Source organism: Osmerus eperlanus, chromosome 3, assembly GCF_963692335.1.
Source record: "Osmerus eperlanus chromosome 3, fOsmEpe2.1, whole genome shotgun sequence".
Lineage (NCBI taxonomy): Eukaryota > Metazoa > Chordata > Actinopteri > Osmeriformes > Osmeridae > Osmerus > Osmerus eperlanus.
In genome coordinates, this window is record NC_085020.1 from 4436378 (window position 1) to 4508314 (window position 71937).

At 44.3% G+C, this 71937-nt stretch overlaps 4 protein-coding genes across 13 annotated transcripts; 1 reads left to right on the forward strand and 3 right to left on the reverse strand.

The window, feature by feature from the left end:
* Positions 1–4905: 4905 nt before the first annotated feature.
* LOC134017235 (ras-related protein Rap-2a) lies at positions 4906–16177 on the reverse strand. The gene is made up of 2 exons (XM_062456652.1): positions 15165–16177; positions 4906–6668 (listed from the first exon to the last, which is right to left on the reverse strand). The coding sequence occupies exons 1-2, from the start codon at positions 15476–15478 to the stop codon at positions 6431–6433; spliced, it is 552 nt and encodes a 183-aa protein (XP_062312636.1). The 5' UTR covers positions 15479–16177; the 3' UTR covers positions 4906–6430.
* Positions 16178–16611: 434 nt separating this feature from the next.
* Positions 16612–41407, reverse strand: LOC134017237 (muscleblind-like protein 2a). 10 transcript variants are annotated; one of them, XM_062456654.1, is made up of 10 exons: positions 41236–41407; positions 37049–37822; positions 26869–27033; positions 26542–26751; positions 25875–26126; positions 24303–24356; positions 23772–23919; positions 22694–22729; positions 21694–21785; positions 16612–20418 (listed from the first exon to the last, which is right to left on the reverse strand). In XM_062456654.1, exons 2-10 carry the CDS (start codon positions 37220–37222, stop codon positions 20404–20406), a joined length of 1146 nt encoding a protein of 381 aa, XP_062312638.1. In that variant the 5' UTR covers positions 37223–37822; positions 41236–41407; the 3' UTR covers positions 16612–20403. The 10 variants fall into 10 exon arrangements, with proteins under 10 accessions (XP_062312638.1, XP_062312637.1, XP_062312644.1 ...); XM_062456653.1 differs by having other exon boundaries at positions 26848–27033; positions 41236–41404; XM_062456660.1 differs by lacking the exon at positions 24303–24356.
* Positions 41408–41572: 165 nt separating this feature from the next.
* On the forward strand, positions 41573–47147 carry LOC134017239 (2-oxoglutarate receptor 1). Its single transcript, XM_062456664.1, is given in 4 exon segments — positions 41573–46247; positions 46452–46747; positions 46749–46959; positions 46961–47147. Coding segments are annotated over 4 exon segments (561 nt in total). The 5' UTR covers positions 41573–46244; the 3' UTR covers positions 47012–47147.
* Positions 47148–49986: 2839 nt separating this feature from the next.
* Positions 49987–54402, reverse strand: LOC134016974 (heparan-sulfate 6-O-sulfotransferase 3-B-like). The gene is made up of 3 exons (XM_062456220.1): positions 54182–54402; positions 51359–52035; positions 49987–50063 (listed from the first exon to the last, which is right to left on the reverse strand). Exons 1-3 carry the CDS (start codon positions 54244–54246, stop codon positions 49987–49989), a joined length of 819 nt encoding a protein of 272 aa, XP_062312204.1. The 5' UTR covers positions 54247–54402.
* Positions 54403–71937: the final 17535 nt, after the last annotated feature.

Consider the following 71937-nt stretch of genomic DNA (forward strand, 5'->3'; position numbering starts at 1 on the left):
AAATAGACAACCAGGACTGTCAGTCAAATACATTGGAACTGCTTCCCATAACTTTTCTTGATGTGCTACTTTGTAAGGCTTACATGAAGGATGAACAGTACCAAGTTCCTGTATATTCCAAGACTGTCGTAAAACGATGAGATAAAGCTGTAAACTGTAGGTCTTAAAGGACCTGTTTAGAACCCAATCTAAACAGGTTGTTAAACATGTTATTGCTCCTGCACACAGAAGCAGAGATCCCTGGTGGAAGTCTGGCAACATCGAGAAGTCAGGCATCTCTGGAATGTTCTTCTGCCGAGGGTGGAGGAGGGTGATGGAAGGATGGTTGTTACAGCTGATCAAGCAGGGGTTGAGGGGGGGGGGGCTATTTGTACAGAGGCCATTAGAGGAGCTTGGACCAGGGGGCTGTCTACCCCCTTGGTGGAGCAAGGCGGGCCCCCCGTTGCGCTCTCAGTTTCTGCAGGAGAAGTCTGCGGACGAGGGCAGAGCCTGGCATGCTCCACTAGCAGAGCTAAACACGGGAGGATCCCCGCCGCCATATCCGCACTGCTGCTCTCACTGCTGAGTCCTCAGAAGCAGAGAGATGGATGACCTTCCTCTAACATCATGGCTCACTCGCTGGGAAACTTTCACGCGGTTCACTAGGAGGATATGTTTGACGCTGTGTTGGTCTGTGAAGTGCTGGCTGCCTAACTCACTGACGTGTCTGAGGAGTTTGTCATGTCAAGGCGGGAAGTTTAGTACAAGGCATGGGTGCAATGCCTGGCCTTCCACCGTGACATTCTGGATCGTCCATTTCTCATCCCTCTCTCCAAACACTGCCTGGGGGGAGGGACCTGAAAACAGCCTTCACCAAATGTCATATTTCTCCCTCATGGCTCTTGTAAATGTAAGAAAGGTTCCTTTTTGCTTTCACTTCACTTCACTGCCCTGAACCTGAGGCTTCCCTAAAGCTGACAAAGTTGGAAGCTTATCTGACCTCACATGACCTCTTTTTAACATTTTAAGTAGGCTGCCCACTAGCATGTTATTGATTACTCCCTGACAGAATCACCTGACAGAATAAATAGTCTGGCAGTAAAGCCACTGGTGTGGTGTGATTGGAATGTATGTTTTGTTCGATTTTATTCTATTCTAAATATAGATTAACAGGCTGTTGGAAACAGCAGTGATAGAACGTTACTACTGTAGTTCTTTGTTTTCATACATCAATTATGCAACATATTCAATGTTCCCCCGTGTCACAAGAACAGTTTCACAAACGATGAATAAGTCAATCAACAGCCATGGCATCCAAAAAATGACTTTCAATAAATCTGATGATTACTTATTCTCAGCAAACACTAGGAATAGGTCTATTGTTGGACTGATGTGACTGAAAGGTCTCACAACATGTTTTGAAGAAGATGACATGGATCAACATCTGTACATAAAAGAAAACTAAAAACAAAGCACATGCTCAGGAGAAGGAATTTATCCCTGCTGTTTCAGACATCTTCCCCCCACACACTCCATTGCTACAGCTGCAAATTAGACTGTGAAATTGACAACTCATGTGTTGCCATCTGGTTGCCATGACACCTAGTCATTAAGGCCTCATGACAGTCCTAACCAGGACTGGAACGTTCTGTCCCCCCCCCTCCCTCCGCTCTTACTCTCCCATTCTAAAAGGCGTGAAACTGGGATGATGGGGGTTGGTGAGAGGGATGGAGGCTGGAGGTTCTCCCAGTGGAGAAGCTGGAATCCACCTGAGGTTCAGTGTGTGGAGGAGTAAACATTCACACATTCAAGCTGTGATCCCACGCAGTCACTGTACATGAGCCCCGGTCTGGGCCTGCAGTAATGCCACCCAGTCCTCAGAACCCCGTCATCTCATCTGTTGATCAATCTCTTGGATCTCAGAACATCACTGGTGTTGTTACACAAGAATAACAATGATGCATTCATTCAGAAGACACATTTAACTTCAAAGAATGGGGGGATACAGGGGATATTTGATTTGCGATCTCTTGATCTGCAGTCAAATGCTCTACCACCGAACTTTATCCACCACATCTTTCATATGGAACCCCAGCGCATCACGGGGCAGTTCCCCACTGAGGTGAGGTTCCAGCCCTCGTCTGGAGGTCTGTTGGAATACTCCAGGGCCTCACTGGGTCTTTGTAATGCTCCACTGATCCATGTAGGGAGAGCTCCTTTGTGTGGGCCCATCCATGGACTGGAATCAACTAAAGGTTTAACACCACCCTGGGAGCTGAGCTCCATGGATTCCTGCCCAGGGTGTGGAATGTGTGCGCCTGTATTTCAGATGTGAGAGGAAAAAAAACGAGAGATTATTTTCCACAAAGAGCTGCGTATCAGATAGTTACCCCCGGTGACTGAGTCAAGGTCAAGGAAGAAGTGAGGAGTGCCGGGGGTACGTGGGCGGGAGGGGGGGGGGGGGGAGGTGAGGGAGAAGGGGGAGGGAGAGGGGGGAGGTGAGGGAGAGGGGGGAGGGATGGCGAGACTCATGAGCCGCTCCTTCACGTCATCTTGACATTTGACATACTGACGAGGATCTCGGCTGGAGCAAACATGCCACAGTGAGTCACAACTGCACCGCCAAACACCCCCGGCATCCAGTCTGAAGCAGGACAGGTAACCATGAGTCAGCTCCTATTTAATTCATACGCCTACACTCCCGCGGCTCAGGGAGTTCTCTTCAAGCGTTTTCAAGGGCCGCTTGTTTTCCGCACAGGGGCCACGGCTCTGCTTGCGCTGCCTAGTGATTCTTTGAAGGTATGTTGTAATGTGGGAGGGAGAACAGTTGTCTGCAGCAGGAACAAAAGTTCCTGTCTATGTCACGATGTCTGTGAACACACTCTCCCACTTCAACCAGGAACACGCTGTACCATCCATCACCGCCCACTACCCACTCTCTGTCAAATGATAGATGCTGCTACAAATGCATCCATCATCATAATACCCATGATAGATGTTTTGAATTTCTATTAGTCACACCTATTGTTTGGTAGGATATAAGGAAGACAGAGTGTTGGCTGGGACTACAGGTAGACCAGCTGCATCAGTCTTATCCTCGTTCGTGTTCCCAGAAGCCTGTGACCTCCTGGTGAGTTTTCTCTCAGTCTTGTCATCTTGTCTCAGACAGACAGGGTGACCACAGACGGCTGAGGGAAAGAGAGAATCTGTCTCTCCCCTCGCTGGGAGACAGTGGATCTGGGGGTGGGGGATGGGGGGGGGGGGGGCGCTGACAGGTGCCTCAGAGGAGAGGCTCACAGAGACGTCTCCAGATCTATTAACAAGTGATTCCCCTGGAACAGGGCTTCCATGGTGTCTACATCAGTGATTCAGGACCATCTCTAAAACTAGCCGCGAGTCAAACCATGAAGGCAAAAGAGCCGATGCATCAAGGAGCCTTTTATCATTTCTTTCAAGTGTTTCATCTGCCAATTCAATGTGCAGTATGATATGAAAGCACTTCCAAAACGAAGGACCAACAAAAAACATGAATTACTTACAGCAACTTCAGCCAGTTCAGACTTGATTTTTCAACTACAAACAAAACAGATAGCAAATATCCAATTCAATATTGTGTGGCAATCGGAACAGCCATTGTCTATCTGTAATTGTAACTCCATTATCTTCACAGAACACCCTGCATAGCTGGCCCTAATCCTAACTCCCCCCTCTCTCTCTGTCACTCTCTCTCACTCTATCTCCATGTTTCCAAGTAGACATAGGACTGGAACTCCTCCATGAGTGAGATCCCTGGGGCGTTGATAGAGAGAGATAGCAGGAGATACACACAGAGAGAGAGAGATACAGAGAGAGAGAGTGAGAGAAAGAGACAGGGAGGGGGGGGGAGGGTTGGAATACAGAGTCACTCATGATCAGCTAAAACCAGTCATACATTATTGATGGCACTAACCACAATATGATGTGTGTTGCATGGCCTAGTACAGCTAGGGGCTTGTGAGGGTAGAGGCTATGGACGGCAGGTACGTCAGCAGAGCTGGTGTTTGCTGAATTCATGACTATAGTGTCCTACTAGGGCCCCCTTGGGCCTGTGTGGTCAGGACTGACTGATGAAGCTAGAACGAATGATAATGGGATGTGCTATAGCTAGCGAGCCGCTAACACCATGTCACTCGGACACACTATCTCTATCTGTGTTTACGTTGACAAATACAACCTCGCTCTTATGTTACACAATCCTGGATGTATACAGGTTGTGGTCTAGCCCTAAACCCTGTTTGTCTGTTTGTAATAAAGAACTGTTATTGATGATTATTGGAACTAAATTGCTTCATTGTGCCTGGCTAATCAATACATAAATATACATATATAAATATAAATAAATATACATCCAAAGGAAAGATAAATCATGCTTTGTTTTAAGATTAATTTGATTAAATGAATAGATTTGATTAAACCAAACGTAATTAGCAAAGGGACTGTTTAAATCCAATGCAGTCCTCAGTTGTGATTCTCTTGTTTTCCCTACATCTTTTTAATGTAAAGATAGTAACATTGCAGAGCACAACTGTCACAAGAGTATTAGATTCAGTTCAGACAACAAAACATTGTTATATGCATTTGGGCCCAGAATCAAACGTCTTTCAAGTCCTCTTTATAATATTCGACAATAAAGTAATCAAAGTACACCAGCACAAACACAGCAGAGCAGTAATCAAGCTGTGAACAACTCACCAAGGAACTCAAAACACAACTATTTGTTATTCACAAAGCCACTGCATGTTTATGTTTATGTTATTTAGATCTGCAAGTAGTAGAAAAAAAAGAGATTTCAAGTCAAAGATGTTTCTACCCTAGAAGAATTTAGGAGCAAACCTGCCTGTGAATGTGTCACTCAGGAACAGTTCTGAAAACAGTTGGGAGTCTCAGTCTAGTGTTAAACGCACTTTTATTGTTTGGGTGCCAAATGAAACAGTGTCACCATTCATTTAGGGAGGAAGGAGGAGTAAATGTTCACATAAAAAAATAGAAAATGAACAATGAAAATGGTAACACGGGGAACGCCTGGTTCCCGTAGCAACATGAATGTCAGTTGGCCCAGTGCCAGACCCAGATGTGTTTGTGTTTGGTTGCACAGTTCCACAGCCAATAATAATCTCAAACAATGAAAGTCCTTTTTTTGTTTAGCCATGCATACGGTTGACATTTCCACGTGTTGAGTCGGTGTATTTATAGGAGCTGGCACTTTCAATACAAAATATTTACACTACCGGTAATTATACTTGTTATCATCATCATCGTCGTCATCATTATTATTTTTATTACTATTGTAACTATAAATTTTGAATACTCTGAATACATAAAGTGGAACAGGATGGTTTCAAAGCTTAGCATCCAATCTTATCGTGATTCCCAATCAGTTAAGTTAAAGCAAACAGAGTCTAAGATGAATGAAGGCGTCTTCATTCTAAACGTCACCCATTCCTCAAAAGAAGAAGGTTTCTAGAGTCTGTGAAGATTATTCAAACATTGACAGATGGATTTCTTGTTCCATCAGATTGAAACAGTTCCAATATCCAGCAATCTGCCGTCAGAGCCTCCTGAAACGAAAAACATCACAGGGTGTGACAGACATCTCTGCTACGCTTACTAGAAGATCTCCAAAACGAGAAAAATAGGAAAGCAGACAACATCGCTGCATGGATGTTTCAAGAAAGACCCGGACTTTTCACCATCTTCCATTACTTCAAACTAATCAAAACAAAAAAGAAAATGGAGGCGCTTTAAAGTCACCTATTTGGATCTGCCAGTAGGGATAAAATAAATCCATGCAGATGAAGGTAGGCCCTCTTTTTTTATCTGTGCAGAAAAACCCAGCACACAAATCAATTACTCATCAATGTTTAAAAGTGGTGGACGGGAGGGATTCTGCACTCCTGGGTCTGTGAGCAGGAACACAGCACCCTGCTCCCCTGTCATGGAGGCTTCACATGGAGAAGGCTCCAGCTAGATGGGCTGTGAGAAACTGGGTCATAGCAACAAAACTAAAACGATGGTTAAAGAGATGATTTATGAAAGCAGAACAACCTAAAGAGAAGGAAACCTGTTCAGTGCTTCTGCACTGACAAGGGCTCTGGACATCTCCCTTTCCTTCAAATCAAAACAAATGAATAAACGCGTTAACATCATAAGGCGAGTGCACTTCTCATGAGTTCAGTTAGTCAATTTCTCTTGCGGCAAATTCCTTGCATTCCTCATTCCATTCTAATATTTTATATATTTTTTTTACATATCATTATTATTAATTACTTCATGACTTGATTTTATGCACCAAATAGTTAAAATCCAACAAAGTTCTAACGTGAGTGTGTTAGTCTTCCGTGTGGTATGCTGTGTCTGTGTGTGTTTCCCCTTCATATGGCATCCTGTGTAGAGACTTCCTGGGGCTCTGGGGCTATTGTATATTGCAGGAGGAGCAGCAGGGGTCATCCTTGTCTGGCTGGGCGGCGTAGTCCATCTGCCGAACGATCTCAGCGAACAGTTCGTCCACCATGGTTTTGCTCTTGGCGGACGTCTCCATGAAGGGGCAGCCCCATTCCTCAGCCAGAGCCTGGCCCTCGCTGGACGACACCTCCCTCTCGCTCTCCAGGTCCACCTTGTTCCCAACCAGGATCACGGGCACCTTTTCATATCTGACCAAGACAAACACAGGGACACACACACACGTCAAACGTGACTCTACAGTGTCTGACCCAGATACACAGCTTTACAGCAGCCTTACCAAGTAAAAACAAGAGTGTGTGATACACAAATCGTATCCGATATTCTGGCATGTAAAGAAGTTTGTCAATAAATCATGCGACTCGTAAATAATTACATTTAATCCATATGGTGTGTATTGTCTTGAAATAGTATTTTCTAGAAGGCTTATCTTCTCAAAGAGATTGCTTGCTATGAAAGAAAGCTAGCCTACCCTGTCCAGCCTGTGGGTTATAATGTCCCACAGTACCACCATCTCTGACAACCTGTAGACTAGAACTTAACCCAGAAGTCAACAGGAAGTGGGTGATCTAGCCCACTGTTCTCTGGGGACAGGAAGTGGCTATAATCCTGTGAGCGTTGAACTCTTAGCCTGCTGGTTGAGTGCTGCTTGCCACTGAGGAACTGAGCCACTTGAATGAGGGCCAGAGAGACATAGTTACATCACACTGCCTTCTTACTAAAATAGCAAGGGTTTTGGTAAACACCGTATAATCTCAACTGTGTGCAAACAGTACAAACATTTCCCTATATTAGAGAGTCTGACTGGAATAAACTGCAGGCGATGAGCATCCTAGAAATATGGGGTGGAACTACTTTGAACTTACAACCTCAAAAAACGATTTTCAATTTGTGAAAATCGAACTTTGCTTCTGTAGTTTGTAATTGAGTCAAACCATCAATCCATTTTGAAACTGCATTTTGTCAGTCAAAATAACCTATTTGGGGGGATTTTGCGTCATCGGCACAAGAGGAGTAAGCCGGCTGTGAGCCCTTCTCCCCCTTATCTACCAGTGAGGGCAGGGCAGGAGTCCTTTCATTCTGCTTGAGTGGGGTGTTTCTTTGATTCAGCCACAGCCCAGATACAAACCCCCCTCAGATTGCCCCCCCTCCTCCTCAAATTACAGAGCAGCAACAGATCACAGCAGAAGCGAGCACTCCAACACCATTCAACATCCTTTGAGTTTTTCCTAAGGTTAGCGTATTTGAATGAAATATTCATGTCCTTAAATTATGTATGTTTATTTGACAGAGAGAGAAATAAATACATTCATTCTTGATTGCTATGGTAACAGGTAAGAAGGGAAGGAAGCCATGTTGGAGAGCGATTGGAGAGATGAAGACTCTGTACTTCTTTGTTCTGCGGAGGAACACAATCTCGTCACAAGGCCACGGTCTACAGGTTCCACAGCTCCAAATAAGCTCCATCTAGCAGAGAATAAGGAGCTCACTTTGATCTACTCCTGAATATATTATCCCGAGTGAACTTTAATCTTAGCCATCCAGCTTCCAGGATCTGTTCCCAAGCCAAGCCGAAAAACGACTGGGACTTAAGAGCAGATTTTGGAGGTGCTCTGGAAGCTACTGAGACTGAGATACTGTACTGTCTGCTGCTACCACTGCCGAGACAGCTTCATTATTCAGATTGAATCTCCATGTCTCCACATATTACATTTAGTGATTTAGCAGATGCTCTTATCCAGAGCGACTTACAGTAAGTACAGGGACATCCCCCCAAGGCAAGTAGGGTGAAGTGCCTTGCCCAAGGACACAACATAATTTGGCATGACCGGGAATCGAACTGGCAACCTTCGGATTACTAGCCCGATTCCCTCACCGCTCAGCCACCTGACTCCCTATCTTAACCTTAACCTGACTCCCACATCTTTCTCTAACGTAAAACTAATACAGTTACAGAGCATGAGTTGTTCAAAATACAACAGTGGAAAGACAGTCAGAAACTCATCAACAGATATAGCTCTTGGCACAAGTCTTCGTATCTACAACGTGAAAAACTGCTATTTCGGAACACGTCTTTGAGGCCATGGTAAACACATGCTCTCCAGTCTGTCATTCCTTTCCCACTCTCATTGAGAAGCCTTAATCATAGCTGTGGGTGTGTAGATTGGAGGGCTGGGCTGGTTTGAAAAGCAGCCACGGGGGGGGACAGAGCTTAGCGAGGCAGGCTAACAGCCCCTTGCTTCTGGGCGTCTCTCTGCAGAGCAGGGTTGTGGTCTGGGGTAGTGTGCTGTGGTGGGGCCATGCCCGACACTACCAGCCCCCACTCCTATGGAGCCCCTTGGCTGACTCCTTCCTCTCCCACCTCCCTCTTTAGCCTGCTTAACCATGGGAAGAAGATATGTTTGACATTCTGTAGCCCTGGGGCATAGGGAACCTGAACAACAGTTGGGTCTGAGTTCGAGAGTGCCTGGATGTGCGTTTAAGAGTGTGTTTCTGCGGTTGTTGTTCTGTGTGTGAGGGCGTACCTGTGTGAGCAAGTAGGATTTACTCTACAGAGGGATCTTTCGGGCTCCAGCTAGCTCTGATGGATTCGGGAGCCTTCCAACACTACCTTTCGCCCTGACTCTATTGTCATAGCTGCCTGCCCCCCCCCCCCCCCCCCTTCACCCACCCCAGCCCTCTCGAACTGTGACTCACAGACCCGTCACGCATCCAAACGGAAAGAACCCCCAAAAAATAAACTGATGATCATGCTGATTGACGCAGCGAGGGAAGAGCCGATATGAACGTAACTAATTGTCCATGGCTTGTGAGTCGATAGGCTAGCGAGCGAAGCTCAGGCCGTCGTGGGGGTTGCGAACCTTCACGCTCCCAGGAGGAGAACAGCACAAAGGAAAAGACTTGTCATCTGGCGCCAAAGGAGGAGAGGCTCTATAAATAGCCGTAATAACAGAGGGGAAACCTGCAATCCCGGGAGGTGTGAGCGAGCGGCTGCCACGGACGCCAGCATGCAGGGGAGCGCGGCGGGGGCGGAGGGCAGTCTGGGGATGGGCCCGTTTGTGGGGAAAGGGGAGAGAGGGGGGAGGGGGGGGAAGATAGGGGGGAGGGGGAAAGACACTGGCCAGGCTGGGCACAGAGCAGAGAGGGATCCCCGCTGAACACGCTAGGTCTAGGGCATCTTGCGGTATGTTTAATGAAGGGTAGAGCCTTCCAACAGGAAGCCCTGTCTTAGGATGCGGAAACACACACACTTGCCTCGCACACACACACGCACACACGAGCAAACAAGCACACACACACAGTGGTGCCTGGGCACATGCACGACAACACACAACCCCAGGGTGTGGGTACAAACTCACCCCGTCTGTCGGACAGTCTGACTGCATACATTCGCATGCACTCTCCCTTCCTAGCTCTCCCAGACGGCCCTTCTGTATAATGCATGAAGCATCAACTGATATATAGGCCCAGATGAGGCAGGGAGGGCGGGCGGAATGGGCGCTGGTGGTCCCTGGGTCGGTGGTTTTATCTGTGCCACTCTGAGAGGCAGCACTGTGGCCTACATGAGGGAAGGACAGGCCAGTCTCTGGACAGCTGGAGCGAAGCCCAGTGCCCCGGGCCTCCAGGATGCTGGTTCCCAGTGGTCACAGAGGGGCCCGTTGGGTGGGCTTGCTGCTGACTCTGGAGTCAGGATTTAGCTGAGTCAGAGGACCCAGAACATGGATATAGAAACACAGACACATACCAGCGTTTGAGATTTGACGCGCATCTGTGTGTCCGCCATATTGTGTGCGGTCAAGATCTGCATTTTGGATATTCAGACTTCGCTACAAAATCTACCGCTAACCCGCTTCATTTTTAACCAATTTTCATGAACTAAGCAACCAGTTCATGTTCAGTTTCTCACGTTTATGACAAACCAAATTTCACGTCTATATCTATGGCCCAGAAGGTAGGCTTCATTAAAGCTGAGGTTCTGAAGAGGCTTTCAAACAGACAGAGTGCAGTCCCCCATCCCAGAGGCACTACAGAGCCCCTATAGCAGGAAAGGCCAAACTGCTATTCTGGTGAATGGATGGCAAAAACAGACAACAGCTGAGATATCACTTTTTAGAGAACCTTCAAACTCTCTGTTGCGAATCCAATGGATGGTTTCACAGTAGCTGGAGGAAGCTTTCCACTTCCCTTTCCTGTGAAGCTCTTGGTTTTTATTTTTAGACGTATTTTTCTAAGAAGAACAACTGGACAGGGTTGAGTTGTGGAGAATGTGTGACAAAATGTTCGCCATTCTCTACAGTAGCTCTTCCATCTCGATGTTTAACTTTTGCAGACGGTGACCTATCTTCACAGACGGGGGGGAAAAAAACGAAGGAAAAAATGATTCTCTCATCCTTGTGCATGGGCTTAACCGACAAAGATGAAAAATGTTACATGTAGTGACAGTATCTCCCTCAAACATGTTTGGATCTTTTACCCATGGCGTCCCAGCGAAAGAGAGGGGAGAGGAGGCATGGCTCAAATTAGACTGGTCTAATTTATGGTTTTTATAAATAGAAAGATTAGAGTGGCAGACTCAGGCCATTTCACCCTCTCCTTCCCTGCATTTCTGGGTCTTCTGTACAGTACATGATGCTAATTCTGGAACCTACATAGGCATGTATTTTGTACCACACGAAAATAACTCATGGCTCCATGTGGAATAGTATAGTTCTAGAAAGGTAGCCACAGTTTGAGCCATCTGGACAAAACTGATCAGACCAATCCACTATCCAGTGAATTACTACGTCGATTGTTTCCAAGATTTTCTTTCGAGGATTTCAGACTTAATAAAACAGCAATATGCTAATCATGCTTGGAGTAGCTGGGCTCTCTAGAGTTCTAGTAATATTGTTTTGCTCTGTGCATCAGTCATCTTCCACCCACCACAGCGGCATGTACACCATCTTCAAACGGTGCATGGCTTTTTCAACTACAGAGCCAGCAGATTTGGTTCTCAACTGTTCACTGCTTGACTGACGTTACAGACTGTGTCATTATTTGTACTTTTTTCGCTTACGACGGAACTGTAATACTCTGAAGGCAGCCAGGGCAGCTTTCTGATGCTGAAGTCAGGCTTAGAAAAGCAGACCGGCTGAGCGTGCTGCGCCAGTGGTCCAGGCTGCTTATGAAGGTCTTGCTTCCCTGGCTCCGGGTCAGAAACTTGGTGCTGGGTGGTCTGAACCAAGAAGAAGGCGACGTGACAGGGTTTAAAAGTCCCATGAGAAAGGGCAAATCTGTCGGGTTCTTTTGACAACTTTGTAACAGCATAATAGTGTAACCGGACAGTGCATGAAATCTGTAATTGTAATAACTGCTATGTCATGCAATAGTGTGTGAAACCTCTCTCATACATAATGATTCGTTCAATAACAGCATTGGCCTAGACTGGTAATAGGGTAATTAAAGCGAGCTACCCTTTTAGAACAAAATTGTTTCCACAAGTTGGTTTAGGAAATTCCCTTTTTCAGTTTGCCCTGCCGTGGCCCTGCAGAGCACAACTTTTGTCCCACATCGCGTCAATGTTGCACAAACAGACGTCTGTGTCATACAAACAGTCTCTCTCTCAGCCTATGGGGCAGATGTCACGACAAACAAGCTGGACTTGTAGCTCCACAGAATATCAATGGAGCGCCTCTTCTCCTTCTTACAGTACATCCATCAAGCCCTCACACTGACCCTGGTGTCTGGGCGCGCTGGCACATCCTGCGCCACCCGTCATTGGGCATCACCTGCGCGTGGCTAACTACCGCCGCAGACCGGAGTGATGGGCGAGCAGGCGGGCGTAGAGAGGACGGGGGGGGGGCATGCGGGGGTGATCATCTGCACCCTCCGTTAACGGCCGTCTGTGGCACTAACCGCCGACACTAACGCTGGCTGACAGGGCTCGGAACACGGCGTGACACACACCGGGGGCCTCTGACCGGGGCGGGCAGGCAGGGTTGTGGGGAGGTGGGGAGAGCAGCAGGGGCAGCTGTGAGGGTCACAGGGCCCCGCTGGCTCACGGACCCCTGGAGGGTGAGGAGCTGCCGGGCCGGCCAGGTTGACGGATCTGGTCGAGTCATGCTCCTCTCGTCTGATGTTCACGGACTGGGGATGCTTAGATAAACAGAGGGTTGGAGCTCAATGCAAGCTGACGATTTGTTTACTGTTAGGCTCTCACTATCCATGGGTGTTGAGCTTCAACAGGTTGAGGTTATGCCGACCAACAGCCACAACTTTACAACCTAGGTCTACTTCCTGTTCTCCAGAAGTGACCTGGCTAGCTCTTATCTTATGTGTACTGTATTCTGTACATCCCCCTTCTCCATTAGAATAGGATGCTATGAGAGTCATGATTCAGTAAACAACATGAGTCATTTTCTTTGTTTGGAACAGAAGTTGTACTGTAAACTTCCCTACCATAATCTATGAAACCAACAGCGTCTTTGGCTGAGAAACTGAGTGGCCCTATCATTTTGAAGTACAACATTTAAAACAAGCCATGGGAACATGACCATAGTTTAGGCCTCCAGTCTTGGATAATCCCCATCTTAACCTTTACTGCATAAACACACAGTGCAAACAAACTGTCCAGCTGCAGGAAATATGGTTCGCCTGTTCCAAACAGTGTTTAGGAGAAACATATGTATAAAACATGGGCCAATAGCAGACAGAGTTGGTGAAGTACACCAAGTCACATCAAATCAAGAATCCAATGATTATTAGCATAAATATAGCAATCCCCGGGTTCTGCCAGACAGATGAAAAAGCTCATTTTGATGATCGATGATCTTTTGTTCCTGAGGGCATGAGTGGGAGTGTTGCTGGAGTGTTGCTGGAGTGTTGTACAGTGACACCAGACTTGAGGAGACAGTCCCTGGGTGTGTTTGTCTGGAACGACACACAACAGCTGGCCCACACCTGGTGCACACACACACACACATACACACACACACAATAGGCTCTGGGCCACAAATGCTCAGCCATACCTCCCCTATGCTCACCTCTTTATGAGGGAAACACATGCTGACCTCATTCTTTCATGTGGAGTCGTAGATTTATGTGAATGGTTACATCCAACCCAAACTCGGAATTAAACCCAGTCTGGGCTATGCTGGAAGTCATCAAGAGACAATCCAGATACCCAGAAGAAGAAATGCAGGCGATGACAATCAATCGTTCAGACCAAATAGCAATAATAATCTGCGTTCATCCTCTTTAACTGTTTTTGGTGGAGTGTTGGCTTTGCTCTAGCATCGTGGCTACGTGCCTTTAGCTGTCATCAACCACAGCGCATAGATGTTGAGGAGTGCAGTGGTCTAGTGCAGCTGAGGGTTGTCTGGGAGGGCAGAGCCTTGTCTCTTTGTGGCCTGTCACACTCCCCCACACCCCGCCTCCATTCAGCCTGGCAGATACACTGACACCTAGACCGAGCGATGCACTCGCACTGTCACAGCCTCGCACAGGCCGAGACGCCACTCTTTACATGACCTCACCAGCCGAGTCACGGGATTAAAAGATGCACAAACAGGCCTTAATTATGGCCACGCTTTAGGTCTTTACCTGAGAATAATAAACCACTGAAGGGCTGTACAGTAACTAGGCCTACGGGCATTAACAAGCGTGTTAACTGCTGTGAATGAGAAACAACCCTAGTTCATCTCCACAGTGCTGTGTGTATCCCCTAGTCAACACGCATGTTCTCTGTGCCTGTGCTTCGTCATTAGACAACAGTATGTTTGAATCCTTCCAAGGTTCCATTTTTCTTCTTCTTCCAATAGCTTGTGCTGCCAAGTAAAAAGCTCCACTTTTCCTCTACTGAAACTGGCCTGACAATAACATGCTTTCCCCCTGCAATGTAGCAACTCCAAAGGCCCATTGCTTTAGCAGTGATCCTGAGGTATGGCCACACTGGTGCACGCACTCATGGGAACACCAGCGGTCAGTTTCACTGGGGTTGCAGCATCCAGCACAGAGTCATGACCAAACCATCAGACAACCGCGGCTAGCAGCAGCTGAGCTAGCCAGCCAGACACACAAGACACTTGTCTAATATTGTCTGTAATGAGGGGGAGTAGAGGAGAGTGCCGTTGACTCTGCTGAAGGCCAAACCTGATGCTGAACAGTAGGGCCTACTGGGAGGCTAACTGAGGAGAATGTGTAGCATCATGGCCCTAGTATTGTACATCAGGGTAGTAGTTAAGGGCAAATATAAAAATAGCAGATGACAAACAATATGGCCTCCATGCGCCAAATAAGACAAACACACATGTCGTGAACACACCACTAAATATATAATTCATACTGTTGAGAATCCCATTGTAATGTGTTAGGAGAAATGAGCGGACCTGCAGTTTGCAGTCACTGTGATGCTGAGGGTATTAATGGTAGGAGAAGGCAGGTTTTGTATTTGCTTCATCCGATGCCACACACTCTCAAGTTATCAACACACTGGTTAAGTAATTTGCGGTCTTTAGGAATTTACCCTGCAGTTTTATATTTTACTTAATTAGATGCACTTAGATGCACAGCCCGCACAGCCACTCTGCTAACATGGATCAATTCTGTCCTGTGCCACTGGGCTGTGTCATGTTAAGAGATGCCCTAGTGTGTGATGCATATTTCCAACTGTATACAGGCAATGCAGGCATTGATCCATATTCACCAACCTTTTAACTCTGATGATCTGATCTCTCATAGGTTTTATGTCTTGGAAGCTCTGTTGGTTGACAAGGCTATAGACCAATATGAATCCTTGTCCATTTTTTATGTAAAGGTCCCGCATAGACGCGAACTGCTCGGTGCCAGCAGTGTCAAGAATCTCCAGAACAGATGGGGAGGAATCCACCTCGATTTCCTTGCGGTAAAAATCCTCAATGGTTGGGTCGTACTTTTCAATAAACGTCCCGGTGACAAACTGGACAGTGAGGGCGGATTTCCCAACCCCACCGCTGCCGAGGACCACCACTTTGTACTCGCGCATCGCTCCCTTGTTAGTGGACGAATTCAAGAGATTGTCAAAAGCTATTACTTTCCGCGCGACATTGAACTCAATTTCAATATCCCCGCACAAATGTCATTCACAATTTGCGTCCCATTGTGAATATGTATCAAGAACAGAGCCTTGGTTATGTTACCACTGCTCATATATGGCACATAAAAAACAGAGCACAAAGACTCGGTGCCCGGCAGATTGATTTCATTGTAGAAATTCCTCCCGGCAGACCAGACATTGGTGACTGTGTCCAAACGACTGCAATTTCAAAATGCATCAAATACTTGAATGTGAAACGTGCGTTTTTTTTTATCTGCTCATCTCACCATTGGCATTGTGAAAAAAACAAAACTTGCTCCATCGAATACATTGGCAATAACACAGGACAAACCGCGGCGGATTTTACGTGAAAGCCTTCACGCGTGCTTTGGACCCATAGCCAATATAGTTGTCCAAACGCAGTTTCAAGTGTCCAAAATACAATTTGTGTTTCTTTGTTTCTAATTCATCATATCTTTCATGTCCCCAGTTATTTGTTCATAAATACAATCCTGGCCGCCATACTCTCGGGTGGAGACCCACCGCCGCCGCGCTACGAACCAGTCCCCCCTCGGCTTCCGTACCACAGAAAAGAGAAGGGTCTTCCCTCTCATGAAAGATGTGCAAAGTACCCAATAGCTAAACTCATTCGCTCTAACCTCACTCATGACGATCTAGAGTGCCATACCGAGAAGGCCAGTGAAACTCGAGGATTGGATTTCCGTTCATGTGGTAAAATTCCCATCATTCGGTTACACCAGTGACATCCAAGGTGTGTTCGTCCAATCACAGCAGCAGCTTGGGGATGTGTATCCAAGAGGAAAGTGCACCGGATGCTGTTGCTATGGTAACGCTGCCTACCGTGAACTTGTAAGAATGAAAGCTTCTTGTAAAGTAATTGAAAAGACTGTCTGACACCTATGGTTTATTACCTAATAGAGGAAAATTGGTTAATCAAAGATTACAATCTGTATAATAAAATTGTACATCATGGCACTCAGGATTTGGACTAAAGAACTCAGCCTACGTGCTAATGTAGAATACACATGTGCAACGTAAAAAACTGAAACCCAAGCTTGGCATATACTTAAACCTTTATTTGTTTTTTTGTTTTAACATTAGACTTTACACAAATTTGGATTTACCAAAAAACAAAACTACTCTATATAACATAAAAGAGCACGTAAGTATGCACAAATAAAACATTGAAAATTGTCACATAACATAATTAAAACTGAGAAAGGGTACTCTCCCTCTTCCATAGAGCACAGGTCTACAGTACAGCATCACTGATGGAGCCATGTGCTACGGACACAGTAGCCTCACCACAATCCTGCAGTAACATTAGCACAACCATTCACAATGGCACGCGTGCTACTTCTCTCTTCATCAAGCTTTTCTCAGGAAATTGTTAGACTGCGCCTCATACAATTTTGTTTTGGCCACAAATAAAAACTCCTGTAAGAGTGAGAATTAAACAGCGTATTTCACTGATCATACTAATCACAATCCTTATATTTCATGAGCCCAAGCTAACACATACAAACTGAAGCACGAAACATCAAAGGTAAGGCAAAGTTCACACATAAGCTTGTCTGCCCAGTATATCCACTGTCCAGAAAGTGCTCAGGAATCACGTTACCACTGGGTCAGTAAACTGAAACATTCTGACTGTCCTTAACTCTTTTGAATGGATGGCCTCAAATCTCAAATTCATTGCATCTGCAGATGTATTTACAGTATAATGTAATTATATTTTAACTTGAAATGAAGTCTGACAACTTGAAATGAACAATTATTTTTATAATAGTATTTTCTTGCAAAACGTGTCTTCTGTTAACAGTTGACATAATTTAAGGAAATCCAGTTTGCCATACCCAAGACGAAGTTGTATTATCCGCAATGGGAAAATAATTATATTCTTGTAACAAAGTGCAATTCTAAACAGCTAACAACCATCAAACACAACCTCATGACATCAAACATCCGGTCAGCAGATACAGAAACTGAGCTTTTTGGTGGGAGAAGATAGAAATATTAGATGTCATAAGGGCCCTTATATCTTAACTGTAAAATTAATATAGTGTGATACAAAGGCAATAAGAAACAGAAAGTACATGTTGTATGCAATTTGCCATAGAATAGGAAATGTTCTTTATGGCAATACAATCTTGTGTTAAGAGTGCTCTAGAAAACAAACATAACAAGACATCCTTTACAAAAATACAGAGTTTCCATCATTGCAACTTCAGTTTGACACAGCAACAAATTATGAAATCATACCATACTACAATGAAAAGCAAGTTCAATACTTTTTTTCTTTCTTTTTTGGGGGGTAAAATGTGACAATAAACCATTTTTTTGTGTTTTTTTTGTATGCTTTTCTTTAACATAATAAAACCAATTCTATCGCCTCGCTCGTACTGCAGTTTGTTGTCCTGTGTAGATGACAGAGAAACAGCAAGAGAAGGAAGCGTCAAAGGCGTCATACATTTACATTCTAGCCAACACTTCTGCCACTCTGGGAGGCAGAGCGGAGACGTTTCTGACGCCTCCTTCTCTTCAAGCTCCCTGCAGATGACAAGGCAGAGACAAGGTGGAGTTGAGGAAGCCCAGCACTGGTAGCTTTAACACATCTTCCCTTGTACACAGACGGCTTTTAGTAGGCTAGAGTGACAGGACAACCCCCTTTGAGGAACCTCCAGCAGAGCAAAGCTCAGTTTAATAAATTACATTCATTTTTTAAAATAGAATATAGGTTACAATATTGTTCTAATACTAATGTTAAACAAATAAGACTACTGTATATTCCATATATTTCCATCAAGAGTTGCTTAAAATTAGACTTCTAAAATAAAGGTGATGTTAAAGGATGTAGGTGGTGAGGACAGGTGTGATGGGGCTTCAGTGGATTGTCAGGGAGTGGTGAGGTTCATCAAACAAAACAACATCATTGTGTACAACGTTTTTTTGTGTTTTTTTTACAGACACACTGCTTTCACGCAATCAAAATGAGACAAAACACAAAGGGCTGTGAACTAAGCATTTGCACGTACAGTACACAAACTTTAAATGTCAGAGACGAGGAAGAATCAAGGGGGTGATGGACAGGTTCATGTTTCAGATTTGTTTTCAGTCTAGTCTTAAATGACAGTTCCTAATTTTTGACAGGTTAAATTCAGAGTGAATTTGGACCTGTGTGAATATGCATATTTTCAACACAGCACAGACCATGTCTCAGTATGAACAAGTTTCATTGCACAGTTTGATAATTATTAGACCACATCTTATTACAAACACACTACATTATTTTGTGATAATTTCTACCTGAAAGATGTTAGACTGTAAGTTAAATGCAACAAATGTTGGTTTTTGAGAAAGACAAAATGAGACAAATGAATAACTAACACTCAGACACAAACCTTTCTACCATATTACTTCCATTTCCCTAACTGAAAAGTATTTATAAGGAACTCAACTTGTCCATCTTACAAAAGAAACAAAGTAATATTGCAGAGGCATAATCAAATCTGTGACACAATAAATGCAAACTTTCATGGAAGTCCATGACAAGTTACTAAAGCACTAAAACTAACCAAGTGTACAAAAAGTACTAATGCACTGAATCAGCATCACACAAACACTTATTCGCTTCCAGATCTAGTAGGCCCAGGGTTGCTGAGCTGATGGCGGCAGACTAACAGAGTTCTTCATTCTTAGATTCTAATGAGTCATGAGTGAGGTTACAACACTCTCAAACTCAACAAAGCCTTTTCCTGATGCTTGCTATGTACTTTAGGCACTTCTACAATTCAAATAAAACAGGGTTGACAAACTACTTTCCCCACCACCTCAAGATTACCTTGCGAATCACCCCTTTTACCCAGAACCATCTATCTGCCTTTAGTCTAAAGTATTTCCACCCTAACCCTCCTGGGCGGTGGTCCTTGTGGTGTTATTCCCCCCCCACCCCCCCCTCGCCTGCCGGGTCATCATACACCTAGTCAGCCTCTCAGCTCCTCTCCAGACCCTGGTGACCTGACGGCACCCACAACACCCTGTCCTGCAGCTGTACAGCAGGAAGCCTGTCTATCCTACACCAACACAGCAGTGTGGGACGTGATTAATAAAAAAAAAGACAAGGTGAATTCTGGAGTCCACCGTACGTCCGGCTGTTAATGACACTATTTGGGGCTGCAGTAGGGGAGGACCAGCCCAGGTGGCTGACTGAATGAGTTGTCCCTTGACCAGCCTTCCTGGAGAGGCAAAGGCACGCATGAGGAGAGGGGAGCAGTGATTCTGTTTAAAAGTAGAGTAACAATAGGTGGAAACGCATCCTCTGTGACATTCATATTCTCAAAGAGCAAGAAGGCCTCTTCCTCCAGTCTGAGTCATAAGCCAAGTGCAGGTAGTATGGGGTAAACACATTAGTGCTCTTTCCAATGGTCTGTGTTAAAATGTCAAATCTAGCACTAGATATACACTTTTTTATGTGAGTTTTATGTTGCTCTGTGAGTTCATGTGAATGTTGTGCACTTTTAAGAAACATTAAAAAGGAAAAAAGAAACAATATAATTGTTCAATAACAATTAAATCTTCACAATCCCCAATAGTGTGTATGTATATACGGTACATAAAGTAATCTTGTGACATTTAAATATCTGTAAAGCAGTATTAGTCCTAGGTATATAATTCTGATATATAATTTGTATATTTCACATAGCTCAAGGTTATGTTTACAACATTTCCTCAGTAATCTTCTTGTCAGCATGCAGGTTGCTGTAGTTCTCATGTGGAGCAGATGTAGTATTTACAGAAAGGATGTTTAGAGCCTTTGAGGGCAGCATCTCGACAATTTGTTCTTTTCCTGTTGGTTACTTGAGGATGATCTGTTGCAGGAGTAGAAATTGGGAAAAAAGACATGTCACTTGATGGTGGCATTTTATATGAACAATCTTGATTGCCCTTTGGTCCAACTGCATATACTAGGATTGCAAAGAGAATCCTCAATCCGTGCTGGCAACATTTGCTAAAGAAATAAAAAAGCATTTGAATAATGGTCGGCAGCAAAACTGTTTAGCGTAATGACAATTTTTTTAAATAAATTGCATATGAGACTGATATTGGAGTTAGGAAGAAGAATGACACCCACCCACGCTCACACCCACACACACACCCACACACACTCTCCTTCTCAGCTGACGAGGAGGAATCAGATCACCCCCCCCCCCCCCCGCCCCCCCGAAGATGCCTAAGATGGACAACAGAGGGCAGTCACAGCCAAGTCAGAGGAGGAGAAGCCACTGGGCGTGAAATGCGTGCACACACACGATTGCTCGTACACACAAACACACACACACACACATCGTTAGAAGAGTAAGATGTCTGCTCCCTTCTACAGTGCTAGATAAAAGCCATGTAATGATGTTAATTACACCATCTCAAAGAAAGAGCTGAACTATTATGCAAGCCAAACTGTAGGTCCTCATTGGAGGGGGTACTTCAAATTGAATAGGCCCAGGGTTGCTGAGCTGATGGCGGCAGACTAACAGAGTTCTTCATTCTTAGATTCTAATGAGTCATGAGTGAGGTTACAACACTCTCAAACTCAACAAAGCCTTTTCCTGATGCTTGCTATGTACTTTAGGCACTTCTACAATTCAAATAAAACAGGGTTGACAAACTACTTTCCCCACCACCTCAAGATTACCTTGCGAATCACCCCTTTTACCCAGAACCATCTATCTGCCTTTAGTCTAAAGTATTTCCACCCTAACCCTCCTGGGCGGTGGTCCTTGTGGTGTTATTCCCCCCCCATAATAGTTCAGAGCTGAACTATTATGCAAGCCAAACTGTAGATCCTCATTGGAGGGGGTACTTCAAATTGAATAAAGCAAAGAACAAAAATACATGCAAAAAAACAATTAAGGAATTTATGCAACAAAACAACTACTATTTGCAGATGAGAGATCTCTAAATAAGTGCTGTCTGACCGTATTTTAGTGCAAAGGTATCCTATACACTATGTGCAAAAAAACAAAGCAAATTATTTGCTCGTAGGAAAGGCACAATGATCACACAAAGAAAAAATGTGTCCAGGGACTAAAACGAGCACTTATTTAGAGCTCAAGGATTCATGAGAGAAAGCTTTAAAAGGAGCAAACCTGATTGGCCGGAGCTGTTGCTGCGTAGGGGCTTGTGGCAGGAGTAGTGGCTGCAGAGACAGCAGCAGGCGTAGCGCTGTACATCATGGGGACTTTTCAGGAAGGGAACCATGAAAGCAATGAACAGGTAGGTGGAGCATTATGGTAACCATAGCAACGTTTCTTTTTTTTGTGCAGGGTGAATACAGTACAACATTAGCAGCAAAGCCATCATTGGGTTAGACCAGCAGATGGCATGCAATCACAGAGCAAAGCAAGATAGCATGGGAGAAATAATAGAGGAGAGCTGATTAAAGGTAGTTTAGGACATTTGACCATTTATAGTTTCCCAAAAAAGATGAATAAAAAATGCATTATGAAACACAATGACTAATCTCTAATAATTTCATATTTACAGCTGTATATATAGAACATGTTCTGTAAATGAAAAACCAAAAAAATTCAATCAAAAGGGATACAAGTCGTTTTGTGGCCACGCGGAAATAAAAATGATGCATAAAATACATGGGAAGGTGATCAAATGTCCTAATCTACAGGATATAGCAAATAACTAGTAAATATCATCAACCAGTTGTGCTTAGATGAAATCTCGTGTTTGGAATTTTGTGTTTGTTCGGGTACAATTATCAGTGAGATGGACAAAGGGTGTAAAAAATGTGGAAACATTTGATCAAAATAAGTGAGGCAATGATAAAGTATATACATATTATATGTAGAGCATATAAATAATACCCTGGTACTTTGATCAGCAACAAGGTGCGGTCATAATAAAAAAAATAAAAAATATGTACACATCTAAAATTTTGTTTTCTCAAATGGCCTTTTAAATGAGTGTGCTGGACCCTACTGCGTACAAAGGAGCGCTGCCCTTTGACCTAGAGACATGTTTATCCAAGCACACGGTGGAATAACAAGAATGTCTATTAAATCAACAGTCAGAACATTCCATGTTCCCCCGTTCATTAGACATTTGATCAGAAAAAAGAAGCAAGGGACCTACCCATGCTGGAAGCAGGAGTCATGCACAAGACTGAGCCTGTGTGATTATGCAGTGGGAAGTGAACAGAGGTTAATATGGGGGGGAAAAACAGGTTAGCTTCAAACTGTTTTCAGCATGCTTACCACACACACACACACACACCTCTGACACACACACATCTGACACACACACACACACACATCTGACACACACACATCTGACACACACACACACATCTGACACACACACGCCACACACATCTGACACACACACGCACACACATCTGACACACACACACACACACACACACACACACACACACACACACACACACACAATAAAGAAAAGCAGACGTGAACTCCTCAGTGGAAATCAGGGATAAGACCTGTAGTTAGGTGAGCCGTGGCCATATCCAGGGAAGTGTGTGTGTATAGGGTTCAATGTGAGGTATGGGTAACACTGTTCAGAGTGAGATGCACATGCAGAGGTTTTACATATTCATAGACTGGCCTAAGTCACGAGCACTCAGCAGGCAACAGTAAGACATGAGGCTGGTACTACTGATGCTGCTACCGGAGGCAGCACTGAGACCCTGCTGACTGAAGGAGCTTAGCTGGAGATTTAATGGATCACCTTTATCTACAGTCATCTTACACACCTTCAAAAGTGTCAGACTCTAGAACTCCACACTGATGGATTAAACTCAATATGATTTAAGATGCCAAATCTGAGTAGACTGACATACTGTCATAATCCATCTTGACCTAGTTCATGCCTCCCTTTGATTGACACCTCAGGCTTTGACACCTCCCGATGATCACGTTGACGATACTGCTGGGACAACAGGCCCCTGAAGACGTGGCAGCAACATTAACTGAGCATAATTAGCAGAAATTGTTCACAGCATAAAAAAATATATATATTCATCACACCTGGTGCATCTGACTGGGAGAAGAGGCGAGCCTGACCAGGATCTAACCCAGCAAAGACACAAGTACTCAAACAAGTAAGATCTCAGGAGGGGACGGGGACCAGACAACTTCTAGCAGGCACAGGTAATTGGGCTAGGGGGGGGCCGTGGACCGGAGACAGGGCCTACCTGTGGGAAAGAATGCAGGCTGATGGAGCTGTGCATTGGCCAGAGCCTGCTGGTAGTGCAAAACACTGGGGTTGAAGAGAGAGCTGGCCCCGTTGCTCTTCTCCAGTGCTTGTCTCTTTGGTAGCGGATGCAGGAGGCCGTGGGGAAACTGAGGAGGACAGAGATCATTTCAACATGACAAGGGAACCATGAACATCCACAACTAGCTCACGTCTTACTGTACGATCTCTTTGACAAATAACTAGTTTAAGGTATTTCAATAATACAAATACATACAGTGTACGCTATTACTACTACAAAATTAAAAAAAGACCTTTTTAATAATGAAGTGAATGTCTACAATATTAATGATACTACATTTAAAACATCTATCAAGTCAATTAAACAGAGGTAACTGATGATGAATGAATCTGTACACATACTAGATGAATCTAAGAGGTTTTAAAACGAAAATGACAAATAAAAATTCTGTGAGTTGCTACAGTACAATTAATAGCTACATGCAAAGCAAAAGGTGAAAGGTCAAAGTACCAGGTCTACAGTTGCCTCGAGGGGTCGCTTCATTGCTTTGGCAGTCGACTGAGTCTTTTAATAGCAGGCAGCGAGCACATGATGGCAGTGGGCCAATGGGATTCAAGCGTATTAACATACAGGTAACAGCAAGCAGAGGTGCGTCATGGGGACAGCATTGCATTGTGGGTAGGTGAGAAGGAAAAAACAAAAACAAAATAATCTGAATGCAGTATACCACATACGAAACAATATGCATGCACAATAAACAAAATAACTGATCCAAGGAAACGAGAACTAACTCCTGCATTAGTACGTCAGCATCAACTACACGTTAGCTTGATCCAATAGGTTTTCACATATATATTCACAATATAGATTGATGACTACAATAATACAACATTAGCTGATTGGTAATTAATCATCACTATCAACACGTGTATCCAATTAAGGAGAACAAAGTATAAATATTGAATTTAGGTTACAATTCTACAATCTAAAAATGTACACACAATTACTGGATATAATAACCTTTTAAGAACACCTTACAAGTGATAATCACAGAATGTGGAGCACTGTTTACAATATTATTATTATGATGATTATATTACTAGAATGATCATAAGATTTTTGATTGTGCCTTCTTTTTTTATCGGTTGAGAATTGGGTAAATTATTTTCACAGTTTTGCTTGTGCGAGCCAATTGGTCTCTGTTCATTTAGATCTGGTTAAATCTCTATGGTTACTGGTTGTACAGAATACAGTCATTGTAGATTAAACCTATTTACTCAAATAAGCCGTAAATTTTCCAAAAATGTATTTGTAATTTGGCGGTCATGCAAAAAACAAACAAAAAACAAACATAGAATGTAGTAAGTGAACTAATGACGTAAAACACGTATGAAAAAAATATATGACAGGTTTACCAAGGGGTACATAGCGCATTCTAAGGTCATGGTGCATGCATGTTTTCAATTACATTTTTAATGAAAGCATGGACTGAATCCGTTGTTAGAGGTTAGATTGAAGGCCTTCATCTGCATTAGACTATAACTGTCCCATAGTGAGTGAAGTAGTGTTCAGTGACAGTCGCTCACTCTATAACATTGCTAGTTATTAAGGCTTTAGACGTTTCAGACACACCACCAGCAGACAGTAGAATGAAACAAGACAGTAGCTGTGGGAACAAAGTTAGGCTAGGTTTGTTGCAGCTTTACAGCTCGACTTTAAAAAGCGTGGGAAGCAAGGGACTGAGGCCAAAGCAAGCCATTTTTATAAGAATACTGCAACTAGGTTAAAAGCTAGCATGAGTTGCAACATAAAAATGTTTAATAAACAGTATAGACTACTAGGGCATATTGTTGAAAAATGGGGAAAAGTCGTCATTATTTTGACAAATTACTTGTCTACAAATAAAGCAGAGCTCCACATTCTATGATGATTGGTAAACTGACTAACATATGGTTGTCAGATGGGACTAAAATCCATCAAGGCTGATCTGTCACATTTCATCAAAGCGTTAATTGCACAAGTTGTCTAAGATACTATGTTAAAAGTATAAAAGATGTGGTGGGCTTGAGGCCAGGACCTTACCATGGCTGCTGCTGCCTGGGCCGCCACGGCAGTGTGGTTGACCTGGTGCTGGGTAGCTTTGATTTTGGCCTGTAAGTGTGCAGGGGGGTGGAAGTACTTGCACTTCTCCCGGGAGCAGCGGCTCTTGATGTAGTCCATGCACACGGTCACCGTGTTGTCGCTGGTGTCGATCATGGGGCTGTCGCTGGGGTGGGCGAAGCGGCAGTCCGTCTCGCCCCGAGCGCAGTTGCCCCGCTGGAACTCCCGGCACACCTGGGGGGGAAGAGGGGGGCGGGCGTTACTGGAAGGTTGAGACTTACACACTCAATGAGCGGGGATGCTCTTTTAAAGGTGTTGTTGGAGCCTTTAATGGTAACGCTGCAGTAGGGCCTCAGCCGTCATGGTACGGGCACTACCGGGCGACCCATTCAACAGGTGCTTCAACACTTTACAGTAGGGGTGTGCCATTCAGTCTTCTAGCGATTCACATCGATTCACAAATGTAAAAAATATATTTTATTTTAGATGTTATTTATTTATTTATTTAGTATAAAAATTTGATCAAAAAAATCACAAAAAATCGTGGATCGATTTTTAATCGATTCCTGGCCCCAAGAATCGATTTTAATCGAATCGTGAGGTACCAAAAGATTCCCACCTCTACTTTCCACTCATCTGGATGGCCTACCTCAAGTTTGTCTGTGCGCAGCATCTTCTGTGAGGACGAGGAGGACGAGGAGCTCTGGACATTGATGGGGGGGCTGCCAGGGATGATGACTGGGGCGCTGGGAAGCATGTCCGCGGCGACAAGCCCCATCCCGTGGCTCATGGGGGTCATGTAAGGAGCATAGCTAAGTCCAGGGCTCTGACCAAGTCCTTGGCTCATAGAAAAAGAAGGCTGTGAAAAGCAATGGTGGGCGAGAGTCAGGAAAAAATACTGCAAAGAATTTGGTGTCAAAACGTGAGTGTCAGGTGCTACTTGGAAGTTACTTACGACTGAGTATGAGTAACTTACTACTGGCTGCATGCTGGTTCCTGGGATCATGAACTGCATCTGCTGGGCCAGCATGGCGACGGCTGTTTTCTGCTGGATGAGGTTGTTCCGTCCGTTAATCTCTAGCTGGGTTTTTAAATGCGAAGGTGGATGAAGGTACTTACAATTTTCTCTAGAACATCGACCCTGTGGTGAGAGAGAAGAAGAATTCAAAACACATTCTTGGGACCCCCCAAAAAAGTGACCTGACCCACTAGGCTGTAATGTTTATGGAGTTCACCACATTCGCTAAGGTTTTACATTCAGATACGCATAAGGCAGAATTATTTTTTAATCAAATAGATCAAATTGTACTTTGCAATTATGGAACCGAGGATCGATTTAAACCACTATCATCAGTGCTGCATATAAAATCATGACAGACAAGGTCAATAGAATCCATACACAGTCAAATGAAGAGACAAGGATGTTGTGCATGAAGGCAAGGACACATGAAGGCCGTGTAATCTCTCTCTCTCTCTCTCTCTCTCTCTCTCTCTCTCTCATTTAGTCCCCCGTCACACTGGTGAAAAACCTTGGTGAAAGGCCTTACATTTTACATTTTTAGTCATTTAGCAGACGCTCTTATCCAGAGCGACTTACAGTAAGTACAGGGACATTCTCCCAGAAGCAAGTAGGGTGAAGTGCCTTGCCCAAGGACACAACGTCATTTTGCACGACTGGGAATCGAACTGGCAACCTTCAGATTACTAGCCCGACTCCCTCACCGCTCAGCCACCTGACTCCCTAGGCCTTGGTGGTGATGTCAATATGACAAGTCCCCCTTTTGAATGTCCAGTGTGAATGGGTATGAAACAGCTAAAACCACTAAAAACCTTGCTTCAAAGTGATGCAAGACGTTCCATGTTCTATACCACGAGGAGAAAGTAACCCTAATGACATGATTATGACCAGGATCATGTCTCCCTAGAGCTGGTGGATGAGCAGATCATGTTTTTCTGGAGGAGAGAACAAGAGGCTATTATTTCTCAGAAAAGCCAGTCAACTAGGATTGACTGAGGAGGGAAGTAGGCCACATCCTTATTTTAGTCTTATAATAGCACACATAGGAAGTGTACACTATGCTTGGATGTATGAAGCAGAACATTATCTGCACTTTCACTATAACAATCTATCCTTTTTAGAGGTCAGAATGACATCCACGCTACTGGGTCTGCCGTCACGATCACTGGTTCGCTGAGAGCTAGAAACAATATAATGATGACAATCAATGATGTAGCATGATGAGGCTGAGAAATCTCAATCTCCACGTCCCTCCACAGACATTTGGCGAAGCGGCCATGATTACAACGAGCAACTGAAACAGGCTTAGGGGAAAAGCTGAATGGACAGAAATGGGCTGTGAGTTTGCCAACATAGGGGATCTCTCTACACACTGACATCCCCCTCCTCTTTGTTGGGGAACAGTGGGCTCCAAAGTCCATTCACAACAATTCAGATGTCTGCATGATAGCATCCTCACCCGGCTCTGTTTAGTACATGCGTGGGTCCAGCTCGGAGCTAAAATAGCCAGGCTACTAGGCAAAAGTTTAAGGTTGACTAGTATACCAGCTAATTCTGAAGTACTGTAAAGTCTGCAAAATAATTTGCCTGAGACACATTTTAATTGCACTGGGGAATCTTTTACCACAAAAAGGGATTAATGTAGTCATCAATCAAACAGCCAATCAATGAGAGATTAGGCTGCTATGCTATGTAGCTGTTTTACATATTCAAATGAAAAACTTGTTTAATAATGCAAGACAACAATTCTGACACACAGATTAGGCCTAGATTTACTGAACTCATCTGAGATTCCCCCAAGAGATTCATATAAATGATTCTCATTCACTGTCCAAATGGATTTTATCTTTATCCAAGCATATTCTCGTGGAAAGTTCCAGATATTTAAATGGGGATTGTGGATTAGAGTTGAAGACAACCTGTTGTGTAACTGACCTTATATCATCTACAGCTAACTAGTCACTCAGGTCACAGAGAAGACATTTAATAATGAAGAATCAGTGGGCTAAAACACAGACTAGCTAGAAATCTATATGTCCTATCAATCTTTTGCTTCCTTTGTGAGCTAGATCTGGAATCTACTTAAATACATCTAGTTGTCATCTCCTATAGAGACAGAAAACACTGTCTTTCCTAATCCTTTACGGAATTTACATGTGACATCAATGCAACTGCCTTCAGCAATTAATGAGACACAGACAAACTATTGATCCAACTCAAAGAGACGCTCCAACAGATGTTCACTAAACACAAACAGGCAAGTGTGCCCTGGCTGTCATAGTGGGGCCAGCCAATCGTGTGGCCCCCCCATTCATGCCAAATGAGATGGTGCAGCCGTATTATTGGAGCATGCAGAGAATAGAAACACAGCTGTGTTGAGCACAGGATCTCTGTTCACACACACACACACACACTCACACACTCACACACACACACACACACACACACACACTCACACACTCACTTCTTGACAAGCTCTTTATTGAGGATACAGCTAAGGCATTATACGCTTTGGTACATAGAACTACATAGCTGCGTTATAGTCATTGTGATTTGTAGGCTATACGATGGCATAATCTCAATCTATGGCAAGCAACACATGCTAAATTGATTTCCCGATTATACGGTACTTTTCCAGGGCAAAATTAAGCCCAGTATAAGCTGGTCAAACCCAGCAGTTCCCAGCCGTACTCAATGGAGCTTTAACTCTCACTTTGACCCCAGTTTACATAGCTTGAGTTATCACTCGGTTTGAGGTCAAGCCCACACGTGTCATATCCAATAATACCGCATCAGATTTTCACTGCCCTCATGCTGTCCTCACTAACCACCGACATCCTGATCTCTGAGCCCAGGACAGGAAGGTGGCTGGCAGAACACAACTGGCTCACAATGGCGTCTTATCTCAGCGTGATAAGGGGTCAGGGCAGATGCCAGGTCCAAATTCCAGGCAAGGCATGCCAGGGTAAACCGGCAGGGTAAGGCGTCAGAATGGACCACGCTCCCGGCCCACTGGAACGGGGTCTGAGTTGATGTAACGCTCCATTGGGTGAACCCCCACAGATGAGGTGTGAATAGTGCTGCGGGATAAAAGGATCATTGTTCGGTCTGTGTTAAATGCCTCATGAGAAGGGCTGTGGTGAGAGGCAGGGAGATGGAGAGAAAGAGAAACAGAAACAGAGAGAGAGAGACAGAGATAGAGAGAGACAGAGATAGAGAGAGAGAGACAGTGAGTTCTGTCCTCTCCAAGTTCTTGACTTGAACAGAGGCTGAGCGTTGTGTTGGAGGTACAGTAAGTTGGTAGAGGATGCATGAATGTTGCAGGCTGTGCCACGTCAGCATGGTCTGACGGGGAGCTCCTGCAACACTGTCACACATGCCCCAGTGGCTCGGGATTCTCCTTCCTGTGACACTGTCCTGAAATGTGGTGTCGGGACTTCGAATCAGTAAAGCAGTTTATTGCCGTTCCTGCTCAAGCTACCTCTCACACCACACTCATACACACACGTCAATTACTTACTTGTCCCATTCTCCCAGGGGTAATCAAGTAGCCAGTGTGTTTGTCTATGAAAGAATAATCCCACAGATGGGCTAAATGAACAACTGCTGACATGTTTGAAATTAATATGCTAATATTTTTAGCTGAGCTTGAAACCCTTAAGCCTGGACTCATACTGCAGTGGGTGCTAATTCCACAGCACAGGGAAGAGAGAGAGATAATGTGTGTGAGAGAGAAAGAGTGTGTGTGTATGTGTGCGTGCGTGTGTGTGTGTGTGTGTGAGAGCGAGAGAATGTATGCGAAAAAGAGAACGTGTGTGAGAGCGAAAGAGTGTGAGAAAAAGTGTGTGTGTGTGAGAGAGAGGCCCCCCTCCTTTCCTCCATCAGATGATGTGATCTGCAGTGAGCTCCTGCAGCTAGGCTGCATACTCCCCCACCCAGCCCCCACCCAGCCCCCACCCAGCGCCCACCCAGCGCCCACCAGGCCCCCACCCAGCCCCCACCCAGCGCCCACCCAGCCCCCACCCAGCCCCCACCCAGCGCCCACCAGGCCCCCACCCAGCCCCCACCCAGCACCCACCAGGCCCCCACCCAGCCCCCACCCAGCGCCCACCCAGCGCCCACCAGGCCCCCACCCAGCCCCCACCCAGCACCCACCCAGCCCCCACCCAGCGCCCACCCAGCCCCCACCCAGCCCCCACCCAGCCCCCACCCAGCCCCCACCAGGCCCCCACCCAGCCCCCACCAGGCCCCCACCCAGCCCCCACCCAGCCCCCACCCAGCGCCCACCCAGCCCCCACCCAGCCCCCACCCAGCCCCCACCCAGCCCCCACCAGGCCCCCACCCAGCCCCCACCAGGCCCCCACCCAGCCCTCACACCACCTCACTCAATACGCTACGTCCCCAGCCGAGCCCGCGCCAGGGGGGGATGAGGGGGAGGAGTAGGATGAGGAGGAGGGATTTAGAGGAGGAGGGAGAGGGAGGAGAGGGAGTTAGAGGAGGAGGGAGAGGGAGGAGAGGGAGTTAGAGGAGGAGGGAGGAGAGGGAGTTAGAGGAGGAGGGAGAGGGAGGAGAGGGAGTTAGAGGAGGAGGGAGGAGAGGGAGTTAGAGGAGAGGGAGTTAGAGGAGGAGGGAGGAGAGGGAGTTAGAGGAGGAGGGAGGAGAGGGAGTTAGAGGAGGAGGGAGAGGGAGGAGAGGGAGTTAGAGGAGGAGGGAGAGGGAGGAGAGGGAGTTAGAGGAGGAGGGAGAGGGAGTTAGAGGAGGAGGGAGAAGGATGAGGAGAAGGAGGGGGAGGAGAAGGAGGAGGACAGTGAGCACCACTCCTGCAGTCATCAAGAGAAACCCACACAGGCACATGACCCTGTGTGTAGTGTGCTACAGGCTTGAGGACGAGGTCCAACATGATAATATCGGCAAAAAAACCAACGTCAGTACATCCTGAGCCGTGCGTTTACAGAAAGTACACCATGTATGGTGATTTTACAGCAGAGCATGTGAACTTTGTTTCCGATAATGCACCCTTCTTTAACGTCAGAAGGGAAATGAAGAAATAAGGCAGTCTCTCGTTCGGCGCCGGGGGGGGTGCTTTGTCCAACCAGAATGAAACTAGATGAGCTTCATGAATCCATACCATACAGGATGACTGGATGAAAAAAGGGAACAGTAATGAATGTAGAAGATGTTCTGGTGGGCTCTTGAGCCTCAGTGCTGTGCGGGCTCGGAGCAGGAGGGGTGACTCCTCCGAGCACGGCCCTGGGCACGCTCGTCTGCTGGAGCCTGGTCTCCAGGCGGAGGGAGTGGCTTTCATGTCGCACACAGGAAGCTGGATGAGTGTGGAATGTGAATCACACCTGAAACAACAACAACCATCTGCCTCCACTCGAACGAAGGAGAGGAGAGACAACGGCTAGTAGCTGTGTTGGTGTACCAGCCTTCACCTGCTCCACACTGCAACCCTGTTGCAAGTCCAACGATAGGTAGGTATCAGAGGATATATATGAAAAAATAAAAACAAGATGGCTTTTGCCAGGAATGTGACTAGTTTCAGCTCTGCTAAGCTCGTTACAGATTTTCGACGACTTAAATCGGTATGAAAAAAGCCATGACAGCCACATAAGTTTGAAATGTATTGTCTGGAACGGCCATGATGAAAACATAACGTTGACAATGAAAGAAATGAGTCCACCCAATGAGGAACATGAGGTACCGCACAGAGGTGGCTAATAGTCTGACAGGAAATCATTAAGTCAACACAATACAATACTTTTTATATCTGAACAATGGATGGCCTTTCGTGGCATTTCACATTGCCCTCTGACATATTTTTCAACACATGAAGGGGGGTAATGGAGCTTGCTGGTGCACAGCAACCCTTCTGCTGTAAAAACACAGACAAGACTGCAGTAAGTAAATGGCACAAACATAGGAGGAACATTTCATCGGCCCTATGGGTCAGGGTGACACACAAGAGGCCTCTGATTTGCCGGGCTCGTCAAAAGGAGCCACAAGTAGGTGCAAAGGGAGAGGGGGAACTCTTGGTGGCGGAGCCTACGGTCGACCTTCATAAGAGGGGAGAGTCTGTGTTTGTTTGGCTTCGTTGTCACTTTCACATGACATACCAGCTCCAATCACAGACGTGCTTGTGTTGACATGGAATGTGAGGCACTTGTGTTGGAGTTAAGTTAATCTTCCCAGTCAGACACTGCATGCCCCTGGTTCACCCGCATGGTGGCCATGGCTCTAACCCTGCCTGACCACAACCAATGGCATGACTGGAGAAGATGACCCTTGTTTGGGGAGCAGGAACATATATTTGTGTGTCTCCATTTAGGCTTAGTTAATATAGGGGCTGTAGTAAGTATGGGGCACTCTGAATATGGTGTAGGCAAGCCTACTCTTAAAACGAATCACCATCTTCCTGCAGACTGCACCTTTATTTGATCATAAATGCTCTCCCTGTTTTCAGCTTCCTGAATGCTTATTTAAGCATATCGCATGGTTGGCAGAGGTGCATTTGCACAGCAGTAGCATGCAGTGTACCGACAACCATCCTACCGTCTTCAACAATGCTATCTTTCAGGGGAAGAGGTTGCAGATTTCGTAGCACTAAACTCCGCCGATCTAAAATAGGCAAGACAACGTACATGAAACTGAGGGCGTTAAAAGTTCAAACTCATGAAACAGAGGAGCCTCTTTTTGCGATGTACTGTATCTGGTAACAGCGGCACCATCATAAATCTTGGGTAGCAGAGCAGTCGCATAGCAAATAAATGAGACTAATCCCAGTATAACAGCATGAGTTGGTCACCCCACCCACACACTGAATGTTAAACACCATGCCACTGACAAGACGGGCCTAAAGCCTGGGGAGCGGCACAAACACAAAGGAAACAATTCATACTGTATTTCATCCTGCGCTCTGGATGCAGGTTGAAGGGATTTCGAATGTTTCTGAGGCTAGTGCAGGAGTTCTCTTTGTGACATGACATAAGCTTTCTGGCTTTTGTTCCCCACGCAGAATAAACATTTTTTCACGCTCTCCCCAACTGGGGGAAAAAAAAAGAGAGTAATTCTCCTTGTCAGTTTGTTTAGCCTGACTGCGAAATGAACTCCTCTCAAGCCAAAATGTGACGAGATGGGAATTCTTCACTTAGGCCTACTCACACGCTGAGCAATGCCGACAGCCATTATCTGCACGTACTATGGGATAGATGTCCCATTAATATTCCTGCTCTTAGGGAATCTCTCTGGGTGTCAGCTGAGGGCTCCAGAACCCTCCCAGGGACATCACACAGTCGGTCACATGGCCTACAGACGGCATCTGCTCATTATAGGAAGAGCTCGTAATGAGAAACACAATGGACAATAAAACTGTGGGTGCGGTGCCATGTTGCTACGGCTGATCTTCTTGTTTCTTGCTTTTGCAGTTAATGTGGTGGTTAATGTGGTGTTTTGCGTACAGTTTTACACAAAATGTAATCAAGACAATTGAACAGCCTAACACGTATCGATCGACACATTTTCTGCTTTTTGGGTTTTGATTTCTGGGTTTACGTTTCAGCAAATTGGGATTTACGGTACACATCAACAATAACATTGGGTGAAATCATACTATTTTGCCCAGAAACACAGCTTAGGAAGTGTTTTGGGGTATATTCAATGCAGGGGCTTGCTCTAGGCACTGCCAGCTCTGCTCCTCTCCCCATGCAGTGTCTTTGGTAGCTTCCTTTGACCCAGCTTCCACACTCTCCCAGGAGAGCATCCCCAGGAAGAAGCTCCTCTCAGCCACATCATGACTGACAGCCAGCCAGCCAGCTCCCAGCCTGCCCTGCTAGGAGCCCTGGGACCGAGAGATCCTCAGAGCCCCGGCCTGTTTCTAAGGGAGGGAGAGGGATGCTTTCTCAGGCTGATGTTGCAGCCTGAAGGGTGAGTCAAACCCCACAGGCACAGGAGGAAAGAGTATGCTAAGCTAACTGGAGTGTGCTAACACCCGTGAGCTTGTATCGGCCAGACGTTCTTTGTCAATTGGCGGGCAGTCATGAGATAGTAGTTACTGTCATGCATGAGCTACTGGGCTAAGTGGGATCACATGGACTATATCAAGCAGGCTGAAGCATGTCAGGAGAATGGCTGATTAAGAAGAGAAACCTGTGACATCCAAGAAGTTATCCCTTAAGATTCTTTCTGAAGTTCTTCCAAGTCATGCCAGTGAAAATAACCAAAAAAGTACCTTCTAGAATAGGCTTCTAGTTTCACATTAAAAAGAGAACCAATAAATTCCACATGTTTATATCAGCGTCCAGTTCTAACTACCTGTTCTCAACTAAACAAAGTGCATGCTGTATGATTTACATACAGAACACATTCAAATTCCGGGAGTGGGAAACCGCTGACCCACTAAACAGAAGTCAGTAACAGATAGCCTTGCAGTCCAAGAACTCGTCTTCAACAACAAGCTATTCAGCAGGAAGAGTCATGACATCATCACATGACTGTGGCATTTAGTTGGTTTTCAAGGCCAATCCTGCCCCATCCCCCTTCTCCCGGCTAACAGCTGCGTCTCTCTCTTCACTCGGCTTCTCCGAAGGAGTCATGTCGTCAGGCGCAAGGTGGCAAAACCACGCTGACTCAAGTCAGCCCCATCTAATCTTGATCATGAATCATAATGTCTCTTGAGCTCTAACAAGAAAATCAATCAAATATATCCACTGAAGAAATTACGTTTGATCAATTTGTCTAGTACCTCATAGTTCCGGACCATGGGAAACACTGAACTAGACAGTAATGTGTGCTAAGCCTACATTATAGGCTGCTTCACATACTGTTATGGCTGTCCTTAGAATCAATTAAAATACACTGTAAGATAGGCTATAGGGCTATAGGGCTACAATCTCCTTAACAGAGAAACTGCGACATAAAAATTTGAACAATATTCTGTGAATTGTGTTGTGTGTGGGTGGGCTGAGCCTAGGAGCATTTTAATCCTGTTTGCTGAGGGCATTATTGTTATCCACCACAATGCTTCAAAACAAAACAACAAATACGGGCCTTTTTGGAGCAAATATAAAAATATAAAATAGCCAGTGTGCCCCCCCCCCAGTCATGAACAGTCACTTCCTCCACCTACACTTCGGTCTAAATGCAGAAGCACGCTAGTCGGCTTGTGTTGAAGAACCATGCATGTATTTGAACGAAGCTTCCCTCAGGTACTACCGTCTCTCCAGCCCGCTAGTAGGCTGACTCAGTCTCGCTGGGCCCTGGAACTCATGAGAGCCATGTTAGGTAGACAGAAGCCTGGAAGGACAGGCTGCTCAATGCCTCCACTGTTCTGAGGGAGCAAGATCAACAGTGTATGACTCTCTAAGATTAATGACTGGGACGCTATTCAGGCCTGAAATGTCTTCGTTATCCATCCAGAGAAATACAAGGAAATCGAGAAACCTGCAACACAATCTTCATCTCCATTAATGGTTCGGGGTGAAAAGTCAATGGGCAAAATCAAAGGCAGGCCAAAGGATTTTATTCTTTCTCAAATACACAACACCCAGCTGAGAAGGCACTTGGGCAGAATGGGTTCTTTGTGGTGAGTTCCTGTTGCTGCTTGTTACAGCACCATTCCTGACCGCTAGGCCAGAGACCAGGCCTCTTGGCCAGGCAGGCGGTGTTTAAACCGAGCAGTGAAGAGATAAGGAGGATGAGATAATTCAACATGAGAATAATCCGTGGGGAGGGGCAGGGGCAGGGCTGTGCTGCGCTGGCAGTGAGAGCTTCTGTGTGGATTAACCCTGTCACAGCCACAGCCCCAGACAGGGTAAGACAGGGCAGGGCCACCGAGGTGAAAGGCGGAACGCTTTCACAGTAATCCCAATCCCAGCTAGTAGAAGACTACAGCCTTAAATCCATACAACCAAAAGAGCATTGTGGATTGTTGCTGTGGACGGAGTCCTCTCTCACTCTGAGATGCTTTTATGCTGAATTACACCAAATTATTATATGGGATCATCTCTGTCTGTCTGGAAAAAGCGCCACCACACAGCACACATGATTGAAATCATCTCAGAAAAACCTGCCTTTTTTTCTAGCATACCGAGGCAAACAGATCATGAATCTATCAGAAAATATGGTCCATAACATTCCTTACCTTTAGCGAGTCGAAGCAGGCTATAACTCTTCCATTTTCGACCTGGCAGCTCTTTGGTGGGTGTGCAAATTTGCATTCCTCATCACTCCGTGAGCAAGTTCCTCTCTGAAACTGACGACACACTTCCAATGTCAGCCATTTTGTGTCTCTAATCGAAGACATATTTAAAGCCATGTCCAAACCCTTGTGGTATTTCAAAACTGGTTGACTGTATTTCAGAGTTTCACCACGCCTTGCCAGAGGTTTTGAACTTTTGAGTCTGCTTGATTTGTGAGTTTGAGAAGTTCTCAAATCATGAAGTCATCAGATGATCCCCCACAGTGTCAGCCAGGCGGAGATAATTGATCAGCTAGAAATCAGGCATCAATCAGTTTACACCAACAGCAGACCACTGGCAAGGGAAACAGCCTTGCTATGTGGTACATTCAAGTGGCTTTTCCTCCACTGACAGAACCCATAAATAAGCTGTCTGGGCAATAGAGTCCCTTGATAGAATATCAATGCAGACTGGTTACTATTGACTTTGCCAACTTCTAGTAATTTGTCAGTGTTGTCCTTGCTGGCAGATCTTCACGTCTCCACAGTAAATCTCTCCTTTTGGATCCCTTGCTTGTTGTGCAAAAGTCAACAGGAGACCGAGGAGTTGCTGCAGAGTTGTCCCCTGATGCTGCGCAGGCCTGGTCTTAAGGGGACTGGGCCTGGGCCGTGCACATGTGGACCGCAGAGAAGGTTCCAGGCGGGGACGTCGTCTGAAAGGCACTTTCTGTTGATGAGCTGAAAAGTGGGAAAAAGAGAGAGAAAGTATTGTGTTTTAGAACAGCTGTACTTCTTTACAGGAGCTCAATACCCTTATCTGCAACGACTTAGCCTTTTTAGTAAACAAGTAAACCAGCTGAATGAAAAGCAGCTGAACAGTGAGAGCTGCTGGAATTACTTACAGTAAGGCAAGAAGGCCAAAACACCTTCACACTTATGGAAAATGGATATGTTAGGATCAGCTCTATACACAAACTGATAATACGTGTGGGACCAGTGGGTCATCCACCGACAAAACAAGAAAGAAAACAATAGGAACCAAAAATGTTGGACATTTGGAATAATTGCGAACATCTGTAAATATTTAGGCCTGGATGTAAACTCACGGATAAGACATAAAGGAGTCGTCAACAGAGATAAAAGTAAAGAACCAGTTGGTGACACAGTTGATATCATTAGATAGCCTAATCTGAGCCATCAGTTCTAGTCTTTCATCATGTTCTTAATGTGGCTTCAATCATCTCAGTGCAGCATGGCAACAGTGGCTAAAACTAGCTATTCGACTTTGACCAATCAAATTTGACTAGTGATGGGGGTCTCGTAAACCAATTTATTCTGGCTTCATGAGGATCACAGTGATGAATGCGGTGGCATAAGACAATGTGGATCCTAAATACCCTCCATTAGGCCTACATTTTAACTAATAGGCAGACATACCCATCTCTTTTAATGTGACAATCATGCCAATCATCCAAATAATCACCCCCTCTCTGGCAGGACCTAGCCTAATTTCCTCCTCTCCCAGGAGAACATCAGCTACTACAAACGACTACGATGTTTCAAATGTGACCTTTTGCAATTAGGCCAGGCTGGTGCGATTCATTTGGGACCATCTGAAAGCTTCTCCAATTTAGGGAAAGTGAAAACAATAACCTAGTTAATGAAATCCAATTATCAGGATCTAGGTTATAGATGGGAGTTTCCCCATCAGGCTAGGTAGGAGATATCACTTAGGCTCCTGCACCATATTATTACATCCATCAATAACACTAGGAGAACAGCAGTCACCGTATTCATAATGCAAACAAAACAGCTTTCTGTGTAAGAATAAACCACAGGGTATAGACACTTTATCCGGTAGTTAGCTTAGCCTCTTAAACATGATTCATATTGGAAAGGCTTGACTACATGTGGCTCTGGGATAATGTTGATGAGGTATGACAGCTGGAAGCCAGGTAGGGAGGTGTCTCTAACACCCCTGTGACCTCTCCAGATTAGTTCAGTTCCCTCGAACACCAGTCAGAGGTTCCAGAGCACAATACTGTACCAATGTGGAACAATACTGTAGTTCCTGAACCACCCTAGGTCTTCTGGGGGAAACAATGTCATCGCCCGGCATTGGCCTGTGTCTAAATCGACAGGCCAGTCATCAACAGGTTCACACCACAGTTTGGCACTAATCAGAGTGACATATTTGACTGATTAATGTCTCCGACCTTGAAGCCTATTCAGCCCACGGTTTATGAAATTTTAATTCCATGCTCTCTAGGCTCGGCAGCACTAGCCTAGCCTATATTTATCACCCCAGACAGCCTTTGAGGCAGGCACGTCCAATAAGACAAAATTATAAATATGCTTGTGGAGAGTGGAAGCAGCTGGGATGCAGGGGACCTCAGAGAGACAGTCCAAACACACATCAGACCCCAGAGTCAAAACCTTGCTATCACGCAGATATCTGTTGTGGTGACATGTGACAGTTAAGGACAGGGGTCCATATTGGCCTGATGTTAGCAAGGTAGGCTATGTGGATAAACAACACAAAAAGAATCAAATACCAGAATAAATTGAAGCGTTGTCCCACTATTAAATAAGAAAATCTCTACTTCTTTTTTCAAATGTAGGTTTCCTTTTAAAATTAAGGTTGAAGTAGATACATTTAATTGACAAAATAAATTCTATAAATGGTCTTTAATGTTTCTTGATAGGAAGAAAGTAGGGCAGGCTATCACACACTTACAGAAATGGGGATCATTCAATCCTACAGTACATCTTATTCTCCATGGACATAATGCATGTAAATGGGCTAATTGTGATATATCCACCCATTTCCCTCTGTGTAAAAATATATGTGTATCTATAGATGTACAGCATAGGTATGTTACAGCTTGGAGAAAAAAAACAAAATAGGTAGACCAGGTCCATTATTCTGTAGTTTATTCACAGTCGACTCAATAGTTTGGCTTTTAACTGAATGTGGGGCATCACTGTGGTAAGGTTGTCAGAGAATCAGAGCTTCTGACTTTGGCTGCTTATGTTGAACATTTCTCTACATGGTTCACCTTCTGCTACTTGACCGATCATGTATGGGCCTTTGACATTAATAGGCTAGCATACTAATATGATTTGATCTTTCGGAATCACACGGCGCAGGTGAAAAATACCTTCCAATAGACAGCCATTAGGGACTGATCATGAAACAATAGACACATATATTATGCTGAGCGCTATTAATAGGCATTAGCCTACTAGTTTGCAGAAGGTTACGCCTAGGCTATTACTGGTATGACACCCTAGCTTGCAGCAGCAATGCAGTCAGCTATTTACTGAGTCAGCAGGCATGAGTGTTTCATATATCTACTACTGTGGCCTTAGCTATTAGGCAAACTGAACTGGGGTGACCTTAATTACTCTCATGTTACTGAGAGTGCACAGCTCTACAAGATAATCAGCCAATCTACAGCCGTCTGGCCTCCAGGGAGCCCAAAACCAATCCATAAGGGATGATAATTCTTATATTAAGCCTCCTTTCACTTATTTAGACTAAAACAAAGTTAGTCGACTTAAAAGTTGTATCTCGTGAAATGATGTTAGCGCAGTAAAAGTGCTGTTTGTGAACTTTCCCGGTTTGTCGCCCTCTGCCAGATATTTTCCACACAGCGTTTTTAATGGTTGGTCATGATGACGACAAGGTAACACCTGGTGCCTCAGAGAATAAATCATTGTGTGTTGACCCTCGGTCCGCCGGAGCTCCGGGTACGAGAAAAACACTCCTCCGAAGCTTGTGCAAACACACACTAGGGAGGGAGTCAGACATGGGACAGACAGACCGGGTAAGTGCTGAAACGCCACAGGAAGTTGCAGAGCAGGCATAAAGGGAGTACCTTGTTCTTTCCTGGCAGGATGAGTGAGGTAAACTCTCCATACTGGCCACATTAGCACATTAGACAAGAACCAGCCAACCAGTGGAAAGCAAATAAGAGTTAGCGGTAACTGTACACGTAGAGTTATCATAGGGAGTGGGCTAGATTTTATCAACACACAAGTCAAGTCTCCTATCTCTACCTCTCAGTCTCACCGCATGGTATGCAGCATAATGCAGCAAATTCCTTCAGGGAGCAAGTCAGGAAACACAGCAAGGAAACAAGCCTTACCTCACGCAGTTATGAATCACTTTTGGCTAACCTCTTCCACAGAGTCTAGGTTAGCAATCAGACTTTTCCAAATGACTTTCTGTCTTGATAATCACCATGTGCGTAGTTGTCATTCCCTTTGATATTCTGTTTTCTCAGAGACCATGCCTAGACAATTTATTTTCTTTCCACGACAGTAGAGGAAAAAGAATGTCTGCTTAACTCTGGCTGAAACATTTCCAGCCACCCCCTTCCTGCCGGCCCCTCCGCCTCCAGGAAGGCCCTCCCAGAAAGCTCTGGCCAATGGCAAATCAGAAACACATTTGCAGCATACAAACTGGCTGTGCAGGCCAGACTGACAGCCTAGCAAAATCAAATCTGTACTTACGTTGAGAAAGTTAACAGAAATCTGCCTGCTTCACATATTCTTAATGGACTCCTTTTATCAATATCATTACAAACGTCCTCTATTATTACTATAGCCTATTACTGTAATTACTCTTCCAAAAATTGTAAGCCTGCAGAACATGAAGCAAAAAACAAACACTGGCATTTATTACAGCATAGAATAACCAGGACATTTAGGGTTACCGTAACATACAATAAGACCACACATTTCACAACATTGCTTCAACATTGCTAGATTAAAATCAATTATGGTATCAAGGGCAAACCTTTTCTCAATGTTAAATATGAATCTTCATAATCTGGTTTAGAAGAAAGTTACAACGTTAGCCGACACTTTGCATCGATGTTATTCAAGGCTGAAGACTGCATGAACACTTTCGATAAATATATGACCTTGTCTGGCTGTTCCATCCCCTATCAATAACATGATTATTAACGGTGGTGTCTAGCTACTACGACATTAATACGACATACATGGCAATGTCCAGCTGGGTTGATCACTATCAAATGTCAAAAAATATATAAGTAGCTTAATGTGTAAGGAAAGGATTTACGTCAAGTCAAGAACAAGTGAAGTCTAAAAATTCAACATCTAGTCTGGCTAGCATGTACACTACTTTTTAAATGTTTTAGCTAGACTAAGAAAGTCATTTCAGAGACGGTTTCTGGTCATGTACGACTTCCTCGCTAGTACTAGCTACAGTAGCTAGTAGCGACGACTGGCTAGATGGGTTGCTAGGTATATCCCTGTTCTAGTTGCTTCTCGTGCTAGCTAGCTAGCTTACATTAGTCCAGCTAGCATTACTTTGGTGGACGTCCCGACCCATATCTCAGTAGCTAGTTGACACGTGATTTCTGTGCTAAATGTTCAAAGAATGATCTAACAATTAGAAGCGTCCTAAGACGGTTTATATCTTTATGCCACGTCAAATTCGCTAGCTATTGCTAGCTAGCTAGTTAAGTCGCTCACACAGCATTTTCACCTGCTTACCTTGGCTTTACCTCATCGTTATGAAGAATCTCTCTCCAGACTCCAGCGCCAGCCTACCATTCGCGCAGACAGTGCAGACTTCAGCGCCACCGAATTGGGAGAAAAAACAAGATAGCTATGGAGTGAAGCCGAAATAATTATATTCAATAACACATTGGGTTCTCACTTTACACATGAAACTATGTTTTAGACGAGTATATCCGAGTGTCAGGTTCTTTTTCGACACTTTGTTGCACAGATTGGAGCAACAAGCATTTGACAGCTCCCTGTACGACAGCCAGCAGATTTATTGAAAGGGTAACTACAATGTCTATCAGTGTGCGTACAAAAATCTGAAGACAACGTTTGTCGAAGGAAATATAACTCATATATGAATATCTCTGAGAGACTTATGTTAATTGTAAAATGTGTGCTATTTTGGTAATCGGAAGATTATAAACAAATGGAAATCTACACAGATCACCCCATGAATGCACATGGTACGTTCCAAACGAATGTCAGGTGGCTCCAGAAGGGCAAGGGTTTGCTTGTTACCAAGGGAACAGCAGTGAAACCGTGAGGGAAATTATAGTTTTTCAAATTTTTTATAGTCCTACATTCAGTTTATATTTGATTTGCTTGGCATTCGGTATATATTTGAGTTTCCACTCTGTGTATGGAGTATAATTATTAGATTATTATTAATAGCACCAAAAATCTCAAACTAGGTATACCTTAAATTGCCATATGAATTTGACTTTAACAATAGAAATAGCATATATTTAATAACCAGATAGATAATGGACATTTTTATGTTAATATTTGTTAATAACATGTATTAGTACTGAATGTAACATGTTTTTTTTACACAACCGAATGTATATAGCCCCAGGGGTTGTACTTTTATTTTCGAATATTTCAAGGTTCACTCCCACAAAGAAAAATGTTGCAGTTAGGAGATAACACATAACTCATCCTGTAAAAAGGGAGATTGTATGATCAGCAGTCTCTGAATACCTTTAAACACTGAACATGACATGATATTTAGTAAATGGATGTTCCTTGTAATTATTTACCCCTTTCCTCCACCTCCAAATTCCAAACTATTACTTATTCCTGTCATTTTACAGAGTGCCAGATATGGGATTACGGAGGTATTTATGGAGACAAACACATTCTTTCCATTAAATTGAAAGCGGTATGTGTGGAATGATGAGCCGTTATTGTTATAGGCATCAGAAAAAGGATGAGCAGACTGGAATGCCAGACTGCTGGACTGGGTTGGGGAAAGCCTGCTGACCAAGCTTCACTTATCTGTCCACACCAGGGCAACCTCCCACGCGCACCATGCAGGGGTAGTAGGGTAGAGGAGCAGAAGGCCTCAGTGACAGATGACAACAGTACTGAAGGGGACATGGCCTGATGGAAATGTATGAGGAAGGCCTCTATTTCGCAGTTGCTGTTGCCATGTGCTCTCTATATCAATACATAGTGTTTACAAAATAAAATAATTGTCTGTCATAATAAAAATATTCCCAATATAATGTGATTTACTCTTTGATTCTGTCACTGGGTACAGTAGAATTCTTAATTTTTGACATATAAAATAAAAAGGAAAAAAAATGCTAAAATACATATGAACTATTAGACCTATCAAATGGCTTTACCAGTGTCATGACTACAATGGGGTCTTGCTTTGATTAAACTGTCACATTAATCGCGTTTGGCCTTCACATAGCATATAAGAGTATAGGAGTGGTCCAGTCTTTGATCTTGTCACACTGACAAGCCCCTTCAAACGAGTGTCATGGACATCAAGAGCAGTGAGGAAAGGTCACCGCATTGCTCCCATCAAGCCTGAAGAAATGCCACTGTCAAACAGACTCAGATATGGAACTCAAAAAACATTCTTCTACCAGTTCCCCTTTCACCTTGTAGAGGCTCCAACTACATATCCCTCAATAACCCCTGGTGGCTTCCTCAAACTCATGTAAAATACCATCTTGCAATGAATGTTAATCTCCTCTCTTCAATCTTGTTGGGCTATTCATAGTAGGCTATGTTTTGCGTGAGATATGTTCAAAACGTGCTTGTTATTGTAACACCATCTTCTGGTACCACAAGTCCCTGCACACTGTCCATGAATATACATTATCGTCACATTATTGTCCCCATGTGACTTGCTGTGTGGAGACTATAGGGCTGGATAGTGTGCTGCAGGCCTGCAGCAACCTTCAAGCTATTACTTCAACAGTAATAATGCTGTGATTGACACCAAGCCTATAGCCTTTGATTGAATTTTCACTTTAGTTGCCTTGGAAACTCTTGCTAACTACATGAAATCTAAAATAAGGTTAAGGATTTTAAAAAAATCACATTGTGGACATTTTGTTTTTGAGAATTGGTTAGATGCCATCTAGTGGTAGTAAAAGAAGCTGAAAGTGTTACATGCTCCTAAGGAATATTGTTTAAAATCAGGGTGCTTCAAGTCAGGGTTTTTTCAAAGTCATCTGATCACAAGATTCACAACACCAGACTGAAATTATTATGAATGTGAATGTTTTGTTCCAGGTTGCATAGTTTCACACTAGTAAAGGGGAGTTAAATAGCATTGATATTTCAACACTGCAGATATTTCAACGCTGCAGATATTACACTACAGAAATATTTTTGCTATAAAATAACCTTCTTGAATGACACTACAATTCAGATTACAATAATATTATAGTAAACATACTATACGGTTCGTTCAATAATGTTATTATTATTATTATTATTATTATAGGTGGTGAAGTTCTGTAAATACCTTAATTGAGTTTGTTAAAAACTTTGCCCAACGGTGTGTTGAAAAGCTGAAATCCTCAAAATGTATATGATTAAACTGTTCCCATTTGTTCACAAAAATGTAAGAAGGCCATTAGAGGACCACTAGATGTCAGACTTTCCTTAAAAAAAATTACAGAACCACTAATTCATTGATTGTACAAAGTCTGTCAAAGCCATTGTGCATCATTCTTTTATATTAAAATATGTTCAGCTCTGGTATTTATTTCACTGAACAGTGCCAGTGGTGATACACAGCATGTGACAATACAATTGTTCTCATGAGGATCAGGAAATGTTGAAACATAAAGTGCTTATATGTGGAGTCATCAGTTAAACAGTAACAGTAACTCCTACTGTTGGAGACTTCAACCAGGAACTAGTGAGAAATGTTTTTAGAGTATGGTGACCTACGGGTAGTGCTGATAAGAAACATAAACAAAGTATTCTATTTCATAGACTACATTTATATTGGGTTCAAAGAATACTGCATATTATATTGTAATTTGACACACAACAAACACACATTTTGGAGTGCAGTCTAGAAAACATCACTCTGAACCCTGCTATATCTTCTTAGTCTGAAAAACATTTTCAGGAATATTTTCTTTTTCAAATGACTCCAATAGGAAAAAACGTTTCTCTAAATAATACATTTGGAATTATTTATTTTTTGTTGTAATTTTGTGCTGTCCTTCCTTGCTGTTCGTACTTGATGTTGGTGGGAGGGTCTGAGATGCTATTTACTCTGGTTCCTGCTGAGAAATCAAACTAGTATCTAGAATATACGAATCCAGAGGAGACGCACCAAGGAGCAGCTCTGCAGTTTATGGTAAGAATACAGAACTACATTTGCTGTCAGTGAAGGGAAACGTTTGAAAGAAAAGTACAACTTTATTTACAATCATTTTACTGTTGGTTGATTTATGATAGATGACAATAATTAATTCACGTTGTCCACAGAAACATGAATAAGCCCTGATTTCTCATGACACCTGAAGACAGAGTTCCGTTTACCTGTGAATTGTCTTTCTAGGTGTTACTCGTGTCACTCTACGCAACCATGTGTCAAGAAAAGAACAAGTCCATGTCAGTTGATGAATGGTTAAAGAGATACTACCTGCCTGTGATGTACAGTATCATCTGTGTAGTGGGACTTGTGGGGAACATCATCTCAATCACCATTTACCTGGTGAAGTTGCGTCCATGGAAGAGCAGTAGCATCATCATGGTGAATCTGGCCATAGCTGACCTCCTCTATGCCAGCAGCATGCCCCTGCTGATTCACAACTACATCTCTGGCGAGTGGGTCATGCACGAGATCGTGTGCAAATGTCCGGTTCAGCTTCCACTTCAACCTGTACGGCAGCATCCTCTTCCTCACCTGTCTGAGTGTGTTCCGCTACGTGGTGGTGCTGCACCCTCTGAGGGCGGCCCAGGTGCAGAGGAAGAGCTGGGGCATCCTCGCCTGCCTGGCGGTCTGGCTCGTCTCTCTGGCGGAGATCTCTCCCATGCTCGCCATGGTCACTGTGAAAACGAGCGGAACGGAACGGAACCGGACAAAATGCCTTGACTTTGCCAGTAACGATCCAGTAGAGACCGTGTGGATGTATGGCTGGTTGCTCACAGTGCTGGGCTACCTGCTTCCCCTGGTGGTGGTTTCCTGGAGTTACATCTGCATTGCCAGGGAGCTGAAAGCAGGGCCTCACAATGGCCAGTCTGTCCGAGTATGAGCCCGCAAGCTGACAGTGATGATCCTAGTGGTGTTTGTACTGTGTTTCATGCCCTACCACATCCTGCGCTGCTTACGGCTGTACACCAGGACTCTGGACACCGAGAAGGTGTCTTCCATTCTGAAAACGGGGGTCAATGCTGCCTACATCATCTCCAGGCCCCTGGCAGGCCTCAACACCTTCTTTAACTTGGCTCTGTACACCCTAGCTGGGGATAGATTCCAACAGGCCTTGCTAGATCTCCTTCAGTGGAGGCCGAGGAGTTTCGCCAGGACATCCATTAGCAAACCAAACATCAACAGCATCTCAAAGGTTTGCCTTGTAAATCAAAAATATATATTTTTTAGTAAATGTCAGCTTTGCTTCTTTACAATAAAATGCACTTGTATTTACTTTGGGTGTTGTTTCATACCCCTCTTTATGTTACTGCCTTGTTTGACTTTTCTAATTGTCTAAATGTTGCTGCCTTCAAAGATGTAGATTTCTCTGTGAAAGGGAAATCCCATAGAGAGTGTTTCCTTCCAGATTACTTAATTTTGTTATTGTTTGCAATATGAATAATGATTGTAAAATGATGTAATCACTGTGATAAACATACTTGAGTTAAAGTAAAATTGTTTGTCATAGCATTTTTTTGCAATTCCATATATCTTAATTGAGAAAAACCCTTGTTTCAATTTTAATCAATTAACAACTTTTACATAATACAACTTTTACGCAGGTAAGTCCACTCATAATTCATGCAGAAACTCTGTCAAATCTTTCCTATTAATTCGGCTGGCATGAAAGATGAGGAATATTTGGAGCTACAAACGCTCACGCAGCAGAAAATGGCCTAGGAGCAAAGTCCTGTCTCTTTCAAGTCATTACCCACTTCCTGCTGTTTTACTTCTGGGATAATAGAATTGCACCATCTGGGTGAAAATGACATGCTGTAGTCCCAGTCTTTTGGCCTGAGTCAGCGATTCAAGGGCTCGAAAAGAGGGGATGGCAGTAGGTTGTGTGATGTAGATAATATACTGGCAATCAGACAACACTTAACTGTTTTGTGTGTGCCTGTGGATACGGTATCTACTTAAAACTAAATAAAGGCCTGCAGGCTCAGTCATGTCAGGGTCTGAATACAGGCCAAATCAGGAGGAAACATTCTTGTAAGGAAGTATCTGGCAAGTCAACAGCTTTCATGACGGTCAAGGACAGTCAATATTGTCTTACGAGTGATTAAATAATCGCTGAGGAATTTTAAGAATTCCCCCTAGAATAACTAATTTTGAGAAGTACTGTACATACACATTGAACAGCATTTAGTCCACTTAAATTCAAAGAAGAGGCACTATAACCAAATCTAGATTTGGTTATAGTTGTGTAGGACTGTGTGTGTGTGGGGGGGGTGTATGTTTATGTGTGAAGCCTGGTCATTTTATTGTATACAGTCTTATCTAATCTGTATCTTGTCATCTTGATGGGCAATTGCCCACAGTACAGTGTGTATAATAATACCATTCTAAATATTTCCTTACTTATTTTGAGGAATTACATGAGATGAGAACACTGTTTGATCATACATTAGAAAGCCTAGCAGTTATTGGAAGAATGTTGATGTAAATAGAGAACCTAATCAAAGTTAAATTCAAAATGCCAAGTTTTTTCAACAGTTATATTATGATAATCCTACAGCAAGGCTTATTGAGGATTGTGCATTAAGATTCCTTTTGAACTATTTTCACTTCTTGCCTGTAGGTGTAGCTCTAGCACAATAATCCCAGTCAGAAATTTGCGGCGTTTGTTCAATGCATTTATTTCTAATATCTAAAGGACTATTCTCCCATCTTTGCGGATCTGACACGAAAATCCTAGATTAAGTAGAACAAGTCAAATAGCATCAAGACGGTTCTTTTCATACATCACAATAAATGTAACATGAACATACAGAATACAAAGCTGTCTTTGAGCACAATACACTAGCCTTCATGGTAAATACAAACTTCTTCCTTTGGACAAAGTCCTTTTTTCCAGGAAAAAACGGCCAAATAAATACAAGACAAGCTGTCCTTGAATGATGTGCATTTCTATTGAGTGGCAGTTGAGCTTGAATTTAAATCACTCTGTAACTACAATTTATGTCACAGGCATTGGGGAGTGGCAGTTTCACATAGAGACAATGCCTTATTCTTTGTCACATCACGTAATTTACACCACATGCCTATACATGTAGTTTACAGGTGTTTGTCTCTACTCAGTGGAGTTTGAACAGTTGAATATTAGTCAGTTTATGTGAGAGGTGCAACCTTGTAAGAGAGAGATTTGATTAGTCTAGCACCTGGGGGTATTTGAATATAAAAAGTTGATTTGACAATGGAAGGTAAAGGTTTCACTTGAGTCTGCCATGTCATTTTATTAGAAATTATACACAGTAGTGTTATCAATAAACAATGATGACCACACGCATCCCATGCACTCATGCATCACACGCACCCACACACATGCACACATCCTCACGTTGATTTCAGATGGCAACAAAGATTTCGGTCAGATTCAGACACAATGAAACACGTACAGTATTACACTTTGTATGATTAAAACCTGCAGTGCCTGCAATTATGAGTAAAACAAGTGTCACACAGCAGCAAATGTCCCCATGGTTTCATGCCTTGGTTACGTAAATACTGTACAGCCATTTCCATAAGAGATCCATACAGTCAAAGCGTAACACAGCTTTTATTGCCAATCATTCATGAGAACATCATAGCGTTCAATCACAACAAACATTATACTTCCATGTACAGTAATGATGTGTATTTTCCAAGGGGGGTGGGGGCTACTAAACCACTGCTATGTTCAGTGTTGATCGTGGGCCTGCTGAGGTGGCAGTCTGCTGGCCCCAGTGCCTCCAGCCAGCACACTGTGTTGCTGGCCTGATCTCCACAAACATGTCAGAGCAGCCAGTGTGACGGCTGGTAGAGTCAGGGCCGAATGCTGATCACCTCATTGACAGTCAGGATGCAAGCCAGCCACAACGCCCTTTTTCATCACCTATAGTATTTACGGACTCTTTATCTATACCTTCTGGAGAGACCTACTTTACAAAATCAGGCTTAAATTGTTGTAACATTTGTTTCCGCTATCGTTATGGTGCTTGTGATGTGAAAGCTGACTGACTTTAGGTGTAGGGCAGGGCAGAATGAAAATATGAATGATTTGCTTCAGTGGGTAATCCTCTTTTTGTGAGTCTACGATTGACTTCACATTCTAAACACAGATAGCAGCGGAAAGGGAAAAGTTAAAAAGTTCTAATGACAAGTTCCTGCACTCTATACAGAATATTGCACAAATGAACATATATCATTTGAATGAAAAAGATTGACATTTATCTGATCAGATTTTTCAGACCAATATTTGGTGGCAGAAAAAAACAACAGTTTACACATCACCCATGACCCATTAGTGACCACAAATGTATTTTCATAAATATACTTTGACTCTTATCCTTCGTTTGAAACTCACTGTCCTCAGACCATTTGTCAAATATAGTGTGGACACATGACATGCAACAATCAGCACTTGAATACTGTTTCCTGATGAACTAATGTATTCCTGCCAGTTATAACAGAAAAAACATTGATTGATATTCACCCCATGTGACATTAAGCGTCCCAATGAAATAACGGTTACATTACAAGCAACTTCTTTTGGTTGTGTCTTCTTCAGGCTTCATTGGCTGTCTTTAAAGAGTTGTCACAATCTGCATGATAATGAATAATCAAAGCAGGGAAGGAAAGAAGCAACATGAACAACCATTATAAAGGATTCCATTAAAATAATCCATTTAGAACTTTTAAGACACCAAAGGGCACTCCAAGGCAGGGCTGCTGTGGGACCCACAGACTTGGCAGTTTGATGACGGTAAAATAAACTATAGCAGAGAGCTCGGATCACACTGAAGCTGAGAGAGATAGAGAGAGATATAGTATATCGACACTGAGAGAGTAAGAACGAGAGGGGGAGAAAAAACAGAGAGAGAGATGGAGAGTTATGTTTCTGTGTGCTATCCCCTGTGGCCCCTTTCTCTCTCTCCTTGTGTGGTCAGGGGTTGTGGTGCGAGTTCACCAACGGGCCACTTGGCTGGTATAGTCCTCCGTTGTGGTGGCAAAATCATCGCCACCCCCACCCCCCTCCCTGTCCCCTCCTCCTCCTCCTCCTCCGATCCCACCCCGGCCACCGTCTCCCCGGCGCCTGGGGAGCCAGGCCCTGCCCTGCTCCCTCTGCTCCCGCAGCCAGCGACGCTCCTCGCGCCTCTTCAGTCGCTCCACCTGGTGCTCCCGCTGGCGCGTGAACTGGAAGCGCTGCAGGAAGAGGTCCTTGGCGTACTCGTACAGCTGCATGTCCAGGTAGTTGAGCTCCTCGATGCGTCTGCGCACGCCCTCGCTCAGGTCCACGTTGGCGGCGCGCGTGCTGTTGATCTGCGTGAAGGCGGCGATGAAGCGCAGGCTGAACGTCCGCTCAAACAGGTACTGCGTCTTGCGCTGGAACTCGGTGAGGCCGTAGAAGGCCATGTTCTTCAGGTTGTTCATGGCGCTGCCCAGCAGGATCTGGTTGCGCTCGCTCTCGTTCATGGAGGAAAGGTTGTAGCAGCCCACCAGGCTGAGGTCGGCCAGCATGCGCACCTGACGGTTGTTGGCCAGGTTGGAGGAGCAGTCCATGAACTCGGTCAGGGTGACGCCCGACCAGTCGTCGCCGCTGTAGCACGTGGGGAGCTCGTCCTGGGTGGGCGAGCGTCCGTCGCACATGTGCAGGGAGGTCTTCCAGGTGGCGCCCCTCTGCACGTGCTTCCACTCGCTCAGGTAGCGGGATACGGGGTCTCGCAGCATGGTGATGTAGTAGAAGTTCCTGCGGCCAGAAACAACACAGTCAGAGAGCTATGAACACAGCGACATCACAGCTCGCTATTGTCGTGGCAGATGGTGACTTCTCTATAGATGGTGACTTCTCTGTCAGACTTCAAGGTTGAATGCTAATTGCTAGACTAAAAGAGGGCTTTCTCCCAAAGGACCGAAAGTCCAGTGTAAAAGTCAGAAACAAATTGGTGTTTGGAAAGTGTCATTTTGTTGAAATGTTCTTCCCATTTTACAAATTTAAAATGAAAGTTATCAATCATTATCAATAATCTGTTAAGGCATTGACTAGGTGCTTGCCTCATCGCTGGGTCAAAAATCCCTGCCACACTATTAAGGAACATATTTCTTCTATTGAGAATTGCCATTAAATTATATATATTCTTTTTACACACATCACTGCCTCTCCTCCAGAGAGTGACGGTCTCCTCAATCCTTGTAAGCCTAAGGACAGTTGCTGAGCATGGAAGACAAACGAGGAAGCTTCGCTACAATTCATCAGTCTTCTGAAGGGCCAACTTAAGGACATTCAAAGGGGAGAACATTACTGGAGGTCTGTAGTTGGAATGATGACATCTCTAGTCTGGGCTGGAAACAGCCTGGGAATCCATCTTGGAGAGTATGAAAACTCTCCAAACTCCTGAACGTTTTCAATCTAACAACTGTAGGTGTACACAGTGTACACACCTAAATATATGTACTGTTTTGCAGTCCAACATGTCTATCTGCTCCTAACGTTAAAGACAAAAAGAATCTCGTCAGTGTTTTGCTCTGAGGGCTGTTCGAGATCACATAGACACCACATCTGCCTGTCGCCACTGGGCAGGGCTAGTTGAAAGGAGAGCCACCAAGCTCCAGGACCATAGGTATGCCAACCCTCCCAGCAGCCTGGGTTAGGGAGGGAGCCAGGACTGGGGCAGGTGTTGGCCGGCCAGGCCTCCCCCAAGGTGGTGTCCTCTGAGTGCCAGTGAATATTTAATGGGGCCGCCACTCTGATGTGACCCCAGAGAACAGACTGGCCGGATAAAGTGAAGGGTATACCGCTGAGATTTCACACTGACTCCAAAGCTGCTCTGCACTCATGCTCTTATACAGTAAACAAACACACACAAGCACATAGTACATACACACACATATACAAACAGTTAGAGGAATGTGTGCTCTCTCACACTTCACACAAACAAACACGCTCCCTCACTCAAACACTGAATGGCTACTGGTCTGCATATGCCTGACTGGTAGTAGCATGTAGCATCATATCACCGTGTCTGCTATAAAACAGCCCATGGCACTGAATAATAAAAGCGATATGATTTCGACATGGTCATGATTACTCTCGGTCAACACACATACACCATCCACAACATTCCTTAGCTCTCTGCTGAGTCGCCCTGTTAAAGGGCTGCAGTCACTAGTCGATTAGCAACCCTCCTACAGTAGCAACAAGACTACCATACAGTGGCTGAGGTTATGGATGTTACCAGAGCCCAGATCATAACCTACAGAATCTCTCCCTACCCAATCGCCATGGAGCTCGATGAAGGCGCAGGGACTCAGACATCAGACACACTTAAACCCGGGCATAATCCCGCTGCGTAATCATTGGTGTGCTAGTGCCAGGCTGGTGGTATGGTAGGGGGCAGGGGAGTGCAGGCAGCACCCTCTCTCCCCCCCTGCCCTCCACAGTGAGCTGGCAGAGCCGGACAGCAAGCTGTGATTAGAGCCCCACTGGCAGCATCTGTACGCTGGCACGTGCTGGTCCAGCAGTGGGCAGGATGCCGCTGCTGCAGACACATCCTCATTAGCCTGTCTGTGGGACACAAACACATGCAGCAAGTGTTGTCTGAGCACGCTCAGCAGACCCAAAGGTCATCCGTGTGCACCATCAGTGTCACGGCGCATCAGCATCAAAGTGTCTGCGCTTGACGTCTCGGAGACAGGTGAAAGCCTTCCCGCCTGGTCCAGATGTACCTTAGGGAGGGCGGGAGAGAGGGAAGGAGGGGGGGGGCTAGCTGTAGCTACAAGTTTCCATCCATCTTCCTCTTCTAATCATCAGGCTTCCAGCTTCTCCTCTCTTGGATATAGCTAGCTTGTTATCGTCTGTGCAAACACCAGGATTTTGCACATGGAGGTTTTTTTACCTGTTGGATGCGTGGGTTGGATGGTGCAGGCTGCCTGAGTAGCAGACAGGGGTAGAGACAAACATTTAAGTACCCCTTCCTGGGGCACCCATGCAGCCCAAGAAGCGTGTTTAAGTTGAGAGGCCTGCTAATCACCGATCAATAATGGATGGGATGCCTACTGCCCATCTCAGCCAGCTCCAGGATGCTCATCTCATTCTCAGCAGTGCAAGTCCACTGGAGCATGGATTAACGAGTGGTCATTACGGGGAGATGGAGCGGGTAGGGGAGAACATGTGGATTCAAATGGAGAATAATACGTGATGACCTCCACAGAGATGGAAGATTGATCAAGAATTGTATGCGTGGTCTTACATTTACATTTACATTTAGTCATTTAGCAGACGCTCTTATCCAGAGCGACTTACAGTAAGTACAGGGACATTCCCCTGAGGCAAGTAGGGTGAAGTGCCTTGCCCAAGGACACAACATCAGTTTGCATGACCGGGAATCGAACTGGCAACCTTAGGATTACTAGCCCGATTCCCTCACCGCTCAGCCACCTGACTCCCGGGTTGTCGGTCTTCTAATCATGATTCTGCTTGTCGGTCTTAACTTGAATAAAACCTTCCAGTTTGTGCACACACTTGCTTCAAACTGTTACTTGGTAGATATGCCATAAATAGGATTTAAATGTCAGACCCAGTCTTCTAAAATAAAATTAAAAAAAATATACAATTGTGGGGTGAATGCTGTGCTTGAGCTGCGGAGTTAGACAACCACAAGCCGTCCACTTACAACTCAAAAACTCAAGACTGTATAGTTTTGGTGTCAAGGACAAAACGGGTCGTCTCCCACTGGCACTTCAGAAAGATTGACACTGACGCTCCCCCTTCTTCCGATCCATCCCATGCTGAACACAGGCACCAATCTGAGCAGACGGTAAACCACTATTCATCCTCACCCAGTGTCAACGCAACAGCCAACTGGTTCTTAATTGCCTGTAATTAACCTCAATGACATGATTTCAGCCCACTGCGCCTCCATAATTGCTAGCTACCAAAAAGGACAGTGTGCATTTAGCCCCAGCACACGATCTTCGCGATGTGGGGGAGAGAGCTACTTGTCAGGCCACTCAAGTGTGGAAGGAGTGCGTAGGGAGGGTAGCCTACTACTGTCTCAGATGGACTCCTAAACAGGAGAGAACAAAACAAACGGAGATCGGGCTGATGGTGTGAAGTCTGGAGAAAGTTTGCTGTAAACGATGTTGTGGTAAACATCGTTCGCAGGAAATAAGTAAAGAAAGTGTTACCCTGGTAGGCCTAGTACTGACTCCTAATCGTCTGACTTTGTGAAAGCAATATCCTCAGATAGGCCTACCAATTCACTTCAGATTCGAGCCAATCTGCTCAACTAGTCTACTTTAGAGACACATTGCAACAATGGGATTGATTGTTAGCAATTAGCTCATTGCAGTCAGATGGAATTAGCGAGGGAATAGCATATTGTCGGCGCTAAATAGACATGTTGTGCGGCTGATTAAATGTAGGATAATGACAACATCGGTTTCTGCCACGCACTAATGATGGGTCGTTCGCGAACGTCAGGAGCTGGCTCGCATATCTGAAGAGCCAACTCTATTTTTAAAAGATTAATATAGCCTATAAAAATTTTATGATTATGAAATAATGAATTTTAATTGTATTTAAAATAATTTACTAATTCAAAGAACAACAAAAAATACTTGTAGGCCTAAAGGCGCACACGATAATTCTGTTCCTGTCAATCATACACGCGGTGTCAACCAATTATACTGCATGAGGGAGGGCCGAGCCAACTCACACACACTCAGTTAGACGAGTAGTCGAAACTCGGAGGAGAGCCATAACAAATCAATGCATTTTTAAAGACATTGTGGTTAAGGTAGAGTATGATTTCATTTAATAATTTAATTCAAATTGTTTTCACACCTATCATAGTCAAATTCATAGTTAAAACATTTATTTTTTAAAGAGCCATTCGGGAGCCAAAAGAGCTGGCTCTTTTCAGTGAGCTGAGCCAAACGAGCCGGCTCACGAAAAAGAGCCGGAATGCCCATCACTACCATGCACTGCATAACAGGATGAACGCAGGGGGCTTCACTAGAATGTTCCGCAAGTCGCCTGTGATGATGTAGCGACGCTGAGCTTTTCATCTCACCTGGCAAACGCTCAAATCGTTGCTTCTGAAGCTTACACACTCGATCTTTAGAAGCTCAGATGTTCACATTCCAACTAGCGGTGTGACACGGGTCACAAAAATCCCGTGCTGAAACCATTCACTCAAAGACAACCTTTGCTCTGGCCAGCAAAATATTTTGAGATTTGGTCAATTATCTTACCATCACAAAACTTTCTTTCTCTTTACCTTTATGCTAAACTGATCCTGACATGATTGGAATCCTCAGGACGCTTGTTATCAGTTCTTTTTAATCTTTGTATTTTTTTTGGCAGCAACATCATCAAATGAACCCATATCTGAAGACCAATTAAAAAAAACAATCTCTAATTTTATCAGTAAAACAAACCACAGTTAGAGGTGACCATTCCAGCCATAGATTGGTGTCTGACAGCCAGGAAGACCTGAGGAGATGTTTCTGCTGGAACATGTGCACCTCGCTTGACTCCTGCCCTTTCCTGCACTCAGCTGTTTCTCCTTGTCCAACAGACTTCCCTTAGGATACTCAACCTTTCCTTTAAAGGTTGTCGGATTAATCACGCTTCTGATTCCACTCGTCAATCTCTCCCTTCATTCCACTCCGCCTCCTCTTTCTCTTTACTGTATCTCTATAACTCCTATCACCTGTTTCTTCATGTCTACTCTCTCTAACAAGCAGGGTTGGATGATTAACTCTCATCCACTCTATTTCTGGTAGCTCCTGTGGTTGTAAAGGCCCCAGAAAGTCTTCAAGATGGTTATGATGAAAAGATAAGAGTAGGCAGAACTCTGATTCTAAAGGGACAAACACATTTAGTCTCATCCTCATGCGAGCATCTCCAGCGATCACAGCTTGTTCTACCTAAAATCAATAGAAGGGAAAATGTAATCCGCTGCAAGCTGTTTCAGAAGAGAAAAAAATCAATTCTTAATAAAGCAACCATGCTGACGGTTAGGGACAGGGTATTAGATACAACACACAGCATGTAGAGGAGGGGAGATCAATTACTGTATTTTTCATTATTTATATCGCCTAGTTTGACAGAAAATGCTTAAAAACATGCATTCTCTAAGTCTTACCACAGCTTTTGAATCCTAATAATCTATAGTTGTGTTTGCTCGCTTACTTCAACTCAGTTCAAAACATTTTACTGTAACTTTCATGCAGAACTGTTCTGTCAGGAAAGAAAACAGAACCATCTTATTAAAAGATGCATTATTATTTATCAAAAATAAGTAAATTAGCAACACATACCGTATTATGGAATGTTACCATGATGTAGCATTCCATATTATATTATAGTATGGGCTACATCATGAGACACAAGGTGCCAATCGGTTTGTATTTTAACCCTTGTGCTGCCTTCGTGTCACAATGACCCGAAGGTTCGCAACGATCCATCATTGTGCTGCGACAACTTTACCCAATACAAAAACAAATAAAAAGCATTTTCTTTTAACCTTCGCTCTGTGGGGAGGGGGGGGGGGGGGGGTGAGACAGCTCGACGGTTAAAAGAAAATGCTTCACTTTATTTTTGTATGAGGTAAAGTCGTCGCAACACGTGGGGGGGTCACAATGACTGAAGGGTCACAATGACCCGAAGATAACACAAGGGTTAACCTAGGGTTGCCTCGTTAGAGTCCTGTGTTGACATCATCAGGCCTCCAAGCAGACCCCTTCTCTATTGTCTTACTGCTGTGTACACTCTGCTATTATGAAAGCCACACATCTGAGTAGCGGATCATGTCAAGCCTTAGCAGTGAACAGCAGGGCATTACGGGAGGCGGATTTGCCCCAGGTGCAGCCCAGGGCTAAACGGCTATAGCTCTGGGCCTGCAAGGACACCCATCCACAGCTAACAAACACCACCACACTCTCATTCACATCACATCATGCTCAGAAACATACACGATAATTGGTGGAAGACGCCATAGAACAACTGCTAAATAATTTGAGAGAACTTTTCTCGGTGCGGTAACAGTGCCAAACCTCCAACAGCCAACCTGCTGAAATGTTTACAGCATGATATAAAGGTTAGTGGTTTGTAGTAAACTAGATCCTGCACTGAACTTAAATGACATTGTAGAAAATATTGACAGGGTTACAACTGCACATATTTGTAGAACAACTTTGTAGAAATAAAGTGTCAGTAAAGATTGTAATCGGACAAACAAACTGTCCTGTTGGCTTCAAACCATCTTCCGAGGAAGGAATGGGTTTCCTGACAGGGTGAGAGGATGATGAGCCTGCTTGATGGAGGGGTATGAGCTGGGAGGATGGTGTTGCTCTCCTGGCTGAGAGTAAAAGCCCTACTCTGCCACCTCCTGTCTGCCCTGTAAGAATCGCCCCCCTGAAGATTAGTTGGCGTAATTCCAATAAATAATTTCAGTATTAATGCAGCTCTGTAGCTTGGTGTATAAATAGAGCTCTTTTAAACGCCATAGCATCCGCCTCCAATTACTCTACCCTTGTTTATGCTGCATGATCGGAGAGGTACTGTACTTTTACATATATATATTTTATTGACATTATGGTTGAATCTAAATGTCAATATGAAACTACCAATGTTTAAGTATTATCTATTGGGTTGAATCTACTGTACAAAACCACTATTGTATGAGGGGCCGTTTAAGAAATAATTCAGACTGTCCTTACACAAACACATATGAAACACATACACATATGAAACACATACACATATGAAACACATACACATATGAAACGTTCACACACATACATACTACTGAAAGCTCACATCCACATATGTGAAATGCTTGCATAGACACATATGAAACGCATTCACATGTGAAATGTTCACACATTGATGAGCACTTGATGAGGACTCTATTATACTCTACTGTACTCTGTTGTACTCTGCTCTGCTTTACTCTGTTATCTCTGTGCTCATCTCCCCACTCCTCCTCTCTCCTCTCCTCTCCTTTCACTGTGTATGTCAAAAAAACTACAACTTTTTGAAATTATTTCCTAAACGGCCTCTAATACTATTGTACTGCACCATATGTTTGTTTGATCTTCCTCTCTGTGAAGATACGGTTTGGATGTAGAGTTCCCCCGAGACCAGAACCAAACTGCCACACCAAACAATGCAATTACATAGAGCTTTTTCCAGTCTCCTCTGAAAAAAAGGAAGCAATAGTCTTGACATCTATGTGCCACCTAGCTGAAGCTACAATCTTTTATTATTGCATCCGTTGGAGCTTGCAGTATATAAGGACAGATGTGGTCTTAAGAGTTTACAGTGTCTGTTGTTAAAAGCAGGTGGAGGACCACTGTCAGGAAGCCCTACCAACAGTTACTAATGTCCGTTTATGTTTACTCATGCTAACAAAACTTCTTATATATTTCATATTTGAAGTGAATTTCAGTCTCTCTAGGCTAATTTGTGCAGTATGAGGCTATATTATAAGACATGATTACTATAGATCCAAACGAAGAAGGTTTGGTAACTCGGCCGCTGAAACAGACAGTATAGGATTCCATTCCAACTTCAACTCTGTGCGTGACAAATTCATTTTCCGACGCTATATCACAACACTAACATCACAACACTTCGCTTTTATGAACGCTTACCTGACAACAAACTCATGAGAAAGATAAAATCATGCCTTAAGCAATCAGTAGAACACTGAGTGTTTTGATGTGAGTATAATTTGACTTCACATGCATTATTTGTCATTTGTGTTGTGTTGAAATCTGAAATCGACCCAATACTTTGTGCTGTACCATCAAAGTACTGTAACTCACTGTTCACATTTATGTCACAATCTAGAGGATAAAGTCTGGAGGTTCGCATTTCTTTAACTGTATGGAGAAACACTACAGTTAGACAATAGATATAAAAACTGCGTTGCTATGATACCGCCAAAGTGAGAAATGTCTGTCTGCTCTCCTGATGGGTGGGTTAAATCCAGCTGGTGTTCTCTGGGTCTCTGTGACTAATGAATAATGAGGTAAACCTGTCATAGGAAAAGCAGCACCCGGCATGCGTGTAACAGACCTAGTCCATGATTATATTAATTTGAATGACCAAAGGAAGATACAATTCAAGACAGACAGATAACATGCACCGGACATAAGACTTTACCATGCTGTTTAATAAGTCTGATGTCTGTGTTAAACCTACTGGTGAATATGAACTGTTCATTCAGCACGCGGTTTTTGTATAATAGCTTACAACAATCTTTCTCCTGTAGAATCTTTCTCTGTTGATTCAAATCATTTCCTATGATGAATAATGCTCAGCTCTGACTTGTGGCCATCACAGAGGACCCTGATGCTGGTCTAATCTGACACACTGTGCCAAGGAACATTTGGCAATCTACTTGACATTCATAGCCTTCAAGGTTTTCATTTGCACAAAAACAATGTGGATGAAGGCAATTTAGCTCCTCCATTAAAAATACATAAATGCATCAGGACTTAATGGCGTCTTGAAACTATGAGACTGAGCTTTCACAGTCTTGAATATAAGTCAACGGATCATTACGATAAATTGATAGAAACGCATGCAAGTCAGAGTTGCTTTTTCATCCCAATTAGGTAGAAAATTACCTACTGTAAAAATGTGCTGGGAAGAACTGATATAGAAAAATAGATTAGAAAAACGCTGTATGAAATACTGACTGTACAATATCATGCACCTCTGTAAGGGACTTCACAGCTGAACAGAAATATCATAGATACAGACATACTGCTTCTGGGAAATTTCCAAATAGGTCAAATAGTTTAGTTGACTACTGCAAGAATATTGGCTGGGGAACATAGGTGGGCGTAATCCTAACATAACCATTTTGTTTACCTGCCTAAAGTGAATCAATTTCCTCAAGCATTTTTCACAAGTGACAAGGGGCAGCCAAAGCACAACGTGTTATTTGAAGTTGCAATAAGAGGCGCATATGAGGAGACAACTATCATAACATCTCTGAATGGGCTTCGGTTGATTGATGACAGTGTACAGTGAGATAAGACAATTCCCTCTATTTCCCTAGGCTCCTGCCATGCAGATGAAATTCATGCCACCGGAAGTGACATCATAGTCGAGCGTCACACTGGGCAGAGTGATACAGAGTTGTTCTCGGGGCTAATTCTGGCGGGAGGCTGCTGTGCACCTGTTATCTGCTTACACATCACAAACTTGTCCAATAAAGTCCCAAATGGGGTACGGGGGGTGGTGGGGATATGGGGGGAAATTGCATTAAGACAAGCAAAGCTGCTGAGTGGGCTGGAAGGAGATCCCTAAGTGGAGGAAAGGCATTTAAAAGCCATTGGACAATGCCCCAGACTCATTTTGATGACCTTTACTTTGATGACTTCAAACACACAGATTTACTGGTTCTAGCCTCTGCATGTCCAGGCATGTACTTGTGGGGACAGACTGACAGAGCTCTCCCATAGACCCTGTGCAGAGACGCTGAAAGAAAGATGACTCCCTTAGTAATGACTTTCTTCATCCCTGCGGGCCTTAATTTCAGCAGCCATGCAAAATGACATTGATAGCGCCAGCGGTAAGGTTATTGAGACTGATGAGAACTCTCTTTTATTAGGTCACTTTGTGAACTGTAATACTAGAAGCCCACAGTGTCTACCGTTACCACAGAACAGCAAAGACCCATCCGCTCTGATAAGTGGCCGCATAAGTGGCGCGGCCAAACCTCTTTACTCACTTTGCTTTCTCTGCTACGACAGTAAATTACCCAAGAGTTAATTGATCCCCACACGGTGTTGAGAGGCAGAGAAAACGCTGAACATAGCTGAACTGTCCTTGCTCCACTCAGGGATGCCCTTGGTTTGCAACCGGGAAGAGGAGAGAGTTTCACTGTCTCTGAGGTGGTCGCTACATTCGCTCCACGGTGCCCTCCTCTCTAAGGCTACACGAACGCCACGCTGGAGAGACATGCATTATTTGTAACAGATATCTTTCCCTAATGCTCTCTCCCTGGCAGCGCATAATGGGCCGTTTTTGATTTGCTCTGCGTCTCGTTCAGAGTTTTGATAGTGACGGAATAGGGACAGTCAGTGTCACCTGGGAAGAAACAAAATGAATGAGAGCCCCTTTCATTGACTTGTCAGGAAGCTGCAGCGATGGCACTTGACGTGGTGTGAAAACTGAAAGTGCTTGTACTGGCAAATAACAACAAGGGCAACTGCCATTCAGCCCAAAGAGACTTCATCCCTTCATTCTTGGAGGGTAATTTCCATGTGAGGAGGACATGTTATGAATTTCAATGGCCACGTACAGTATTAGGACACATAGAAGGTGGAAAGAGGGAAAACGTGATGTCACTGCCACCAGCAGTCTTGTGAGACTTTGTCACTTTAGAGAGAGTCAAACATGAGTCATAATGTATCCAGCGAGTGCTCAAGGAGTTCCCAGAGTTCCACTACCAGAGGACAGACAGTCAGACAGTGGAAGTTCTGTGTAAGGCCAAGGTAATTATGTAGAGCCTCACATAACAGCCTGGCTGCCTGGCTGGGACATGAGAAACCACTTAATGGATGGTGACAACAGTAAGCAGAGACATAGACACTGGGTGAACATGGAGAGTGCCTGGCGATAGAGACCCAGCTGTCTGAGGTAGTTATCGTCTTCCAGTGCATAAAAGCAATTTGACGCAGGAAAGATATAAATAATAAGCATACTAATGTAAAACACAGTCCAAAGATGAAATAGACGTTGTGATAACATGCTTTCGGTACCCTTATTTTACAGCCCACTGATGAACTAAAATGTCTTCACAACAGACAAATTTCAGCATGAGATGAAATGAAAAACTTGAGAGCTGTTACTTAGAAAGGCAATCAAGTAATTCCTGAACGCTGAATGCAAAGTTTACTTCTGGAAGAGTCAACTCAGGATGCAACTTGAGGAACAGACTTGGAAAAAACTAAATCTATCTCCAGCCTAATCGGTATTACTGTTTATCTTTAATGAGCTCTAACATCCCATTTCTGCACTGCGGACAAAGTCTCCTCGCACCTCTGTTTTTCTGTAGGATAAATCCAAAGGAGAACTGTTACACTAACAAGGGTTGATGTGGCACATATCCAAACCAACAAATTCATTTTTGACTCAATTAACTTGAGTAACCCACCATAAGCTTATCAGTTCAGAAATAAGCACTTACTTTTATGGAATGTAGGAAATTAGTTTCAACCTGCCTCAGGAACAATTCATAATTTAACATTAACATCCTATTTAAGGACATGCACGCACTTTTAAAAAGTGTAGGTGGGACATGATATTTAAAATGTAATTTAGTATCAAACAGAAACCTTTGCACTTTCAGTTGTTCGAAAAAGTCTCTGGTAATTTGAGTCCAATTAGCTATTCTGATTTGACACAAAATTTAATTAGCCCCGACAATCTGAAAAACTCATCTGTCTAATTACATTCTCCTTTTAATTTCTCACAAACATCTCCCTGTAAGAGGCAAGGGCAGAGGAGACTTGGCAAACACTCATACAATCTCTGAATAAATCATAATGCCAGTTGAAGATACAACTCCACAGGCTCACTGGGGTTACCATGGTACCACATCACATCATGTTACTGTGAGTGTATGTGACTCTGAGAGCCTCACGTTCCTCACAACGTCCCAGGGGCTCAACCATCCGACCGTCTTCCTGTCCATCACACTGCTGCTTCATCCTTCTTACAATCCTCCACATCCTCATCTTCAGACCTCTTGTGTGGTTGACAGTATTCTCTGGACCTTACTAGTAATATCCCCCCTGCTGGCGAGTATAAAAATGTGTTAAACCGTGAATACTTAAACCCATTAACTCCTTTCAGCCACATCTCTAATGGAATTACTTTTCTCTGTGTTTAGCTGTATTGACTTCTATGCTGAACTGGGTGATAGTGATGCGGCACATTTCCCAGTGCTAAGAGCTCTCACACTGACTGGATCCACTTCTGTGTGATTCCCCCAATTCATCCATGATCTCGTACCTGCAGGATTTGCATATCTTTGGCTCTTTAGAATTGAACCTTTTTGAAATCAAACGAAACCCCTCAGAATCAAGATCTGGGCTCCTGTCTCCAACACCCATTCATCAACATCATTCATGTTAGAGGACAAAAGCTGAAGTATGCTGGCGGGTAAAACTATCTCTGTATACCCCTGTATGTTGAAAGGAAGCTCTCCTGGGGTGTGTGTGTGCGTGTGCGCAGGCAGCAGGGTGTGTGAGTGTCCAGCAGCAGCCCATCTCGGCCCTGCCTGGCCTGTGGCAGGGATCAGCCCAGAACTGGGAGAGAAAGAGAGCGCTTTAACCAAGGCTAATCCCTGCTCTGCTGAGGGGCTAGAGAATGTGGACAGATGAGATGTGTGTGTTTCTGACATAGACAAAGACACATGGTGAAAGTCAGACATACTTCCACATATCACAGGAAATGAGAAGCGAATAGGAATTGAGACAAAAGGAAAACTTGAGAGGGACAGACAGAGAAAGAGAGAGAGAAAAGAGAGAGAAAGAGAGAGAGAGAGAGAGAGAGAGAGAGAGAGAGAGAGAGAGAGAGAGAGAGAGAGAGAGAGAGAGAGAGAGAGAGAGAGAGAGAGAGAGAGAGAGAGAGAGAGAGAGAGGCGTGTGTTCAGACAATCCCCAATGAGCTCTCTGACAGCACAGGCAGCAAGCCCTGGTACACACATTCTCTTATTTTCTCTCTCCTTCTTATCTATCCCCTTTCTCACATGTGCCCCCTTCCTCTCTCTGTCTTTCTGTCTCTGTCTCCATCCCTCCATCTCTCGTACTGTGGTAATCACTGTGGTAGGTCACTGAACTCGCTCTGCCAGGAAGAGAGGCTTTAAGACAGTCATGTCCATACACAAGCCCTCACACAAGCTTACAGATAATGATGGTACAAGCTGAGAGACAGTTCTGCAGCATGGGACTGTCAGACTGCCTTGGAAGGTACTACCAAGGGATTTTATAATGTGAAAACTGCAGATTAACAATGCAGGGATACTTTGTCTTCGACAAAAGAAAATACAACTAGAGTGACTGTTTCTGCATGACATTTTCTGAGAGAGAAACCGTTTCTGGATCCTGATCAAGCCAACAGATCTGAGAACAATTTGACGCTGATTTGACATGCAAAAAAAAATCTATTTCAGATCTTCAAAAACTAATTTTGTATTTTCCAGACAGCAAATCAAAATCTAAAGTTTCCTCAAATGTATGTCTTTGCTTTTAGTGCTTCCTTAAGAAAATGAAAGAAAATAAGATGGCCACATCAACAGTACAATTTCCAGAAGCCCTGATGCAGTGTGGTGTTGGGCTTCAGGATCAGGTGTGGTTTAGAGTCAGGTGTGGTGAGATCGTGTGAAGGTGTGGATGTGTTTTGCAATGAAGGTTTTGTGTTGCAGTGCAAGATGTGGTGTGGAAGTGTGTTGCAGTGCTGGGTATGGTGTGGTTCTGTTACAGTGTGGGTTGTGGTGTGGCTGTGTTGAGTGTGGAGGGCTGGTGTGGCTGGGTGAACAGACTCCCAGAAGACGGATGACTACAGAACAGTGAATTCCTTGTCTGCCTTCAGATCAGTAGATTAATGAAACAACAGAATGATATCTGGACCTGAAGTAGAGCTGGATGAATTATTCACAGGGTCTTCCAAAGGAGCTGATAGTTATATCATGTCTGTGTTTGTGTGTGTTTGCACGCATGTGAGTGCATATCTGTAGCATTTACAGTATGTGTGTGTGTGTTTACGAAGATGAAGAGTCACATTCTATCACCTATGCAATGGGGAACTATTCACATTAGTTAAGGAAAGCGGAAAGTCATGTCTAGGGCAGGAAATAGAAAACTAATCGAATTATGGTTCTCCGTTTGATCTAGGGTCTCCTGAGATATGATTAAATATGTTTCCAATAAAATCCTGGAGTAATTTCCTACACAAAACAGGAGAAAGGGACACTTCCTGTGACTGAGCAGTCTTGTGGGACCAGCATGCAATGTGTTCAACAGACCAATTAAACACAACTAGTCTACCTAATATAACCAGGGCCTGGGAGACCAGCTTAACCACAGCATAAACGTGTTCGCCAGGATCTCATTCCTCCCATGCTATTGTTTCACGGTAGGCCGAAGGGGAGATGGATTAAGTGAATGAGTGGAGGGATCTAAAGAAGAAACATTTTCATGAAATATTCAAAAGATTTATCCCACAATTTGGCCGCGGTGGAATCCAGGCAGAATAAGAAGTTGTCTGTGGATTTGGCCAGACCATCAGGCATAATCATCAGGTCAGCATTATTTATTAAGCCCAGCCATGGATAGAATATTTAAATAGTATAAATGTAGTCGAACGGACTTGGTGAAAACACTGGGGCTAACCACGAAGGTGGAATCCTAATGAGAGAGCATTTAAGCCTTATTAATCAATAGACAGTTAGTTATGGTAAAGAGGGCCAGAGCTACTTGCTTGTGCATGTCGAGAGGGCACTTCTACCACATTAGATAGTGACTCAGACAGCCCTGTGGTGAGGCGTCAGACTGTGCGCTGGCCAGGCTGTCTGCCAGGCTGAGCTAACTCCACCAGCCGCAGGCCCACAATGCACTGCTGGCCAGCACCACGCCTCACCACCACAGCTGCCAGACTGCCCCCTGCTTCACCCCTGGGTTCTGGATGTGTGTGTGTGTGACCAAACGGGAGCACACACACGCATTAGCACACACACGCATGCAGACATCACATGTGGACGCACACACTAAGCACGTGATCATTACTTTCTTCCGAGACAATAATATGTGGATTACTTTAGGAGAGAGCTTTCACTAAAATCTGTCAGTCGTAAACATCAAATTTTTGTTACACCTGTGATGGTGTTTTTATGGTCAAATTAACCATAGACACCTTTGTCTGCTTTGTAAATGGAACATTATTGATTTTCGGGGAATGTTGTAGAGACTTAAATGCAGTGCGAGTCTGGGTCCTTACCTCGCAGGACAAGGCGCTGCGGGGGAAATGAAGACTTTCAGAATCAATACTCGCCAAGACAATTTCATTCATTACCATCAACGTTCTAGACATTATTAAGAGCTATTCAAGGAAAATCTTCAAATAACAAGTTATTTCATGTTCATGTCCATGCATGAACCCTTCCAATGTCTATCAAAGGCTGTTATGTTCTGCTACCAAAGAATGAATTCATGTAGAATAAATGTCTATTGCACTCCTAACTTTATAACAGGATTCAGGATCAATGCAACTATACAGTATAAAACTGTTTCAATTCATTCATAATAATGATGAAGATGAATTTGCATGATTACATGCAGATGAGGTCAGGAGGTGTGTGTGTGTGTGTATGGGAACTGTACGTGTGTGCAGGGTTTCAAGGGATTGTTAATCAAAAATCTTTCCTTCCTTTCTTTCCGCAGTCTAGAAGATGTCATTAATCATTATGAAGTTAAAGCTTGTAATTGATAGAGAAAACCCACACAGCCATTACCACTTCGAATGACATTTGGATGAATAGGAAATGTGGGGGGTGCACTGTAAAAGGATAAAATACCAGCACTTAGAGCAGGTTACTTATTCAGACTGATGGTCAACACTGGAAACGTATCTCGCTGAAGAGAATAGATGTGGATCAATAAGGGTTATCTCTGTTGCTTTTGTCTGACTTCAGGCTACGGTAAAAAATAAAAAAATAAAAAAATAAAAAAAAGAATTAAAAAAAGAACAACGGGAAATCTGCTAAATCACCTCTTGGCCCCGTGACAGGGTATGCCGCGGTGAGGGCCAGGAGGGTTCAGAGGACACAAACACAGCCAGCACAGGGGATCCAGGGTCTGATATATATTGATCCCTGTCCAAGAATCACAACATCAACACTGGAAATTACTTGACAAGACTCCAGCTACCAGCCAGACATTTTCTTTTGTAATATAGGCTACTTTGCACGAAGGGGGTGCGTGGGGAGAGATATTAAGGTTTAGGTCAATACCGACTTCATTTCATTCCCCGTCATGGGCATGCGTAGCATACTAGAAAACCAAAATGATCTGAAGATGAGATTATTACATAACAAATGGGAATGAACATTCATCTGAATTCAGAGCTGATACACAGTACAGTACACAGCACTATGTATCTTCATAATTGCTAACTTTGTTTAATTCATGCAGAGCTTTGGCAGGCTTTAACATCAACACAATACAACAACTCTGATGTCTTTCTCAGTCGGTCTTCTGATGTGTCCTGACTTGAAAGGCAGGTATAAAACAAACATTACAAAGAGACAGAAGAAACATGAAAGCCAGTTTGGAAGCCAGCGGACGTGGAACTGTCTCGGAGGGAAAACGCTGGTTAGATCACTGTGTCACAGATAATGACTCCAATAGGGTTTTTAAATGCTTGTTTTCCTGTTGCTGTTATTGATGTTGCGGATGCAGCGGTGTCATGCTGTTGGGTAACGAGATATGTGATTTATCTGTCCCCCGCTCCTCTGCTCCTCTTCCTAACTGAGCAGAATGCAGAATCAGGGGGAGAAGCCCACCCCCCCCAGATTGAGATAAATAAATCTTGTCTCAAGGTGATCGGTGACAGTGCCTGCCTTTGAGGGGACCCGCGGTCGGTTCTGGCCTTTGCCTACTCCCTCAATTATTTAGGCTCATCATGGTGATATGAAGATAATCCCCTGCTCTCTCTGCATGGAAATGAGACCAGCGGGCTGGTTCCAATGACAGAAATTCATATTTGATGGCTACTTTAATAAACCTTTTAGTTCCGGTTTAACCTTCCCTTTTCTGAGACAGCCCCCCCCCCCCCCCTCTCCCCTTCACTGTGTTAGTGGCCCGCTTACATAATTGTGGACATAAACAATCTCATTATGGTGTGTGTGTCCAGAGCCTGGAGGGCGATCTGGCTAGTTCCACCCCCAAATCTTTGTCTAATTCATACTGGATGAGATTAAATTAAATGCACCGTAGTGTTATAATCCCATGTCTCTGTACATCGTGACCTCACAGCGGGATAATTATGACTCTGAGACGACCTCAATGTACAACTCTATAGAATCCACAGTTCAATAATGGTAAATAATCGTGCACTGCATCATGTTATTGGCTCTTAATTAATGTTGTAGATCTTTATCTGACAGGGGTAACCAAGCTACACAAGAAGAACATGTGGCATGGATCTAGCCAGGTGATTAATTCAATACGCGTTGAACAAGGCTGTCGTTAACCACCACCAATACACAGTGGATTTGACCATTGTGTTCCACTCAACTGAGGCCATCATTCAACTTCACCAAGGAGCGGTTTACATATTCAGTTGGCCCATTTGTACAGGTCGACTCTCCAGGAGAGGAGCTGAGGGGCCTGACGAAGCCGCGGTAATAGCTGTGACCTATCACAGTGCTCATCTCTCTTGTCTCCCCACAGCCCAGCCTGCCGCACAGCATTTGGCGCCAGCCCGGCCGTTTATTACCCCTGCCGTGCGCCGCTGTAATGTGGGGGGCGTGCTGGGGGGGGGGGGGGCTTCAGGGTCCCTGGCAACCCCCCCCCAGGACCGCTGCTCCAGGATGACAGGGCTTCCTCGCGTAGCCGCGCATCCACCTCATCGATCTCCTCCGGGCTCTTCTCATCTCCCCCGCCCTCGCGCCGCGGCTCGCAAACTCAGCCGCTCGGTCGCATTAGGAGTCTGTGAGGTGCCACCGCTGATGCAAAGTGAGACCGTTTCAGAGGAACGCTCGTTACCCCCCGCCCCCCCCCCCCCCCCCGCCCCCCCTCCACACACACTCCCCACAGCTACCTCGTCCTCTGGAGTTCCTGAAGAGAGCGATTTTCGCATGCCACTGATTCAAAGGGGCCGTGTAAAGTTATTTTCTTTGAATGCGGCGTCTCACTCAATTCTCTCCTCTTTCTCCTCTCTTAATCTCATGGGTCCTTCGACTTCCACACAGGCACCCCAGGAGCCCAAGGGTAGGAAGGATGGTCTACTGTACGAAACTATAATGTAGAACTTACTTCCTTACTTACTGCCTCCATATTCCATACAAGGAGAGTGTTCCCGCTTACTCGTATGGAGTGATGTAGCGTTCAGATCAAAACTCAAACCGAGAGAGCAAAGCCAGAGCGCAGCCCTGTTTTCCCTGTGTTCCTCCGGGCAATGTTAGGGGAAGAGGACAGAGACTCCTGCAGTGTAGAGAACAGTGGCACTGTCAGTAAGGGAGCTGTGTCCTTGAGCAAGGCGGGGTCACAGCCCTCCCTGAATAATTACCACAGTGAGTCCATGCTGCCAGCACTGAAACTTCTCTTTTGGATGACTGGGATCTCAAGCACTGACACGCTGACATTCAGACAGTGAAAAAAACACCACTGCTTTCAAACGAAACCAAATTCTTTTCAAATAGTACACCAGGCATTTTAGTCAGGGAGTGAGACTGTCTCATTATATTTTATAAAATTCCGGAGTAGTCTTTCACAGATCGATGTCAAAACAAACCTTTGCTTAAATAGGGGCAAACCTTAAGCTCAAAACACCATGCCTCCACCCCCACCCCCACCCCCCTCACAAAACCCTTTTTGGCAACTAGGAAACCGATCGGAATATCCGATTGGGATTGAGCACGACTTGGGCGCAATATGCGCCCAGCAGCTCAAAAGCCACAGACCACAATGGGCTGAGCGCCACAGCAGAGCAGCTATCTCCAATCCAGCCTGTCTCTGCTGGCCCTGCCCAGGCTCCAAACCCCAGCTCTCCCTCCGCTCCACTTTGATACGTATTAAGCGTTAATGCTGCTCTCTTGACTATTGATTTGTTAACCACGAATTAGCAGTCCTGCTTTGATGTCATTGTAATGCTACTGTATGGAAGATCCAAGATAAAATTATGGAGGGTTTATCCCATAAGCTTGTTATTTCGGAGGATTATTGGGCCGCAGCTGAATTATCATTTTCATTTTTGGGGGGCACAAACTGGATTATGCCTTGCTGTATCACTGAAGAGATATCAAACACTCATCGCTGATTTGCTCTTGCAGCCATGAACTCCCAGCACAGCTGAAGAGGGCCAGTGCTGATTGGGTCTGGGGAGGGCTCTGTGTGGTGGATTTCCCTGGCTTTGCGTCCAAAGCTCTGTAGCAAAACAATACACACATAGCATCACGGCCATGGATATAAACAGACAAAATCTGCCTTGAAATACAGCCCTACCACTAATGCAGAGATGCTGTGTATTTGCTCACGTACTTCTGTTTGTGAAACAAACTTGGTTGTATGTTTTTTTGGGGAGCTCCACGATATAGTAATTGTTCCTTTGTGTCTCCAAGCATGCCTCATCGCTGCTCATTGTCTGAGGCAGCCTTGCTGTTTTTGTTGTCTCAGTTTATCCTACTGGAAAAAGAGCCCTTTAGTTTCAGTTGACCCTGAGGGACCCTATTACCGTCAGCTAGGAAGCCTCCCACCCCCACTAGGAAAATGACCCCACCCCAGGCTGGGCTCCACAGTCCTGGACACACTCCACTGGCCTCTCCACTCAGCAGCCCTGGCTCTCTCCAAAAGACCACGGTTGGAAAAAAACATGGCTCAGTACACAAACAAAACACACCCA

What these genes read in the sequence shown, in the direction of transcription:
- LOC134017235 (XM_062456652.1), bottom strand. Translation starts at nt 15,478, where the DNA reads ATGCGCGAGTACAAAGTGGTGGTCCTCGGCAGCGGTGGGGTTGGGAAA. An exon ending in CAGATCATCAGAGTTAAAAG is followed by an intron (nt 6,669 to 15,164) that starts GTTGGTGAATAT and finishes TGTCTTGGTCAG; the next exon opens with ATATGAAAAGGTGCCCGTGA.
- LOC134017237 (XM_062456653.1), bottom strand. Translation starts at nt 37,222, where the DNA reads ATGGCTTTAAATATGTCTTCGATTAGAGACACAAAATGGCTGACATTG. An exon ending in TAAGTTACTCATACTCAGTC is followed by an intron (nt 26,752 to 26,847) that starts GTAAGTAACTTC and finishes TGCTTTTCACAG; the next exon opens with CCTTCTTTTTCTATGAGCCA. An exon ending in GACTCCTGCTTCCAGCATGG is followed by an intron (nt 21,786 to 22,693) that starts GTAGGTCCCTTG and finishes CTTCCTGAAAAG; the next exon opens with TCCCCATGATGTACAGCGCT.
- LOC134016974 (XM_062456220.1), bottom strand. Translation starts at nt 54,246, where the DNA reads ATGTTTGTCTCTACCCCTGTCTGCTACTCAGGCAGCCTGCACCATCCA. An exon ending in CCAACCCACGCATCCAACAG is followed by an intron (nt 52,036 to 54,181) that starts GTAAAAAAACCT and finishes TTCTGGCCGCAG; the next exon opens with GAACTTCTACTACATCACCA. An exon ending in CCGGGGAGACGGTGGCCGGG is followed by an intron (nt 50,064 to 51,358) that starts GTGGGATCGGAG and finishes TGTGGAGATCAG; the next exon opens with GCCAGCAACACAGTGTGCTG.